Source organism: Apodemus sylvaticus, chromosome 2, assembly GCF_947179515.1.
Source record: "Apodemus sylvaticus chromosome 2, mApoSyl1.1, whole genome shotgun sequence".
Classification (NCBI taxonomy): Eukaryota; Metazoa; Chordata; class Mammalia; order Rodentia; family Muridae; genus Apodemus; species Apodemus sylvaticus.
Window position 1 is genome coordinate 110,107,168 of NC_067473.1, and position 72,089 is coordinate 110,179,256.

The following is a 72,089-nucleotide window of genomic DNA, read 5'->3' on the forward strand; positions in this document are numbered from 1 at the left end:
CTGGGGAAGACCCTTGAGGTCATTGGTACAGGGAGAAAGTTTCTGAACAGAACACCAATAGCGTATGCTCTAAGAGCAAGAATTGACAAATGGGACCTCATAAGGTTACAGAGTTTCTGTAAGGCAAAGGATACCATCAAGAGGACAGATCGGCAACCAACAAATTGGGAAAAGATCTTCACCAATCCTACATCAGATAGAGGGCTAATATCCAATATATATAAAGAACTCAAGAAGTTAGACTCCAGAAAACCAAACAACCCTATTAAAAAATGGGGTACAGAGTTAAACAAAGAATTCTCACCTGAAGAACTTCGGATGGCGGAGAAGCATCTTAAAAAATGCTCAACTTCATTAGTCATTAGGGAAATGCAAATCAAAACAACACTAAGATTTCATCTTACACCAGTCAGAATGGCTAAGATTAAAAATTCAGGAGACAGCAGGTGTTGGAGAGGGTGTGGAGAAAGAGGAACACTCCTCCACTGCTGGTGGGGTTGCAAATTGGTACAACCACTCTGGAAATCAGTCTGGCGGTTCCTCCGAAAACTGGGCACCTCACTTCCAGAAGATCCTGCTATACCACTCCTTGGCATATACCCAGAAGACTCCCCACCATGTAATAAGGATACATGTTCTACTATGTTCATAGCAGCCCTATTTATAATTGCCAGATGTTGGAAAGAACCCAGGTATCCCTCAACAGAAGAGTGGATGCAAAAAATGTGGTATATCTACACAATGGAGTACTATTCAGCCATTAGAAACAATGAATTCATGAAATTCTTAGGCAAATGGATGGAGCTAGAGAATATCATACTCAGTGAGGTAACCCAGACTCAAAAGGTGAATCATGGTATGCACTCACTAATAAGTGGATATTAACCTAGAAAACTGGAATACCCAAAACATAATCCACACATCAAATGAGGTACAAGAAGAAAGGAGGAGTGGCCCCTGGTTCTGGAAAGACTCAGTGAAACAGTATTCAGCAAAACCAGACGGGGAAGTGGGAAGGGGTGGGTGGGAGGACAGGGGAAGAGAAGGGGGCTTACGGGACTTTCGGGGAGTGGGGGGGCTAGAAAAGGGGAAATCATTTGAAATGTAAATAAATTATATCGAATAAAAAAAATTAAAAAAAAATCTAATAGCTTTAACTATATTTTATTCAAATGCCTTGTTTCAAGAAAAAAGAAGAAAATAGTCTTATTTAATATATGTCTTTGGCACCATAACACTCATATGTCAACAACGGTTGGTTATAGCTTTAGGGAACTTGACAATGACAGGTTTTTGCGTTTTCATTGAATGTGATGGAGTGGACGTGTTTGCCTTGATTAATTTAAGACATAGGTGAAGTTATGACAACATGAGGGATTACTAAATAGACCGGGCATCTCACAGAATTATGTGAGATTGGAATCACTTGGGACTTGATGTAAGTAGATTATATTTCCTGAGGTCTAAGTTAGTACCTGAGATGATGCCGTTTTCAAAACCTATTGAGTGTTGTTGTAGCTGCTAAAATACAAGCTGGACTTTGAGTAAAGATGTGATGAATGTTTCTGGATAATTAGACCATCTGTCACAGAGCACTTTCTTAGACTTATGTAAATGAAGATTCATGCATGCGTGTATGCAACAGTATTTATTGACTCTTCATTATGTAGTGCACAATTTTCCAAGTGTAGAAATACATCCATAAAGAAAATAAATAAAAGAAGTGGAAGCCACTGCTCTCGTAGATAACATGTTTAGATGCATATGGAGGGCAGAGAACAGCAGAAGTGGAGAACTGTAGACATTGTACAAATAATAAACTATGTGTTAAGAGCACTTAACAGCAGGAGGACTGGAGAGTTGGGCCTAGTGGTTAAGATAGTCTTCCAGAGAAACTGAGATATGTTTCCAGCAGCTGTGTCTGGTGGTTCACAACCAGCTCTAACTCCAGTGCCAGGATGTCTAACACCCTCTGTGATACCTGCAGGCACCAGCAAATGTGTATAAAGAGCTAATTTTTTGTGGCAAATAAAAATTCTTAGGCCATTCTCTCATAAATATAGCAGTCCTAATTAAATAACAACAACAACAAAAACAAAGCATCGACAACAGTATTTCTTAGACTTTTTTTTTACTGAATTAGACCTAGATATTCTGTCTGATAAACAGATACATAGATGATAGATAGATAGATAGATAGATAGATAGATAGATAGATAGATAGATAGATAGAGAATTAAAGATGTAGGTAGAGGTAAAGATTGCTGTCATAGCACTGATTTCAATAGAGGTATCATAATTTTTTACCTAAATCCTTACTAAAAACAACTGCAATAAAATAATAGCTTGTCCAAAAAATAATCTAAATTGCATATCCTCAAAAGCAAGCATGAATGTACAGGTAAGATTCAATCCAAGCCCATCACCATTTCTCATGCTATCTCACAGGAGTGTCTCATGAGAACTTTTACAAAGAGGATAACCAAGAGGAATAGAGCTCTAACCTTAAAAATACCAAAAACCAAGACATCAATGTGAAGGGAAGAGCTGAGAAGCAACTTAGCATTTCTGCCAAAATAAAACTGATCTAAGCAGAAGAAATGAGTCCATGGCATTGACAAGTGTAACTGCTTGTCATGTGTGATAGAACAGAAACTCTTCAGAAGCACAGAAGTTATGAAAGCTTACAGAATTATTTTCACTGACTATAAGCTGGGTACACTATTCACCAGATTATCTAGCTAAACTAGTTTATAAGACCATTCTAATCCACCAGAGTCTACTAGAAAAGACTTTTGCGATATTAAATCTTTGCTGAACATTCATAAAACAATGTTATAAATACATATATACATATACACAGACAAAAATGTACAGAAGTCATGTGCAGCATTAAGCCAAGTAACCAATTCTAATTCTATTTATCTTCTTTGGGGCAGATATTTTTGGTTGTTTTTGTTGTTGTTTGTTTGTTTGTTTGTTTTGAGACAAGGTCTAGCCATGTAATAGTGACTGGCATGGAATTAATTTTGTACATGAGGGTAGCTTTGAACTTACTGCCCTGCCTCTATCTAACCAAGTGATGAGATTGTATATATGCGCATTCATTCTAAGTTTCCTAAGATTTTTGAAATCCACACACCAAATTATCATCACAAAGTAATAACATATTTTTAATCCATTTGGAACCCATAGGGGGAAAATGGTGTCAGGGAATACAAGAATAGGTCAAATGTTCATGTTACAAATGCATGCAGCATATCTGCCTGAAATCTCTAACTTTGGATTTCCTCACTATCCTGTTTCAACTGCGTGCTGGTTGGTAATAAATCCCCATGGCACAAAACCTCTACCATTTGCTTGCTCTGGTCAAGGGCCAACAAGAGTATTGATCTAGAAATACCTGTCTTCCACCTGAAAAGGACACACTCAAAACTGTTCAATTTTCTAGCTTAGATGAGTGGTCAATTCATTTTTTGCCAAGTGTACTCCATCCCTAGGTCTAATTTACCCACATGCCTCCCTTGCATTTTATCCATCCCTCACCAATCCTCTATTTAACTCTACCCTTCTTCTCTTCTTCTGGTTTAAGAAATGAGATTACATTGGTTATTTGATGTGCCTTTTTTTTTTCATTTCTGTATCAAAAGCAGTATTTGCTCATCATTTTGCACAAGTGTTATTGTCTAAGAAAGCACTGAAGTTTTTGTGTATTGAGATATATAAAAACAATATTCCATGAATTGAGATATATACAAATAATAAGACATAAGATATAATCATTTATCTTATTGCTTTTTTACTTTGTGATGTATAGTGATTTTTATACAAATAACCATTTCAAAGGACTTGTTATGAATCAGATAAACTTCTTGTCAACTTCATGATTATATATCATTATGTATTACAGGGAAATACATATTGACCAAGATGAGAAAGATGTGACAGTCTGATCTGCATTGTTCTTTTTTCTCTGCTTCTTTCTTCCCACCTATGGAACAAACTATGTTTTCTGCATTAATTATATTTTTCTTACATCAATATCAGAAGGTTCCCTTAACAGAGGCTGCTAAGAAAAAAAAATGGTCAGGGCTAAATACTGTTCAAGATAATATAGATTTCTCAAAAGTTAAAAAACACAGGAAAAACAGTTTCTATTATTGATGGAAGAATACAATTTTTTTATTTAGAAAATAAAGGAACTGGCCCTCAGAGTTTTAAGGAAATATTAAACTCTGAAAGCATCAAATGTATGTTTCTCTGAAGTTTAATAATGCAATTATGAATTGTAACCACAATCATAAAAGTATTTATATTTTATAACCTATTATACTTTCTAAATGCCTTTCCATACGCTGTGATGCAATTTTGTCCTCATAAATACCCTTGTAAAAGAGGGTGTGGAGTTATTAATTTTCCTCTTATTCTCAGAGGCAGCCCCAAATCCTCACTGAGTAGTTTAAATATGCATAACTTCATTTTTCATTCCCTGGTTGATTCTAGAGTCAATATCTTAATATTGCTAAAAGAAGTTGCCTTCCTTAAACTAAGGCTGCTGTGATACATAGAGAATATTTATAAGGTAATAAGCAAGCATTTTTATGAAGGTGATCCTAAGTCTTACAAAATCTGCACACATTTCATCTTTATTACATAACTTTAATTATCAGAAGGGAAATGTTTCAACCAGGTACCTGAGAATTTTCTTCCATAAAATACATATACATACTTTTATTAAAATAAATTTTCTTTCCAAATTCTATTTTACGTGCGTGCATGTGTGTATGTGTGTGTACATGTGTGTGTGTGTGTGTGTGTGTGTGTGTGTGTGTGTGTTACTATTTACTGTTTGCCTGTGAGAATGAGATGTATGAGATTCAGGAAAAAATATGCAAAGCAAAAAAGTGAAAGATTGTTGTAGAAGTTCTATCAGAGTTATTACTCAGCAAGGCCTTGAATGGAAGTCAGGTGTTTGGGAGAGGTCATGAGATTCACTCTCAATGTCAAGCTCAGAATGCAGACAGTAGTAAGCTTGTTGCTGTTCAGGTCAAATGATCACAAAGTAGGTCATGAGCAAATTAAAAGAACACCATTCTTTCAAGGAGAATGGTTATGACTCTTCTCTCTAGGACAAACTTGTCAGCGAATGAAAGAATGCAAGGGGAACAAAGATGTCTATGGGCTACACATTTTTTCTGGTGTTTTTAACAATATATTGTCACTCAGTGACAGTAGTCACTTAGGACATGTATGTTACAGACATTTCCATTTTATTTGAATATATAAAAAACAACCCATCCTAGACAGATATTTAGAATAACTTTTCCAGTTACTACAACAAAAGAGTAAAAGAAGCAAATGAAATTACTTTTACTACTATCTTTATTCACCTCATTATACCCAAAACACTGGACATTGCAATACACAATTAAGTAATTCATGATTAAAGCACATACTGTACTAAGTACACTCAATGTAAACATCTAACATTTTTGAAGACAGTAGATGAGAAAATGGTCCATGTGTAGAACTATAATCTATCCTCATAAAAAGTCTTAATGAAAGGACTGTACCTTTTAAGCCTAAAGATGAAGATACCTTGATTTCATTGACCCACACATGTATTAGTAAAAAATGTAAAAATAACCTCCATCATCATATTGCTTCTTATAACTAATAACTGAAATACAAGTCAAAATTATAGGTTTTATTTAAATGCTAATGGATTATTTCTTTGAAAAGTTGAAGAAATTGTACAGTGATTGTCATTCTTCATGAGCAGGTTGAGGGGTTTTGAATCACTATACAAACACACCTCTGGATGTTTCTAGGAGCTTGTTTTCAAAAAGGCCTATCCATGATGGAAGACCCACCTAAAAGTGGGTAGTACCTTTCAATTGATTGTAGTCTTAGCTTGAGTACAAAGAAAAAGTGAGTTAAGATCAGGATTCATCTTTGCTTCCCAACTTCAGATGTAGTGAAACTGACTTCATATACTACTGTGACTTCCCTGCCTTTCTGGGAGTGAACATTTCACTTCCTTGTTCAGTTACTTTTGTCAAGTATTTTGCCCCATCCAGAAGAAAAGTAATAAATTGGAAGAAATGATTTAGCAGTCATCCATCTACCCATCACATGAAATTCTTGCTAATCATCCTTGGACACATATTATTGCCTGAAGGTATAAAATTGTGAAAAAAGAAGTCATGCAAAAAGAGGGATTGTATGTAGAAATTGCATATAGGAATGTAATCTGTCTGTGTTGAAGACACAGAATTGCTACAGTGAACATACAGAAGTCAGAGGACAGTCTTAAGTGTGGGCTTTCACCTTCCACCTTTACTGAATCAGAGACTCTTCACTGTTTGCTTATATGAACTTGAGGCTAGCTAGCCCATGGGCTCCCTGGAATTCTCCTGTCTTGTTTCCCCATCACATATCATCTAAGATCTGGGATTACAGCTGCATGCTACTGCATATTTCTCTATGTGCGCTTGAGGACTGGAGTTCAGGTCCTTGTGTTTTCATGAAAATCACATAAACCACTAAGCAATCTGACAAACTCCAAGAGAAATTTATAATAAAAGAGAAAACAAGGCTTATACTTGGCTTATCAAGATACCCATTTCTTTCATGTATTTGATTTAAGGTTATGTGTAAGAGAAATAAATACATAAAGAAGTAAAAGACCGGGAAACTTTGAAGATTACTCCAACTGACCTTCTGGGAAGTGAAAAAAAATCTCAACATAATGTGTAGAAAAAAACTGACCAGCACCTTGTCCTTGCAGCCTGTGATAAAGAGATACACTTGGGTTCATGTACTCCTGGGTATGAAGACTACTCTTCTCCAAGCATAAGATTCTGCCAAAATACCTTTCCTGATATGATGGCTCATATTGTTTGCCAACTAGACTGAGTCTGGAATCAATTAAAAGAACATATACTTGGGACTCCAGTGAGGGACTTTCTTGATGACATTATTGAAGCAGAAAGACCCATCCTAAATGCATATATACCTTCTGGTACATGCACAGATGAAAGGACATGGAAGAAGAAAATTGTTTTTTGTTTGCATCTCTCTATTCTGGGAAATTCATCTCTCTTGCTATGGCCACTTCTTCCTTGGTTGATATTAATTCCAGTTTCTTTGAAATGCCTAAGGACCCACAGCTCTCCAGGAGCTCTCACCTTTCAGTGCCAGATTGGGACTGCTGAAGTAGACAGTCTTGGGAACTATGCAATTCCTAGATGCTGCCCCTGTCCAGTTCGAGATGGTAAATGTTGAACATCCCAAACCATAAGCAAACCCAATAAATCTGCCTTGAGTTTATTCTTGTCCTCTAGAGAACTCTGGCTGATTTCCCAGTCTCTAGAGAAAAGAAGTCATTGGCTTTATTGAATAAATAAATCAAATTATCAACACTAAAACACATAGAACCTATTCTATATGAACTGTGTAGTTCCCAATACAAAGCTCCACAGAGTTCTACCCTGTTCTAAAACTGTTAACAGAAGCAAGTAGTTAAAAAGCAGTGATATTGGACTTATAAGCCACTTTCCAAAATCAGAAAGCTGCTTGATGCAAGTTATTTTTTTTCTCTTAATGGAAAACATCAAATGAATGTAGCAGCATTGTCACCCATATGAAGAGGATCAAACCGAACTTAAGTCACCCACGTATATGGACCATGCTGGGTTCACATTTACATTACCTTGCTTGGATCTGGAAGATGTGAGGTAAGGAATTATAGTATCATTGAAAGAGGTCAGAAAGATCACTGCCAAAAGACTTTAAACTGTTTCAGACAATCCATTTTAAGTAGCAAAAGATGCCTCCAGAATAAATGATAGGCACTCAGAGCCACAAATATGGTTTGGAAATGTTACCATAGTGACAGGGTGAAATACAAGGAAAAAAAGATAAAATGCTATGTCAAGAAAGACATAGTTCAAATGCACAAGGAAGACAAGCAAGGTTTTCTAGGAATTACAATGTTCAAACAAGTAATTTGTTGTTGTGCATTTAGAGAATGAATGTTTTTCTTAAGGTTACTTTATTTTTATATATTTGCCCAAATATATACTAACTATCAAATAGGAAACTTAAAAGGTTAGATAAAAATATTGCCAGGATAGAATTAATTGAAAGAATTCCACAATTTAATCATATGAGACCCCAAAGCTGGTGATTCAATTCTTAAATTTTAGCTTTTCTATTTCTGTTTTATGTATATGTGTGTTATATATGTGTAGGTATGTATGTGTGTATATTACATAAATACAGTTCCCAAAAGGACCAGAGGAAAATGTCAGATACTTTGAAATTAACATTAGAGACAGTTGTGAACTATCATTTAGGAACTTGAAATGGAACCCATATCCTCTTCAAGAGCAATCAGTACTTGTAGCTTCTGAGTAGTTTCTTCAGCCAACTAACATTCAAGGACACAACAGGACAAAATAGCAGCCTACAGATTGAAGAAAGAACTTCATTAACCTTACATCCAACAGAGGCATAATAATCAAAACATATATTAAAATACTCAAGAAATTAGGCATCAACAAATCAAATAGCCCAATTTAAAAATAGAGTCCAAATATTGCAGTGACAAAATGGAGTAGAGACTCAGGGGATGACCAACTAATAAACAGTCCAAGTTGAGACCCATCCCATGGGTAAGCAAAACTCCTGGACACTATTGATGATACTGTTATATCAGACCTTCTCTGAGAAGGTCCACCAAGCAACTGAGGAAACAGATGCAGAGAACCAAAGCCAAGCATTGGATTGAGCTCAAGAACTCTTATGGAAGTTCTGGCAAAAATATTGAGGGCCCTAAAGGGGATAGGAATTCCACAGGAAGACAGTCAACTAACCTGGACCCTCAGATACTGCAGACTTTCAGATACTGAACCACCAATCAAAGAGCATGCCTTGGCTGGAACTAAGCCTTTAAGCTCATATGTAGCAGATTTGCAGCTTGGTCTTCATGTGGGTCCCCTAGCAACTAGAGCATGGGCTGTTCTCCTAGCGAGGCTGCCTAGTCTGGTTTCAGTGCGAGAGGAGGCACCTAGCCCTGCAGAGACTTGATATGCCAGAGAGGGTGTTCACCCACTCAGACAATAGGGAAAGGGTATCCTGGGGAGAGGGACTGGGTGAAGCAGGATAAGGAGTGCATATTGGCAGAGATGTAATGTGAATAAATAAATTAATCAATAGGAAAGAAAAATAATTTTATTATTTACATATGTGTAGATGTGTATCTACTATAAGTACCAGTTATATAAGTACCAGTGTTACTTAAGTACCAGTGAAGATCAGAAAAGATACTGGATTATAAACATTGTTAGTAGCTACAAGGATGCTGGCAAATCATACCCAGGTCCTACATAAGAGCAAGTACTCAGCCAATGTGTTATCTCTCCTGTCCCATCTGTCTACTCTTAAGAGAACACCAATTTTTAAAAGCTATAAAGATCGCTTAGTGAGTAAGAATACATCCTGGTGTTTTCAGAGGCCCTGAGTTCAGTTCCCAGCACCTACATCAGGAGCTCAAAAATGCCTGGAACATCATATCTAAAGGATTCAATACCCTCTTCTGGTCAATATGAGAACCTGCACACATACATACATACATACATACACACACACATATGTACGCATACATAAGATGAACCTTTTAATTATAAAGGCAAAAACTTCATAAGAATCATTCATATCATATGTATTGTGGGTCTAAATTCTGCTCATAATGAAAGGTAAACACAATTGAAAAATAATTAATGAAATATTAATAAGAAGAAAACAATTTAGCTCCCTTTAAATAGAATTAAGTGATATTTTAAGAACATCAGTCGGGTAAGGCCAACAAAGATCTACTATTTAATACAATACAGGTTTTCTTAAAGTGTGTGATGCTAATTAGTCTAGTTGACTATTGACAGAAGGAAAAGAATTACAAGGACAGTTCTTAAATACATGTTTTGTTTCATCTAATTTTCTTATAAGGCTGATAAGATGGCTTAGTTGGTAAAGACACCACAGAAGCTTAATGATGAGGGTATTAGCCCCAAGGCCATAGGAGTATGAGAGAAAAACAGTTCCCCCAAACTGTCCTCTGATCCCCACTAGTATGACATGGTAAATACTCCCTCAATAATAAATAAAATAAAATGTAAAAGCTAATTTTAAGATATTCACACATATATAACTGTCTTGGCTAGCATTTTAATCTATCAGTTTTAATGTGAACTCTCATTTCACTTTCTTATGCATGAGACAAATATTCTGAAAATAGTATTATATGGCATGTAAATATTTTTCATTAAAATATAATTTCTAATTATGGGAAACTAGACTCTTACTCTGTAATAACAAATTCAACAGAATAGTAAAGGAGAGACTGTTCATGCTTCTGATTCTATAGATGTAAATTTTAGCTTGGATGAAAAGCAAAAAGGATTGGTGTACCAATTTTGTGTAAAATGGTGTTTTGTTATGTCTAATAATGCTTCTCTGACTCCTTTGTCCTTGTGACTTATTCAGGGATGTACAATATTTCTTGTACTCCATATTGTCTATTACTTGCCATAATTGATAAGGATGTAGAGCATTATAAAGTATATATCCTGTGGCAAATTTTCTGTTATGTGGGCTCAGCCACATAACAGACTGTACCAAACTTTTCAACCCTGGGGTTGAACTGAGAGAAGCCAGATAAGCAGGTTCTAGCTGCCAACTATGGAAGACAGGGATCTCATGTCTCCAGTTTATCTGTGGTAGTTTGATGAGTGCTAGACAAAGCAGACACTGAAAATGGAACAGAAATATTCTTTCTTACCCCATATTGGGAGGTAAGAAAGGGACTGTTGACAGGCCAGCAAGACTGTAGTAGACAGTGAGCTAAAAGAAACCCTGTCTCAAACAAGGAGAAAGGTGAGGAATAGCATGGAATTTGGCATTCTGCTCTCTACACGTAGGTAATGGCACCCTACTCATAATTCATATGTGCATGTACACACACACACACACACAAACACACGCACTCACTCACACACACACACACACACACACACACACAGAGAGAGAGAGAGAGAGAGAGAGAGAGAGAGAGAGAGAGAGAGAGAGAGAGAGAGAGAGAGAGTTTAAAAGGTACTCTACATTCATTATAATTCCCAACAGCATGTGCCCTTATTACATGTAGAAGCACTTTCTGGGTCCAGGAGTGGTATAGCTGGGTTCACAGGTAGTACTATGGCTAATTTTCTGAGGAATCGCCAAACTGATTTCCAGAGTGGTTTTACCAGCTTGCAATCCCATCAACAATGGAGAAGTGTTCCTCTTTCCCCACATCCTCTACAGTATCTGCTGTCCCCTGAGTTTTTTATCTTTGCCATTCTGACTTGTGTACGGTGGAATCTCAGTGTTGTTTTGATTTGCATTTCCCTGATAACTAAGGATGCTGAACATTTCTTTAGGTGCTTTAGAGCCATTTGATTTTCCTCAGTTGAGAATTCCCTGTTTAGCTCTGTACCCCATTTTTAATGGGGTTATTTGATTCTCTGTAAACTAGAAGAGAAGCCTTCATGATTAGGTCTTCTTTAATCAATGTTATAAACTAAGTTTATCCTTGCTGCTTCTCAGCAGCCACACTGTGTGTCTTGATGTATTCACACTCAGGTTTGTTTTCATCTTCTGATCATTTGTATCTTTCCTCTGTCTTTTTGACATTCTGTTTGAATTTCCCACTTACATATCTGCCTTAGATTTTGCTTTTTACTTTACTGGGGATATATCAGGCTCCTTCCTACTCCCAACACTCCAACATGGACTCATCCACTGCCATTTTTTTCATCTATTCCTTTAAAGACCTTCCTAGTAACCAGATGGACAGACTGATCCACAATTGAGGATAGAGAATGGACTCAGGAAGGCCTGCCTCACCTGAAGGTCAGCTAAGTGTGTAGATGGTTACTGAAGTTTTGTCCCATTAACACATTCAGAAGAATTATTTAGTTATTAAAAGAGTGTGAGGAGGCAGCTACCTGTCCTAGGATAAGATACAATAAGCAGACACATTCACAAGGCACCCCTAGAAGACTTTTGTTCTTGGGAGCCTCTTTGGATCTATATCCTCTCAATGTGTTTTAGAAAACTTATAATCAATGATACTTGAACTATAAACATTGCAGATTTGTCAAGGCTCCTTATATTTTGACACTGGAATAAGTTCCAAACCTTTGTCTTCCCAAGCTAACCAACATTCTTAAGTCAAAGTCCTAAATTAAAAACACACAGTAGAGAAGACAGAGAAAATGGGCTCTTGTGTCTTATGTGTCAAAATCACCAAACAGACTATAAAACATGGGTCTTCTTAGCAGATAAGGAAATGTTCACATTGTTTAAGAAAATACATTTTTGAATAAGCATTAGATTTCCTAGTGTTATAGTTACAGATTGTTGTGACCCATGTGATATGGGTATTGAAGTCTAAATTTGGGTCATCTGGAAGAGCATTAAGTGCTCTTAAACACAGAACCATCACTTCAGCTGGAGAACTTCATGCTTTAAGCTCTTAGTGCATGCTAATTTTGTTTACATATACATTTCATAAGAGCAGACAAACATTCTGAGTCAACCAATGCGAATTTCTTTGCTTTATTTTGAATCCACCTTTAAGTCAGGCTGCCACATCTTTCAAATGTGATTAATGGGACTCTCATACAATTGCATTGGTGTTGTTTAGCAGTGTTGTGTTTAAAGTCACACGATTAAAATCACTTTTGTATATGAACACTTTGCTATGACACAATCAAGATGGGGTAGCTTTGAAAAATAATAACTTAATTCTTTTTTTCCCCACAGTTTATGGTGGGGAAGGCAGGAAATAGAGTCATTGATCCCGCTCTAATTGGTTGGCACTTTGCTTTTGATCACCACTCCTCAAGGTGACAGAGATGCCCTTTCATTTTTGCTGACCTGTCAATACACTTTTAGAGTGTTGCAAATTGCTCAAAGGCATTTGACATCACAGAAGATGATGAAAAATTATCTTACATCTAACTGCAATGTTCTCACAACTCTGAAGGACCTAGAATTTTAAAAGGAGAAGAAAAAAAACATATTAACTGTCTAAGGGAGAAATTTACTTTGTAGGGCCTCTCAGAGTTGATGAATACTCTCGATAAAAGAGGCCCAACATGAAACCTAGCACATGCCTTTTTTTCCTCACGTTGTTTGCCTTACCTTGCCCTTCCCCCTCCCCTGTCCCTGCTTTCCCTTCCCTTCTCTATCCATTTCTTCTTTCCTTATCTTAACTTTGTCTACCAAAGGCTTAAGTCATGTCCACAATTTAAAGTTATACTCTACTTAGAAGAGCCCTAAGAAAATACCCTTGTTCTGATGAACAGGAAATCTCTTTTGATATGTCATTCCTTGTGTACATAGTGTCTCTTCCTAGGGCAGATCCCTCACTTTGGTTCTTCCTCCATGGATGCCTTCCTTTCTCCATCTGGTGCTCGTTTCATTATGGATTTCGTTTCATGAAATGTTTGTCTCCAGGGTCTCTCCATCCTGTCACTTCCCTTCACCAGTCTGGTCTCATTACCTGCCCTTAAAAGAAAAAAAAATGCTGCAACTGCAGCATTTTTTGTCACACTATTTTTGCCCATATTGAAAAAAATCCATATTAAAATTAATTGTTAAAGCTCTGTATCTAAAGGAATTTATAGAATCTTGTATGATGAGTGTGATGAAGTCTAACATGGCATTCCGAATTTTAACTTGACTGAATGGCATGGAGGAGACTAAGAAAAGAAGTTGCTGAAAAGACTAAGCCCAGTGAGAAGTGTGTGCAGCTGGAGGTAGAGGCTTTGGCTTTCTTTTCTTCTTGAGAAATGCACTGTGTGTTTGCCACACCCAGGGCATTAGCAGAATGCGCTTTTGATTTACAAGTAATGACTGAATTTTCTTCAGGTGTATTTGTTTTGACCCCTACTGCTATATCATCAAGAAGTGAGAGTTCTGTGAGAATTGTCTCTGATAATCCAATTTACACATGAATATATACCACTACCAAGTTCTTCAGATGTTCATTCCTGTGAATATGACTAGATAATCTCTTGATCTACATGCAAATACTTTCTCTCCCACATTGGAAATTATTCAATGAAGCTTAAATAATAAGAGAATGGTATCTATTAAAGACTGTGATTATATTCATTACATTGCTAGGAAATACATATCTTCCTACTTTTAGGATTAAAATGATAACATGTCGGGGGCTGGAAAGACGAATAAAGGAGCTTTTGTTGGGGAGCAAGGTTTGTTTCCAACCATGAGCATAAAATGGTTCACAGTGGCCTACAATGCCAGCTCCATTCTGATGTATTTTTCTGACCACTCGCATACACACACACACACACACACACACACACACACACACACACCATACACACACAGGCAGTCACAGACATGTACACCCAATTAAAATATTAGAAATAATCTGGATACCTTAGTGTGTATATGAGATGTGATCAAGATTTTGCTCTGCATCTTCCTTAATGTATTAAGAAATTTAGGGGCCAGTAGATAGCTTAGAGAGTAGAAGGGTTTTCTGTCAAAGTCTAAAAGTCTGAGTTCCATCTCCACATCCCATCCAGCATGGAAGCAGGGAGGAAACTTTTGAAAAGTTGTCCTCTTATCACCACACATGCATTGTGGCAATGCATATCTGCATTCTCGCGAACATGCACACACATTCACATGATATAATAAATAACATTTTAAAAAATTGATCTTAAAAAGAAGGCCACCCTTCTAGATCTGGCTTGCCTTGCTAAGGATAGTTTTTTTCTAGTTCTTTATATTTGACAGCAAACTTTACATATGGATAAGTAATGTTCAATTCTTTGTTCATTTATCAGTTTGGAAAAATCTAGGTTGTTTCCCCTTTCTGGTTCTGATGAATAAAGCTGCTATGAACATAATTGAGCAAATGCTCTTGTGGTAAGATGAGGCATAGTTTGGATATATGCCCAAGAATGGATATTGAGGTAGATCAGTCTATTTATTTTTTGAGGAGCTGACATATTGATATTCATAGTGTCTGTATGGTTCAGAGACCTGTGGTATACACAAACAGAACTGGCAAAGAAACAAAAATCAAGAAAATGATTCCTAGTGATATTTTTCTCTAATCAGAGAATCAGTACCTAGGCCAGTCCTCATCAGACAGGCTTCTTCTGAAGAGGCCAGCTCAGGAACTTTGGAAAATTCTGCTGCATATTTTTGAATAGAAAGCCCCTACACCCCAGCTACCACTACCATTTTGTTCCTATGCATTGTCACAGTTTCCATTGCAGGGCATGGCTAGCTCTTGTTTAGACTCTGTCAGTAGCCATGCTTCTGTGTCTACGGGTTCCTCATTGTCTGGTTTCAGTTCATATCTTTGTCAAACTGTGACAAAAAATATTTAGCTTTGAAATTGAACATAATCCTAAAAGGCTATTTCATTACATGTCAGCAGCACTCTATAACTTTACCATGTCAGAAGCAATTGCTGGTAATATTACTTTTTCTGTTAAATTGTCCCTTGTTTTCTTATCTAATTGCTCTAGTAATTACTTACAGTATCATGTGGAATAGATATGGAGAAGGAGTACATTCTTTGAGTATACTGCACATTATAAAAATAACTTCCAGGTTCCCCATAATGACAAGAAAAGAAAGTACTTTCACATATAGATCTTGACTACTTAAAAGACAATGATGCATATCATTTGCCACCAACAGGATTGTGCAATTTATTAACCATTAAAATACAGTAACATCTGGTAAGATTGGGACAGACTTGTGATCTCAAAGTGAACAGATATTCATCATCTAGGTTCAAGGAACCCACTACATACTCTTCACAAAAGTTTTCCATAGTAAATAGCATACTAGCCACACACTGCATGTGCCAAAGCAAACACAGGTCCAAAGAGAAAAATAGCTGCATTAGAAATACAAACACATTTTAAAAAAAGAGTAAATCACTTTCAGTTTTGCCTCTTGAGACCCTAAAATATCTCAGTATGGATCTGCCTATATGGTTCTAGATCAGTTTCTAGAATGTTTGTCAGGAAGGAAAAAGTAAATGACACTAGCCAGTACAGTCTTTAGCTATTTAGGAAGGGGACAGGGACAAAGTCAGAACAAATTAGTCAGCTTTGGCCTTACCTTGAGTAGATGGATTTGGAGTCTGTTCTTCTTCATCTGTCCAACATGCTTAGCCTTCTCTTTCAAAAACTCTAGCTTGGCAGCCATTTGACCTCCTCATTCTCTTTGTTAGCCTCCATTTTGTGAATCAGGTTTCTTAAATGGTGGAGCTACTGCTTAGTAGACAGTGCTTCTGTGGATGAATGCACACATAGGAGTTTATGTGGAACACAAATTAGACTCAGTGAGTTACAAATAGACAAGTAAAGTAAAGAGGAGAACATGAAACTGAGAAGGGAGTATAGGGTAAATCTGGGAAGAGTTAGTGGAGGAATCTGCATGAGTATAATAGAAAACTATATTGTTTGTATATATAAAATTATCAGATATTTAGTATATTAAATGAAGTATTCATATGCAATAAATGAAGTACTTCATATGCAATAAATATGACTTCAGTATCATGGAGAAATATAAGCATTTATGTATCATTCACAGCATCTACAGTGAGTAAGTATTCACTGAGTATAACATTTCCCAACTTTTACTTATTGCTTCATTCAACTGAAGTTTTTTGAGTCCTAGTGCTAAGGTTATTAAGAAATTAACAATAAAATTTGTGTTTACAATCTTTATTCTCAGTCATAGTGCACAAAATGCAAAGTATGCTTGAGTTTTAATCGATTCTTTCTAAACGACTGGAAATATGCATCACAGTTAACAACCATCATATTTACAGTGGCATCTGAATATATTTCAATGTTTGATATATAATAAGAATTTAAAATAACTTTCTAAGGCTTTATAAACTTTCATTTCAAGTACTCATATCCCAAGGGGGGGGGAATTAAGTAATGGTGAAACAGTTGTGTTCACTCAAATGCTTTAGTTATAATACTATATAATATTTCATTGGAGTTAGCTGACCCTAACCATGATCCCAATCTCACAACATTGCCAATAAAAAGTTCTATTGTCTTGTCCAAGCAGTATTAATTACCATAAGGTCCAATATTCTATTTGTCATTTTTGTTATTAGAAACACTTTCCCTAGTGGCTTTTTGACTATTAAATTACTACTTACAATTTGAGAATAATATGAACGAGATATTAATTATATACAAAATAAAATACAATGAAAATCAACTGGGTATATAGCTCAACATCATCAATCATCAATGATGATGAGTGTAGTCAAAACAGAAAATGATAGTTAATATTTTAAAAAAGATTTTCAAAGGGTGGTGGGCAGTTGGTAGAGTTCTTGCTTAGAATTAATGTTCTTGCCTGGTTTCTGTTTCTAGCACTACAAAATACAGGCATAGAATAGATTCCTGAAAGCCCAACACTGGGAGGATAAATTCAAGAATGACCAAAACTTCATCCCTTTTACAGTGAGTTTGAAACTAGTTTGGGCTACATGACAGCCTAACTCAAGATACTAAACTAAAATAAGAAAATAAAATGTAAAAGCCTAAATCAGAACAAAATCAGGTTTACCAATTAAAAGGCATCATATGTGAAATCCAGGAATGTCATAAGGTAATATAGCAGCAGTTTTAAGCTTTGACTGCTGAGAGAGAATATGAAAACCTGCATGAAATTTGGCTCCTAGGACTATCCCTGACCTGACCAACCAAATGGTTTAAAGATGTGTTGGCCCAGTGATGACATGCAGACAGGTCCAGGGAAGAGGTATTATGTACACCTCTATTAATGTAGCATTCTTATTTCTACGGTAGTGATCATTTAAAGCTTGTCTGCTTTTCTCTGCAACAATTATTCACAAAAGCAGTTTAAACAGGATCACTGTAGAGTTGATAATAGAAGCATGTACTACACTCTACTTCTGACTCCTTTAGTGGATGTGTGTGTGTATGTGTGTGTGTGTGTGTGTGTGTGTGTGTGTGTGTGTGCTTGAGAGAGAGAGAGAGAGAGAGAGAGAGAGAGAGAGAGAGAGAGAGAGAGAGAGAGAGAGAGAGATCTGTTGTGTGTGTACTACATGCATTCAGTGACCACAGAGGCCAGAAGAGGGAACTGATCCCTTGGAAGTTCAGTAAAAAGAGGTTGTGAGCTTTGGCATGTGAGTTCTAGGAACTGAACTTGGATCCTCTAGAACAGTAGGAAGTATTCTTAACCACTGAGCCACCTTTCCAGTTTCCACTTTTAAGGTTTATTATTTACATTTAAAAGTCTGTTTTGAGTCTATAGAAGCAACTCAAAAATTAAAAACATGCACCATACTACTCCCTCAGAGGACCTGGAATCAGCTCCAAGAATCCATGATAGACTGCTTACATGAACTGCTTATAGTTCCACCTCTAGAGATTAGCCTTTATAAACACTTGCATTCAAATGCACATACCCATACAGAGATACACATAGAGGTATATAAATGAAATTATAGAAAACGAAAAACAGAAATAAAAACAAAACAAAAAAAGAACAACAGGGTTGAAAATATGTCTCAACAGTTAAGAAACTCTTCCATCAAAAACTGATACTTTTGTGTGTACATTTATATAAACAAATAATTAAATACAGAAATAAATAAGTGTATTAAATTTCAAAGCCAAGATTTTCTTTGTTTTAAATCTCATTATTTTATTTTTTTCATATTTTTATTTTCTATATTCTTTGTTTACATTCCAAATGATTTACCCTTTCCCTGATGCCCCCTCCCCATATGTCCCATAAACCTTCTTCTCTCCATCCCTTCTCCAATCACCTCCCTCCTTTTCTCTGTCCTTATATCCCCTTCCAATGCTAGATCAATCCTTTCCAGGATCAGGACCCTCTCCATACTTATTCATGGGAGTCATTTGTTATGCAATTTGTGCCTTGGGTATTCAGAGATTCTGGGCTAATTAATATCCACTTATCAGAGATTGCATTCCATGTGTATTCTTTTGTGATTGGGTTACCTACTTAGGATGATATTTTCCAGATCAAACCATTTGCCTAAAAATTTTGTGAATTCATTGTTTCTAATTGCTAAGTAGTATTCCATTGTGTAAATATACCTCATTTTCTGTATCCATTCCTCCTTTGAGGGGCATCTGGGTTCTTTCCAGCTTCTGGCTATTATAAATAAGGCTGAAATGAACATAATGGAGCATGTGTCTTTATTGCATGCCAGGGAATCCTTTGGGTATATACCCAGGAGAGGTATAGTAGGATCCTCCGGAAGTCTCATGTCCAGTTTTCTGAGGAACCTCCAGACTGATTTCCACAGTGGTTTTACCATCTTACAGCCCCACCAGCAGTTGAGGAGCGTTCCTCTTTCTCTACATCCTCGCCAACACCTGCTGTCTCCTGAGTTTTTGATCTTAGCCATTCTGACTGGTGTAAGATGAAATCTCAGGGTTGTTTTGATCTGTATTTCCCTAATGACTAATGATGTTGAGCACTTCTTAAGGTCTCTCTCGGCCATCCGAATTTCTTCAGGTCAAAATTCTTTGTTTAGATCTGTACCCCATTTTTAATAGGGTTATTTGGTTCCCTGGGGTCTAACTTCTTGAGTTCTTTGTATATATTGGATATTAGCCCTCTATCAGATGTGGGGTTGGTGAATATCCTTTCCCAATTTGATTCTTGCTGTTTTGTCCTTGTAACAGTGTCCTTTGCCTTACAGAAACTTTGTAATTTTATGAGGTCCCATTTGTCAATTCTTGATCTTAAAGCATAAGCTATTGGTGATCTGTTCAGGAACTTTTTCCCCTGTGCCCATGTCCTCAAGGGTCCTCCCCAGTTTCTTTTCTATTAGTTTCAGTGTGTCTGGTTTTACATGGAGGTCCTTGATCCACTTGGAGTGAAGTTTAGAACATGGAGATAAGAATGCATCAATTCTCATTCTTCTGCATGCTGACCTCCAATTGAACCAGCACCATTTGTTGAAAAGGCTATCTTTTTTCCACTGGATGTTTTTGGCTCCTTTGTCGAAGATCAAGTGACCATAGGTGTGTGGATTCATTTCTTGATCTTCAATTCTATTCCAATGGTCCACTTGTCTGTCACTGTGCCAATACCATGCAGTTTTTAACACTATTGTTCTGTAGTATTGCTTGAAGTCAGGGATGCTGATTCCCCCAGAATTTCTTTTGTTGTTGAGAATAATTTTAGCTATCCTGGGTTTCTTGTTATTCCAAATGAATTTGAGAATTGCTTTTTCTAACTCTGTGAAGAACCATGTTGGGATTTTGATGGGGATTGCATTGATTCTGTACATCGCTTTTGCCAAGAGGCCATTTTAAATATATTAATCCTGCCAATCCACGAGCATGGCAGATTTTTCCATTTTCTGAGGTCTTCTTCGATTTCCTTCTTCAGAGACCTGAAGTTCTTGTCATATAGATCTTTCACTTGTTTGGTTAGAGTCACACCAAGATACTTTATATTGTTTGTGGCTATTTTGAAGGGTGTCATGTCTCTAACTTCTTTCTCAGCCTGCTTATCCTTTGAGTATAGGAAGGCAACTGATTGCTTGAGTTGATTTTATAACCAGCCACTTTGCTGAAGTTGTTTATCAGCTGTAGGAGTTCTCTGGTGTAGGTTTTTGGGTCACTTAAGTAGACTATCATATCATCTGCAAATAGTGATAATTTGACTTCTTCCTTTCCAATTTGTATCTCCTTGACCTCCTTATGTTGTCTAATTGCTCTAGCTAGAACTTCAAGTACTATATTGAAAAGATATGGAGAGAGAGGACAGCCTTGTCTAATCCCTGATTTTAGTGGGATTGCTTCAAGTTTCTCTCCATTTAGTTTGATGTTGGCTACAGGTTTGCTGTATATTGCTTTAACGATGTTTAGGTATGGGCCTTGAATTCCTGTACTTTCCAATACTTTTAGCATGAAAGGATGCTGGATTTTGCCAAATGCTTTTTCTGCATCTAGTGAGATGTTCATATGTTTTTTTTTCTTTCAGGTTGTTTATGTAGTGGATTGCATTGATGGATTTCCTTATATTGAACCATCCCTGCATCCCTGGAATGAAGCCTACTTGATCATGGTGGATGATCGTTTTGATGTGTTCTTGGATTCAGTTGACAAGAATTTTATTAAGTAATTTTGCATCAATATTCATAAGAGAAATAGGCCTGAAGTCCTCTTTCTTTGTTGGATCTTTGTGTGGTGTTGGTATCAGCATAATTGTGGCTTCATAGAAGGAGTTGGGTAGAGTTCCTTCTGTTTCTATTTTGTGGAATAGTTTAAAGAGTATTGGTGTTAGGTCTTCTATGAAGGTCTGATAGAACTCTGCACTGAAGCCATCTGGTCCCATGCTTTTTTTTGGTTGGGAGACTTTTTACAACCCTTTTATTTCTTCATGTGTTATGGGAATTTTTAGTTGATCTATTTGATCCTGATTTAATTTTGGTGTTGGATATCTGTCTAGGAAACTGTCCATTTCCTCCAGATTCTCCAGTTGTGTTGAGTATAGGCTTTTGTAGTAGGATCTAATGGTTTTTTGAATTTCCTCAGTTTCTGTTGTTATATCTCCCTTTTCATTTCTAAGTTTGTTAATCTGGATACTGTCTCTGTGTCCTTTGGTTAGTCTGGCTAAGGGTTTATCTATCTTGTTGATTTTCTCAAAGAACCAGCTCCTGGTTTTGTTGATTCTTTGTATGGTTCTCTTTGTTTCTACTTGATTGATTTCGGCCTTGAGTTTGATGAATTCCTGCCTTCTACTCCTCTTGGATGAAATAGTTTCTTTTTGTTCCAGAGCTTTCAGGTGTGTCATTAAACTGTTAGTGTATGCTCTATCCATTTTCTTTTTGGAGGCACTCAGGGCTATCAGTTTTCCTCTTAGCACTGCTTTCATTGTGTCCCATAGATTTGGGTATGTTGTGTCTTCATTTTCTTTATGTTCTAAAAGTCTTTAAATTCTTTCTTTATTTCTTCCATGACCAAGGTATCATTGAGTAGAATATTGTTCAGTTTCCACGTGGGTTTTCTGTTGTTTTTGTTGCTATTGAAGACCATTTTTACTCGATAGTGATCTAAGGAGGCATGGGATTAGTTCGATCATCTTATATTTGTTGAGGTCTGTCTTGTGACCAATTATATGGTTGATTTTGGAGAAGGTACCATGAGGTGCTGAGAAAAAGGTATATTCTTTTGCTTTAGGATAGAATGTTCTATATATATCTGTTAAATCTAATTTGTCCAAAGCTTCGATTAGTTTCATTGTGTCCCTGTTTAGTTTTTGTTTTTCTGATCGGTCCATTGATGAAAGTGCAGTGTTGAAGTCACCCACAATTATTGTTTTAGGTGCAATGTGTGCTTTGAGCTTTAATAAAGTTTCTTTTATGAATGAGGGTGCCCTTGCACTTGGAGCATATATGTTCAGGACTGAGAGTTCTTCTTGTTGTATTTTTCCTTTGACCAGCAAGAAGTGTCCCTCAGAGTCTCTTTTGATGACTTTGGGTTGAAAGTCAATTTTATCTGATATTAAAATGGCTACTCCAGCTTGTTTCCTGAGACCATTTGCTTGTAAAATTGTCTTCCAGCCTTTTACTCTAAGATAGTGTTTGTCTTTGACCTTGAGGTGTGTTTCCTGTATGCAGCAAAATGTAGGGTCCTGTTTACATATCCAGTCGGTTAGTCTATGTCTTTTTATTGGGGCATTGAGTCCATTGATGTTAAGAGATATTAAGGAATAGTGATTGTTACTTCCTGTCATTTTTGACGTTATTTTTTAAATTTGATTGGTTAACTTCTTTTGGGTTTGATGAAAGGTTACTATCTTGCTTTTTCCAGGGTGAGGTTTCCCTCCTTGTATTGGTGTTTTCCTCCTATTATCCTTTGTGGGGCTGGGTTTGTGGATAGATATTGGGTAAACTTGGTTTTGTCATGGAATATCTTAGTTTCTCCATCTATGGTGATTGAGAGTTTTGCTGGATATATTAGTTTTGGCTGGCATTTGTGTTCTCTTAGAGTCTGCATGAGATCTGCCCAGGATCTTCTAGCCTTCATAGTCTCAGGTGAAAAGTCTACTGTGATTCTTCCTTTATATGTTACTTGGCCTTTTTCTCTTACTGCCTTTAATATTCTTTCTTTGTTTAGTACATTTGGTGTTTTGATTATTATGTGACGGGAAGTATTTCTGTTCTGGTCCAGTCTGTTTGAAGTTCTGTAGGCTTCTTGTATATTCATGGGCATCTCTCTCTCTTTAGGTTAGGGAAGTTTTCTTCCATAATTTTATTGAAGATATTTGCTGGCCCTTTAAGTTGTAAATCTTCACTCTCATCTATGCCTATAATCCTTAGGTTTGGTCTTCTCATTGTGTCCTGGATTTCCTGGATGTTTTGGGTTACAAGCTTTTTGCATTTTGCATTTTCGTTAGCTGTTGAGTTTCTATGCTATCATCAGCATCTGAGACTCTTTCTTCTATCTCTTGTATTCTGTTGTTGATATTTGCATCTATGTCCCCTGATTTATTCCCAAGGCTTTCTATCTCCAAAGTTGTCTCCCTTTGAGTTTTCTTAGTTGTTTCTACTTCTGATTTTAGATCCTGGATGGTTTTGCTTAGCTCCTTTACGTGCTTGTTTGTGCTTTCCTGTAATTCTTTAAGAGACTTTGTGTTTCCTCTTTCATGACCTCACCCTGTTTACCAAAGTTCTCCTGTATTTCTTTAAGTGTTTTTTGCGTTTCCTCCTTATTGGCTTTTGTATTCTCCTGAATTTCTTTCAATGATTTTTGTGTTTCCCTTGCAAGGGCTTCTAACTTTTGATCCATTTTCTCCTGAATTTCTTTAAGTATGTCCTTCATGTGTTCCTGTACCAGCACCATGACCAGTGATTTTAAATCCAAATCTTGTTTTACTGGTATGATGGGGTATCTAGGACATGCTGGTAAAGGAGAATTGGGTTCAGATGTTGCCATATTGCCTTGATTTCTGTTAGTGATGTTCCTGCATTTGCCTTTTGCCATCTAGTTCTCACTGGTGTTAGTTGTTCTTGTCAATGCTGGACTCACCAGTGCAAGCTGCCTCTTCCCAGGTGGCCTCTGGTGCACAGCTTACCTCCTGCACTTCCTGGAGACAGGGTGCTGTTGCCCAGGCTGTTCAGATCCCGAAACAGACACCTGAAGGCTTCAGCTGGGGCCTGCTGGATTCACCAGAGCACACTGATTTCTCCCAGCAGGCCTCCTGGAAGCTCCTCTTGCCTCTTGCAGAACCTGGAGATGTGGTGTTGCTGCCCAGGCTTATCTGGATCCAGAAGAAGAGAGCTCTGAGGGCTCCCGCCAGAGGCCTCATGACTGGAACCTAGGCTCTGTGCTACCGGAGCAAGCCGTGTGCTCAGGGTGCACACCAGGTCTCCTGTAGTTCCTGGAGACCAAGTGCTGTGGCCCAGGCTGTACAGATCCCAAGGCAGACACCTGAAGGCTCCTGCTGGGGCCCGCTGGGTTCACCAGAGCACACTGGCTTCTCCCAGTTGGCCTCCTGGAAACCCCTCTTCAAGATTTTCTTTTTTTAATTCAATATATTCTTTATTTACATTTCAAATGATTTCCCCTTTTCTGGATCTCTTCCTCCCTGAAAGTCCCATAAGTTCTCTTTCCTTCCCCTGTTTCCCAATCTACCCCTTCCTGCTTCCCTATCCTGGTATTCCCCTATGCTGCTGCACTGAGCCCTTCCAGGACCTGGGGCCTCTCCTTCCTTCTTCTTGTGCTTCATTTGATATGTGAATTGTGTCTTGGGTATTCCAAGCTTCTAGGCTAATATCCACTTGCCAGTGAGTGCATACCATGAGTGTTCTTTTGTGATTAGGTTACCTCACTTAGGATGATTTCTTAAGGAGTGAAAATACTTAATAATATCCTTAAGAGTTATTAAGGAAGGATTCAAGTTGGGCATCTTTGCATAGATGCTCTTGGATGATGACAAATTTCTGAGATCCTTTTCTGGGCTGGAGGCATGATATGGAGATGAAAATTACTCACCTCCTTTACAGAGAAGTGGAGTTTGTTTCCCAGCACTCAAGTTGGGCAGCTCATAACCTCCAGAAACGCCAGATGCAAGGGTTCTAACACATTCTTTTGACTTCCATGATCATCTGACCTCATGTGTGCACATTCTCACACACAGAACATATATAAACATAACTAAACATAGAATAGTTTTAGTAATCTTTTCCTTAATTTTCATCTAAAGCAGAATGGTGCAAACTGGACTTATTAGGAAGTAGGACTGTATTCTTCCCCAGGTTGTCCCTGTGTATGCTTCCTAGTAAATCCCCTACCATCCATCCATTAACCATTTTTTACAGTCTTACATTGCAAATGACCCCCAGTTCTCCCTTCTTGCTTTGAGTAATAAATCTTTCCCCTCTCTTCAATATCTTGGCTGTTTATGTTGACTTTGCACTCAAGGAGAGGCAATCCCTTGAATTCAATTACAGTATTTATCATAGACATGCTAATGTATGAACAATGAGCAAACCAACTGGAGAGAAAGAATTCCAGGAGCTTAGGTTTTAGGGAATTCTTTTAAATTCCTGTTACCTCTTTCTCAACTAGTTCTAGAATAAAGATTAGGAGTACTGCTATCATTGTGGAGGAAAGAGAAAATGCTTTTGTAGCACGCAATGCTCATTAGCAAAGCCATGACCTCAAGAAAACAATATTGCTAGCACCTAGCCAGCATGGCCTGTAAAGGATACTCAGTACAGTACTCTCTGGATGTCGTCTTAGCTGATGTTGGGAATGCCAAAAATAGGAGATGCTCACAAAGGAATGAAGTCCCAGTAGAAAACTAAAATATACTCAGGAATACAGGGATATGAAATGTTTCTTCTTTCCCAGAACTTCCTCGCCTACTTTAGGGGGATACAATTAAAAAATGCAACAGTCAGACCCTATGTAATGAGGGATTTTCCTGGAAACCCATAGCTAATGGAGGATATAAGAGCAAAGAAGCAGAAGAATAGCCTCCTAATCACAATCAACAAACACAGTGGGGGGGTGATGGGAGAGGGTACTGCATTTGGAGTGCAATGGTACATAATTCCTTGAAGAATGATACCCCAGACTCTCAAATAGTATGCAACTGCAAAGAATGTTTGATTTTACAGAAGGCCAGTATGCTGGGGTCTCCCATTACCAAGATAGAGAGACCATCACCAAGTGAGCATGAAAACCTGATTTAAAAAACATTATGAAATTCGTGGGTAAGTGACCTCTATGTTAATCTGTTGGGTCCATCTCTAAGGACATTCCATTAAAGGCATGTGGGGGCTGGATACTTGCTTGGGAGATCTGGAAACTGTTACTGAGGAAGTAGCTGAGGAAGTGTGGAAAAGGCTGCTGACCCATTGTCCTTACCTCAGGTCAGGAGGTAGGGCAACTTCTGAGGCCTGGACTAGTCTGGAATTGCCCAGTTCTTGCAAAAAGAAATTTAGGCCTAGTCTCCTTAACTGCCAATTTGAAGTCTGTAAAGAAATTAGCCAAGTCTTCTAAGTAGTAAATTAATTAATTAATTTACTTATTAATACATTAATTTTTAAAAATTGAAAAATAAACAATGTCTAAATCCTACTACCAGGAATTTTAGAGAAGAGGCTTGGATGCTGGTAACCACAAGAGCTCCAATGAAAGTGGGAAAGGAGCATGAGAGGTAGAGAAAGGAGATTTATTCAACATGGTCCAAACTGAAGAGAACAAATGATAGGATTCAGGGACCCAAAGATCCCTTCAAAGGGACCGAGGTAAGGTTCATGCTTAAATAGAGAGCTTTAAAAGAATCCTGTCTACATAAACAGTCCTGGCCAAGTTGTGCTCATGCCCGGCACTCATCCCCATTGTCTCAGATCTACGCTACTCCGTGAGATGTTCCAGTAAGTTGTAAGAATTCTTTAAAATCTCATTCAGGCAAGCAAATTCCTCTTCCACCTTTTCCTTTCTCCAGAATATGTTTAGTTGAAAAATTTTAATACTTTGAAGTCTACAGTTTCAATAATCTCATAACTGTCAGATGGAAGGGTACAATAGTCTTTCTAACATATTCTCTCATGAAAGATTGGTGACAATCCTAGTTGGGTAAACTTAAAGCCTATCATCAAAGGCCTATTCTCTCTGGTTCAAATATATCACTTTAAATTTTTATAAGTAAATGCAAGAGATGATAAAATGCTAATAAAGATGGAAATCAAACTTAACAGTCAAAAATAGACTTCCAAATGGCAGAAATGCTGGTGCCATGGTATCTATCATTAGACTATAAATATGTGATTATCATGCTAAATGTGGTAATGAAAAATTGGACAACATGTAAGAACAGAAAAAGAATATAAGAGAGAGATCAGGCTGAAAAGATGGATTAGTAGTTAGGACAACTACCGGTTCTTAGGTGCTTACAGAGGACCAGAATTCAATTCCCAGCATCCAGGGAGGGTGATTCACAATGATCAGTAACTCTGGCTTCAGATATTTGGATGCCCACTTTTGGCCTCTGTTAGTACTGCACCCAATATACACACCTACACACAGATATATATAATTAAACTATAAATAATATGTAGTGATATTTAAAATATTTAAAGATAATAAAAACAAATACATTTTTTAAAAGTGAGTAAGAATATAAACTCAAAAACAGAATCTAAAGATAATTTTCAAAATAAACAATACCCCTACAAGAAGAAAACCTAGAAAGGGTTAAGAATCAATGACTTGAAAAATTTTAATGTATACTTTCCAAACTACAACATAAAAGAAAAAGGAGTACAGTGGAGGTTTTTGTGTGACAGATTTTGTTTTTCTGGGATATACAACCCACAAATTTACTTACCCCATGGAGGTTTTGTATGACAGATTTTTCCTGAGATCTACAAGACACAAATCTGCTTATCTAGATAGAAAGCCAATGACAGTAAGGATACCACTGTTCATCCCACAGATATAAGAAGAAAGACCACTGACTCAAATTATAACTAAATTAAAGTTTATTCTTGTACACAGGAGAGCCTAATTAGTATCTATCTTCCCCTAAGGAAAGATTCATGAGACCAGTCATGAGCCAATTTCTCAAGCCCTTTTAATATGGCAAAACCACACGGTGAGAGATTTTGCATATAGGTGAAGTTACAGAAGTGAGGCCAAACAGTTAAGAAAACAGGTCATGGAACAAGAAGAAAAGAACATTTCTGCGAACAGGTGTGGGTGGGCTAAGGTTTATGGTATGGTTACTGGGTAGGGCACAGCCTCCCTCTGTAAAATGGAAATTGCAATTCTATAGTAAACAGAAAGCTAACCTGGCTACAGACTCAAAATGAAGATGGACTTTTTTTTCAATCAGCAAAGTCTAGCTTCGCCAAACCAATAAGTTTTAAGTTTTATTGGGGTTACTTACAGGATTATGTGTAAGTGATTAATTACAGAAGCAGACTTTATTCAGAGAGAGGTGCACCAACCATCCCAGCAAAAGTATCAGCTCACAAAAGCTGAAATTCAGGAACATACTGGTCTCTTATAGGCAGTTCAATAGGGTGAAAAGTGTCCTTTCCAGATGCCTCAGTTGATTTAAATCTCCTCCCTGCAGCTATGCAAGTCCCTAGTATCTGCTTCTTTGCATAGTTTAGTCAATCTAGTTGGTTTTAGGGACCTCCTGAAGCTATTGTTAGTTCTTTGCTTCCTGTCTTAAGGAGGAAATCAATGGATATTTCACTCTTGGAGAAAAAATACAGCAATGTAGAAGAAATGTGAGAGAACTACAAAAAGCATAATTTATGTTTATTAAAAATACCTGAAGAAAAGAGTTAAAATAAAGAGGAAGATTATTTCACATACTAATGACTGGTAGTTTTCAATAACAGATATCAATTTTCTATTCAGAAGCCTCAGATCAGAGAACATCAACCTTGATAAAGACCTCTAATGTTGCTATATCATATTTAAATCAGAAACCCAGAGGGGGGAAAAAAGGCTAACAAGGTTACAAAAACAAAAAGAGCAAAACAGATATTTATTGTGAGCCATGGAAGCCAAAAAATGCATTAAATATTTAAGGTGGTGAGGGGAAAGCATGCCGACCTAGACTGGGGTCTCCATGAAGCCATCTTTTAACCACCAGGAAAAAATGAATCATTTCCCGATCAAACAAACTGAGAGGTAACAATGTGATGAGTGAAGTTACATCTTCATAAGGGAAAGAAGTAACAGGAGGATTATAAAGTAAAGGGGGGAATGAATGTTGAAATGTACACTGTCAGTCTTCAAATGATCTTTCAACTACAGTGGATTTATCTTCTATTGAGCTCAACAAATCTGGAGATGTAGCATTCCAAATAAGCTTAATATTCCTACCTCTAATGCACTACACACCAGAGCTAGGCAATGCAATATGTTTAAAGGCTGACAGTATGGCTTGTGATCCTATGACTCCCTGTGAGCTGCAGTGTGCCCTAACTAGCAGCGAATGAGAGGAGAGTATGTCTGAGGTGTCCATTAATTTAGAGGATTTGTTTTCTCTTTAAGTTGTAAGTGGGAGAATAGCATTTTATTTTAGTAAGAGACAGTCTATGGTCTATTGTCATCCAGTAATCTTTTGAGGAACACAAGCTGTTACTACTTTGAGGCTATTAGGAGGAAAGGCACTACAAGTGTTTAAATGTTTGTAATGTTTAATTTGTAATGTTTAATGGTAAATGTTTAATTAATTTGTTTTTGAGTAATTCACACAGATATACAATGAAATATGATCAGATCGTATCTACTCATTACCCTCCTCCAATTGTCTCCAACTTCCCACACACCCAACAAAAATTCCCAGTGTCAGTTGTTTTGAAAAACAATTTTACAATATGCTTTCACTGTGAAGCTCTGACCCATTCTTGTGCTTCCAGTTTCTGTTATCAGATGATCCCCTTTTCCATAGCCAAATCAGTATGTTTAAAAGATATTTGAGAAACGGTAGAGATTGAGGCTGGTCTTCAAAGGACACAGGCACACTGCCCTTCTTTCAAAGGACTGCAGCTACAGACAAGGAAGTGCCAGACATAGGAAACCTGGGACTGTATTGTGTTGTTGCTGTTGTTTGTTTGTTTGTTTCATTTTCCATTGTCATTGACATGTATATACTTGCACCCCATCCACAGAGTAGACTAAACAACACACAAATAGTTTTAAAAAATTGGAAAAAGTAAAGTATATTTTAAGAAATGAGTGATAGGACTGCCCTTCTCCTCAGCTTCTTTCAGCCTTCCCTAATTTAACAACAGGGGTCAGCAGCTTCTGTCCATTGGTTGGCTGCAAATATCTGCATCTGACTCTTTCAGCTACTTGATGGGACTTCTGGAATTCGGTCATGCTAGGTCCCTTTTGTGAGTGCTCCATAGCTTCAGTAATAGTGTCAGGCCTGGGAATTCCCTTCAGCTGGAATCCACTTTGGGCCTGTGACTGGACTTTTATTCCTCAGGCTCCTTTCCATTTCCATCCCTGTAATTCTTTCAGACAGAAACAATTACGGATTAGAGTTGTGACTGTGGGATGGCTCCCCTCTCCCTCATTTGATGCCTTGTCTTCCTAAGGGAGGTGGGCCCTAGAAGTTCCCACTCCATATTGTTGAGCCTTTCATCTAAGGTCTCTGCCTTTGAGTCCTGAGAATCTCTCAACTCCCAGGTCTCTGATGCATTCTGGGGAATACCCACAACCTAACCTCCTATCTCTTGAGGTTGCCTGTTTGCATTCTTTCTGCTGGCCCTCAGGGATTCAGCCCTTTTCCATCACGAATACAATATTAGTTCCCAATCCTGTATGAGGACTAGCAGTCTCAGTTTATCTGGACCCTGGAGATCTCTCAAAAACTGAACCACCCAACAGGCAGCATACACCAACTGATATGAGGCCCCCAACACACATACAGTACAAGACTCCCAGGTCTGTGTTCATTCAGAGATGATGTGCCTAACCCTCAAGAGACTGGAAGCTCCAAGGAATTTAAAGGTCAGGTGGGGTGGAGGGTAGGGACATCCACATGGAGATAGGGAGTGGGGAAGAGGTATGGAATGTGGTACAGTCAGAGGGTGAATAGGGGTGGAGTGTAATAAATAAATAAATAAATAAATTGAAATATGGAGCGTAAAAATTAATTAATTAAAATTTAAAATAAGAAGTGTAAGGAACAAAAAGAATAGGTAAGTGATAAAGTGTGAAAATGAATCATAAACTTTTTTTTACATAGGTAATGAACACATAGACCAGATTTGACCAGATTAAAAGTAGATAAGTTTGTGAGGAGGCAGCTCTCCTCACTGATCTCACATGTAGGCTAAAACACTGGGGTTTTGTAGAACTTAGGGAGGAGTGATGATGTGACCTTTAATTCCTGAGATTGTGCCCATACACAGTCAAAACCTGAGCCCCTGGGCAGGCACCCTTGGGTGAGTTGCTGGAGACTTCTTAGTTTGGAGCTTTCTCTGAGGGTTGGGAGTTTTTTCTGTGTGGGAGAGGTGGGGTCAAGATGGGGTAGTGTAGGATGAGCAGGGGTTCTAGCCTAACAATAAGTAATAAAAAGTAAATAAATTATAGATTGAATATAACAATGGATATGTATAATGAAACAGTTGGAGTAACATAACAGGTCTTAGACTGTGTAAGAGTGAAGCAGACCAAAGTGCCTGGCATGAGTTTTGACTTCCCTCTGCCTTTGACTGTAGACATGATGTGAATTCGTATGACTGTCCTGCAGTGATGGATTGTAAACTGGAATCATACCCTATAGAAGACATTTTCTCACCTAAAATTAAAATGAAAAATTATATCAACCCTACATCCATTAAGATGTTATTAGTCATATCATCGACTGAGTTCAAAGTTATGTGACACAATTGATACAGGTCTTCTTGAAAGGCACACTTGCAGAGTTCATACAAGGAAGAGAATAACATCCAAATACTCTTATGCCTGTTTAAAACGATCCATGGTTCCAAAAATCAGCGGGTGGAGATGGTCAACTAATAACAAAATGACAGGAATTTTCAAAGTGATTTGGTGTCCTGAGTGAACAAAGATGTTACAATAAAGAGAAAATGCATCCCAAAGCTGTGGAGACAAATCCCTGCAAAGCACCAGCAATTCAAGTCAAATGCATATAAAGAATGTAAGTGATCACCACAAGTGAGGATTTACATTGAATGTAAAAAGTCAGTGTTGTTCTCCACATCAAAGGGGGGAACATCAGATTATTATGACAACATAAGTAGGAAAAAAAGAAGCTAAAAACCAGCAAGGAGTCATAATTCAGAAAAGAAGTTTATAATTCAGAAAAGAAGTAAGGAAAATCTGCAAGCAACAAAGAAAGAATTCTTCATCAATGTAGTAAAAAGAACAGCAAGAAAAAAAATAAATTAAAAAAAATATATACCCTGCAAACATACAAACGTGTATGTTGAGGACAGTGGAAAAGTGACATTTTCTCCTCAATATCTGACTCAATTATGCATAAAAACCCAAAAACTGAAAACAAATAGAAACAGTAGTAAGTTTATGTGATACAATATTTATATTCTGAACTCATTTGCTCATTGGATGAGGTGCTCAATTCTAAATCTTTGGAGAAAGAGGCAAGAGAGTACAAATTCAAGGCTAGCCAAGCTACAGACAGCCAAAACTCAAAAACCAAACATAAATAAAATAAAGTTATTTGCTTACCTTTAACAGGATTGGAAAATGTCAAAGGCTGAAAATTTAAAGACAACATGCATTACATTAGCATGAAAGAAAAAATAATCAGACAAAAGTCTAAAATAATATATATGTTATGTATTTAATATACATAAGACATGATAAAAAATTCAAACTCAGATGAAAGAAACCAAAGAATATAAATCTCTGAATACCCAAGATACAATTCACAGACCACGTGAAGCTCAAGAAAAAGGAAGACCAAAGTGTGGATGCTTCAGTCCTTCTTAGAAGGGAGATCACAATACTCACTGAGATTAGCCCAGAAGCCCTGAATACCCAAGGCACAAATTGCATAACAAATGACTCCCATGAAGAAGTATGGAGAGGGTCCTGATCCTGGAAAGGATTGATCTAGCATGGGAGGGGAATATAAGGACAGAGAAAAAGGAGGGAGGTGATTGGAGAAGAGATGGAGAGAAGAAGGTTTATGGGACATATAGGGAGGGGATCCGGGAAAGGGGAAATCATTTGGAATGTAAACAAAGAATATAGAAAATAAAAATATTAAAGAAAAGAAGAAGTTGGGATGGACTTGGGAGGAAGAGAGGAGGGGGAGGCAAAAAGGGGGCAGAATTAGGTATGAGATAAGATGGGGATGATATACAGAGGGTAGGGAATTTGAACAGAAGTGTATAGCAATGGGGCATGGAGAACTGGAGGTAGTAACCAGAAAGTCCCAGATGCCAGGAAAGCAAGAGGCTCCCAGAACCCAACAGGGCTGAGATTATCTTAAAGGCTCCAAAAAAGGGGGAGGGAGAACCTGTAGAGACTATATCCAGAGGTTATCCAAGGTCCCTGGTTGGGGGATGAGGCCACCCACTCATCTCCAAATTTTTAACCCAGAATGGCTCCTGTCTAAAGAAAATACAGAGACAATGTGTGGAGCAGAAACTGAAGGAAAGGCCATCCAGACTGCCTAACTTGGCTATCCAACCCATATACAGACACAAAACCCAGACACTATTGCTGATGACAAGAAGTGCTTGCTGACAGGAGCCAATTTTAGCTGTCTTCTGAAAGTCTCTGCCAGAGCCTGACAAAAACCCAGGCAGATGGTCATAGCTAACAGTTGGACTGAGCAAAGGGACCCCAATGGAAGAGTTAGAGAAAGGACTGAGGAGCTGAAGGGGTTTTTAACCCCATAGGAAGAACAACAATATCAACAAAGCATACCCCCCCCAGAGCTCCCAGGGATTAAACCACCAACCAAAGAGTACACATGGAGGGACCCATGGCTCGACCTGCATATGTAGCAGAGGATGGCCTTGTCAAGCATCACTTGGAGGAAAGGCCCTTGGTCCTGTGAAGATCCATTGTAGGGGAAAGCTAGGGTGGTGAGGTGAGAGTGGGTGGGCGGGAGGGGAACACCTTCATAGAACTGGGGGGAGTGGGATGGTATAGCGGACTTCCAGAGGGGAAAACAGGAAAGGGGATTTACATATGAAATGTAAATACATAAAATATCCAATAAAAAATAAATAGTAATTATATGATTTAAAGTGACAGTGAGTAGTTTGAATATTCTTGATGCTCTAAAGGAAAACCACTTTGCCTAATTTTCAAAATAATTTCTTTTATTTCAAGTGTGTGTGTGTGTGTGTGTGTGTGTGTGTGTGTGGCCTGTGAAGATGCTGTCAGATCTTCATGTAGCTGAAAGTAACAGGCAATTATGACCTACCTAATGTAGGTGTTGGGAACTGAGCTCTGGTCCCCAGAAAGAGCAGCAAGTACTCATAACTACTGAGTCATCTTTTCAAATACCTTATAAACTTGTAAATTATGCTTTTTAAACTACTACTGTTTTTGAAAGCAAGCAGGAAATATGATTACATATTGAAAATCATGCCTGAATAAATAGCTTAGCATGTTTCCACAAATCATGATATCCTTTTTTTTTAAATTTTCCTATTTGCTATGAAGGAAGTCCCCACTACTAAGAAGATTAATCTCAAAAGCACATTAATGACTCTCATTTTAGTTTTAAGTTTTTATTTTACTTTTCTCTCTCATTGTGTGTGTGTGTGTGTGTGTGTGTGTGTGTCTGTGTCTGTGTGTCTGTGTGTCTGTGTGTCTGTGTGTGTGAGAGAGAGAGTAAGAGATATATGTACAGTTGACTGTAGAGGTCAGAAGAGGATGGCAGATTCTCCCATGCTGGAGTTAAAAGACATTGTGGACCTCTGAATGTGGGTGCTAGAAACTGACCAGACCTGACCAGACAGATCCTGGAGACCAGGAAGCATTGATAACAACTTTGCCACCTCTCCATTCCACACAAAGAACATTTCAGCAAGTTTGGAGGTGGAGTTCAAAGGAAGAACATTTTGAGTATTTGTTGTGCTGCTTTTGATATTTTGCAATCCTATTTTCTTAACAAAATCTCCCATAGATAATGATACCCCACAAAAATATTTATACTCACTCGATGTTTTGCTGACAAAATAAGGAAAGTAACTTAATATCTAACTTTCCAATGGCCTGCTATGTTTTCAGATAAACAGAATCTTAATGTGTGCTTTCCTTTTATCCCTGTAAATTTTCAGGGCATAATGCTGTATATTCTCTTCTTAGCATCTAATAATCTGTCAGTTAAGGCTATGAACATTTCATTCAGATCCACGCTCTCCATGTAATTTGCATAGATTGTGGACAATTTTATTTCCCTTGAAGAAAAATACTCTTAAGTAAAATTACTCTTCTTGTAAAAAATATGGCATGCAAGCATCCAGGAGTTTAAATTTACCATATAGCAAGTTTTGACTCAAAGGAAAAATCATAAGGATACACTTATTAAAGTAATGAAATAAAAATGTCCACAAATGGATATCTAGGGTCTTAGAGAAAACACTATAAGAAATTCCTCCACCTCTGTTAAATTCATGAAAATGAATGCATATACTCAATATTCTTATGATTCTCAGAATGATGGCTAGCTCTAACAGCCAATCTTCCTGTTCCCAGCCACCACCAAAATTACTTTTCCAATTCATATATGTTTTTTTTTTTCGTTTTCAATTCCTAGTTGATTTAGGAGCCTGGTTCATAGTTATCCCTGATTTGAAAATGTTCTTTGTAAAGTCTACTCATGTTGTTTCTCTGAAATGTAGTGTATCACTATGATAAAATAAAAAAATTGCCTAATCCCACACCAACCATTCAGACTCTCTGCTAAGCTCTTAAACTAAATTATTAGAATAAAAGTGTAATCAGCCATGACAGTAGGAGGCTTTATTGGTAGAATGACGCTGGACACCTACTGCTTCACAGGAATATTTCTAACTTCATTTTCGAGTAACTGTAATTAAGTTTTACAACCTAAAGTTTAGTACCTATCTTAAATTATGTACACCCATCATTAACCCCCCCCAAAGCATTTCTACTTTCTTATGTAGCATATCCCTATTAAAACTCATAATTGTGTACTCATTACCTTGACATAGTATCAGGGTGTGCAGCATGTCATATCCTGTTTGTTGCAGACAGCACCTAATACTCAACTTAAAAATTCTCATTGTGTATTTGCTACAATGGTAAGTTTTAATCTTACATGGGAGTGCTTTAATTACATATTGATTCTGGATTTTTTTTTCTTAAGTGAGTTTTCTGGACAAACTCTTGGTTTTAAAATAAGGAAAATCAAATCTGTATAGATTAATTTTGTCTCCCTGAAAAATTATATGAATGTTAAAACAAAAATGTAAGCCATATCTGCATCACTCTTTAACGAAAAGGGATTCTTGGTATAAATAGATGGAATTCAATTATTCCAAAAGTATATATTTCCAGTAAAAGTTGCATTTTTAAATAATACCTTGAATTACCTAATAAGAAAATTTCCTTGTAAGTTTTCTGGCAACCAGTACTACTCTGTGTTTCAATTAATACCCTGGAAAGTATATGAATTCATAAGCAACCACCATAACAGACTGTGAAAATCTCTACACATTGCTAATTTCATAATCATACATGCAAGTTTGCTATGCAAAGATTACTCTCTACAGCCCAGTCGACAGGATGTGCATTGTAACTCTGATTTTTCCTACTGGGTGGCCTGAAGACGTAGCCTCAGTGTCCCTGAATTCCATAGTGAAAGCAATTATCTACCTTGGGGCTAGCAAAATAGCTCAGCAGATTAACACAAGTACTCACTGTCAAGCTTAACCACCTAAGTGAACTTCCCAGTGTCATGTGGTAGCAGAAAAGAACTGCTTTTGACCTCCACAGCTATGCACATACAACCAATAAAAGACATATAAAAATTAAAAAGAAATTCTATGCCAACTCTCAGAAGCAGGGGACACTCAAACCCACTTCCTACAATGCAATCATCAGGTGGGAGCAGAAGGCTGGGGCTCTTGAAGCATTCTTAATTGCTCACACTTGATCATTCACATGAAGATAGTCTTTTATATACTTAATATTTTCATACAACATATATTAATAATATCCTTGCACTTGATACATTCTGGAAAAGGGTAAATCAGTTTTTCGATAATAGGCTTTTAAAAGTCTATTATTTAAGAAGTCCAGGTTGTAGTGCTCTACATTGTGTATACATTATGGTTCCTGCTGTCTTTTCCGTATTAAAAAACTATTCTGTAAGCATAGATCTAATTACTAGAGAGGGGGTTCAATAAAAACAGTTAGTCTTTTAATCCAAAGTAGAATAGAAATTTTGGAAGAATTCCTCTCTCCCAGAATTCCCTCTGAGAAGTTTGGTTAGACGTTTCTTTTTTAATTGTATTTATTGAGGGTTTGTTTTGTTTTGTTTTGGGATTTAGTTTTGTGAGACAGGGGTTCTCTGTGTAGCTCTGGCTGTCCTGTAACTCACTCTGTAGACCAGGCGACCTCGAACTCAGAAATCCGTCTGCCTCTGCCTCCCAGAGTGTTGGGATTACAGGCGTGCGTCACCACTGTCCAGCTGAGTTTGTGCAATCATAATGCACCTTCTGTGAGCATGGTGCCTGTATTAGCCAGAAGAGAGTATGAGGTCCTCTACAACTGGAGTTGCAAATGGTTTCTAACTGGTAGGAATTTATTCTGGGTCCTCTCCAAGAACCACTAGTGCTCTTAAATTCTAAGCCCCTGTGCCACAGTTGGACCTAGTAAACCCACTTTCTGAGTTAGTGTGGCCCCTTGCCTACTCTGTACATCCATGTGCTTACTGAGTCCCCAGACAGTGATTTTTCTGCCTACCCACCTTTGGCACAACTTTTCCTAGTTCTGTTTTCTGTGGGACCCAACTCAGGTGAATTAACTTACCTTTAAAACACCAGAAGGCATGTCTGAAACATTGAGCAGAAGCACGCAGTAAATTTTAGTTCCTATTTCCATGTTATAGTCTATAGAGAAACAAATTGTTTATCATTTAATAGGCTGACCTGACCTGCAGATCATAATAAAGATGAAAAGTGTAAGCTAGGAACTACGGTGCAGACATGGATTAATGTAGTCAAGTCATTGATAATAATTTTATTAAATAGTTAAATATTATTTGCATACAAAGTTGCTAAAAATAACAAAATATTCATGGAAATTTATTCTAGAAGTTCATTGCCTGAATAGTATCAAGATATCTAGGAAACAATTCTATTGTAATGTGCTGGCAGATAGCTATTTTTATGGCTAAGAAGGAAAACCGTAGCTCTGCCTCACCTGTGAACAATGCTGGGAGCTGGCACTGTAGTTAGTGTCCTTGGTGTGCAAATATGAAAACCCGAGTTCAAGCCTCCAAAGTCCAGGTCAAAACGTCAGCTGGGCAACGTAAGCCTCTCGTAATTTCAGCTGTCAAGAGGTAGCGAAAACTTGACTGGAAGAAGCTGGCTGATGAGAATACCCGATTGTGTCATTGAGTGTTAAATACCATCTGGATACAGAACATAGTTGTCACAGTCGTGATGATGTCCACATCAACCTTTGGCCTCTACATGCAGAAACACATTCACCAAACACATGCACCAACACTCATGTTGAAAAACATATCACATGTATACAACATGATTCCCATAGACATATAAACATGCCAAAAGTTGTACAGCACAAACCCAACATATCTCTTTTTACAATACATAATTAAAGAAACATGACATCAAAAGCACAAATTGTTAAATTTATTGATTTTTCTGTATCATTTTATTATTTGATAACTCAGTATATGAATATATACTAATTATATATTAAATAATTAAATAATATATATATTATATATTTTATATATATTAAATATATAAAAATTATATATTAGGGTTAGTGTTAGGGTTAGGGTTAGGGGTTAGGGGTTAGGGTTAGGGTTAGGGTTAGGGCAGCACTAATTAAACTCAAGGCGTTTGTAAAAATGAAGAAGATATGAATTTGGAAGAGTAATGTGGGAATATCAGGGAGGAGTTGGAAGAGGGCAGGCAAGCAGGCCTTTTTGACACCATGATGGACTAAAAAGGAAGGCGTGGAACATGACAAATTAGTAATAAGGCTTTAAGAAAACATATCAGTAGAAGGAGCAGACATTATTAATAGAATGCTATCCATCAAAATAGCATTAACATTTTCCCAGTGTGCAGTTAGTTTCCCACGCCAAGACTGACTCAATGTGCAACACAGTTTGGGAAAGGCAAGTTGAAAGTCTAAAATTAGTCTGTTTTAGCTCTGCCAAACTTCATAATTAAATAGATGCTTTTATTTTGCTTCAGCTGAATAGCAAACTCATAAACTCATACTCAGTGTGAAAATAATTAACTATTATTAAATCAATAGTCATATAACTAATTCAAGTTTGTGAGGATATGGAATTTTGAATCCATTAAATATATTTATTTCTTTCATAAAATGTGTGAGAAAATGATAGTTTCTCCACTGTTAATTTATAATTGTTGATTATTTTCTAAAATCATTCATGATGCAAAAAACCTAATAATCTCCAAATACTATATTATTTAGAAATAAATGATAAATATTATTTTATTTGAACTTGGTATTTTAATAATTTTAATATGCATTTAAAAGAATACTATGTGCTTGTATGATTTTCTAAAAATTTTAATTATGTTTATGTGTGTATTGATGTGTGTGTGTGTGTGTGTGTGTGTGTGTGTGTGTGTGTACACATGCGCGCACATCCAAATAAGTGCAGGTCCTCTTGGAGGCCACCAGAGGGAGTCAGATCCTCCTGCAGCTAGAGTTATTAAGCTGTATACAGCAGTTGTAGCTTCCTCATTTTGGTGCTAGGAACTGTTTTCAAGTTCCTCTGGAAAAGCTGCAAGTGATATTAACAGCTGAACCATCATTCTATTGCTCTTTTTGATAAACATATTTGTTTATGTAAGTGGGATAAATGGCCCTTTGGACCATTACATATCATTCTCTGATGTTGAGCAAGTAATTAACTGAAATTTCATGTAGCATCTCAAGATCATTTACTAACTTTACAGAATGTATGGGGAATTTTAATACCCCTAATTATGAACATTTGGCACAGCATATTATAAAATCAGTACACTGTCATTTGCACAGAATTATTTCCTCAGCACAGATTACTGTTACACTTCTCAACCATTTGTACTCATCTAGTTTTATTTTCATTTATTTCATATTATTTGTGTTCCTGAATCATTCTCATAAGCATTATACTTTTTTAGAAATTTTAATAATTTTTCTCTGTATTCCATATGTGTTTATATGTGTGTATGTGTATACATGAATTGGTATGAATAGCATGTATACATATATAATATGTACCCCTTATACATATATTCATGTATAATAGTTATAACACATAGAGAAATATGTATATATGCATATATTAGATATATGTTTGCATATACACATAACTGTGTACATAAATAATCACACTTTGCCTATCTCTTTTAAGGCTTGTTTGTTTCTTGTCCTTTAATTTTTATGGTATTATCAGCCACTGTAATCATACATTGACCCCCAACACACTATCTCTTACTGGTTTATTTTCTATGACCTGTAAAGGCATTGCTTAAAATATTCATTAGCAGTGGCCTCAAATGGGGGTTGTACAAAGCTGCTTGAAATGCAAAACCAAGCAAGGGTGGGCAAGGAGAAAATGGCCAGCTATTCAGAGGTTTCCTTTTGCTACACCTTGTTCTAGAGAAGATTCAACTGCTTTTTCTTGGGAAGGGAAATCAGGAGTGGTGTTGCATGTTCAAGAAAAACCATCTTTATTAGCGAAAGTTTTATCACTATAAACCTGGTTTATAGTTTCTTAGAGAGCCAGGGTTATTATTATTTACTGGTGAGCATCCTTAGAGGACTTATTAACTTTAGTTAAGGGAACTTTTGTGGATCCCTCTGAAACTCTTAATAACCATGGTCCATTCCAAGTTCTCTATCTGTGGTATTATTGAAGAACATTGAATGCCAGTTTTAAAAATAAAATTACCCAATTTAGTTTTCTGTATCACAGTGTGACTATTTCACTACAGCTATCCCCTTGCCCATGATTTCCTGTGCATCTTTTTCTAATGTGCTATCCTTTAAACTCTTCTGAGTTGGTGGTTTTTAGTTTTGCATGACCACAGATGAAGTATCTGTGTTTTCATTCTGACAGTTTGATGGCTTGTCTTTGTTTTGACTTATTCCAAAGAATCTGAAACCCCCGCTTTCAGGCTACTGTGAACAACTGCACTTAGGTGAATGTACCACCACACAAACACAGCTACAAGCAATTAAAAAACAAAAGCAAGTCTAAAATTAATAAATATAACATACTTTTGTTTCAGAAAACTTTAATCTCTACACAAATAGAAAGACAGAACATAGAAATCCCACGAATGGTTTTATTATTTCACATTAATATGTTATCTTGGGTTACAATTGATAAATGATAACAGCGTGTTATATTTATATTTTAACTATACTTCTTGGTTTTGCCCAGGGCTCTATCTTTGTCTCTAAATTCATCACAAGACACTATAGTTATCATTAATCTTCAAAAATAATATGGGTTTGTGTTTCGTTGAAGAATCTTGGGTTTTGAATGGATATTTTTTCAGAGTCTTGGATAATTTGATCTAACATAAAATGTATGTCAGTGTAAACGCATATGCACTTAACTTATATTTTGAACCACAATTCAATATTATATTATTTATTCTTTTCATTGGTTTCAGCTTCAGGCATTAAGATCTCTTTCTGTTGGCTCCTGTCCCTTCTGTGTGCTGTCATTTTCTTCTCACCTTTATAACCCCTGCCAACTATCCCCTCTACCTGTACCTTTCCTAGATTCATACCTGTTTATTTAGTAAGTGCCATCTGTGTGACCAGTGGATTGGGATAATCTACTTGATCCTGAGGGGGTCATCATCGGGAATACAACTGAAAGCATAACCTCACATTTCCCTGAGTCATTATTTGGAATTCCTAATTTTGCTGTCATTATTTTAGAATTATTTTTTTAAAAAAATCATTCTAATACACATGTACAGTGGTTTTCAAAATATTAATATATAGTCTAAAGGAGTTACAAATTCACTTAAGGTCAACATCTTTCCCTACATCGTAATGAAGAATTTTTTATGCTTTTTTAATGCACTGAGTTATGATTATGTTTTTAACTACTGTGTGTGTGTGTGTGTGTGTATGTGTGTGTGTGTGTGTGTGTGTGTGTGTGTGTGAGTGTGTGTGGTGTGTCTTAGCATGAGTTCTGTTTTTAATACTTATGTCAGGTGACTTAGAACATCCAAGACCTGCAGCTCCAGGACCCTTCGCACCCATTTCTGTGATCTCGGGGCACTGCACACACAAGTGCATACCTGTATAAAGGCACACAAAAAGGCACATAACTGTATTTAAAAGGAATATTTTCTTTTTTAAATGTTCAATTTTATGACTTTTTATCCTGGTTTCAACATGGAAACATGTGTCCCTATTCTTGGACCTTTTCGGACTGTTGTTTGTTTGTTGGTTGGTTGGCTGGCTTGAAGAAGCATGTGTTTCTAAAACCTTTGGACTTACATAACTTTATATACTAAAAATTTAAACTTGCAGGTTTCTTTCTCTTAGTCCATTTTAACAAAAAGTAACTATTTTTAACATGTGAAATATTCTAAAATGCTTATGAATTACTTATTGAGGTCTCGACAGTTGATGATAACTAACCAGTTTTTTCTTATTTTTGACAGTTTTCTGCATATATTCAAAGTATTATATTCTCCCACTATTATCTTCTGGTCTCCTCCATTACTCTCCTTTAAACCCTGCTTACCCAGTGTTGGTATTATTAGAGAAAGTAACATGCCCTCTTCTGGCAACTGTTATGAGTAATTTACTCTTCAAGAAGGGATACCATGTTATGGGCATTTCCGCTCCATGTGGTGAAAAATTGGTAGAACTAATCTTGTGCACTATCCACAGCTGCTCTATGTTCATGTTTGCTACTCTAGTGTCACAGTATCTGGATGGGATTTCTTGTGACACTCTTCACTAACATCCAATTCTTAAATTTTTACTAATTTCTCTTCTCTCATGGTCCCTGGACCTTGTGTGCGTGGGTTGGGAGTGATACAAATGTCTTGTTTAACATGAAGTCATTGATAATTCTCTGTACCTTGACAAACCTCTCTATGTTAATTAAAATCCTTTTCTAACCCATGCTGAGCACGTTGGTATTCTATCGATACAAATATGAATATTAAGAAGATAATGTGACAGCATGTTAATTTAGGGAAACAATAATAAATTATATGTTCTTTCAAGTTTATATCAGTATTCAGCCAAAAGCTTTGACCAAGGTTTTGATATTAGATATGTATTTGTTTCTGTAGAGAGTTTCAACTCCAATGAAAAAAAATGGTTGGTTTTGCCCAATATAGTCATTCTTATTAGTAGTTGATGAGACATCATCATCATTAGAAATATTACCTCTAAAAGTAAATTTTAATTCATATGGTTGTAATGTTTTCTTTGACAATATTCCTACCCTTCAACCACAAAAACAAAGGACTTTGTATTTGGGTTAGACACTGGAATCTCAGCTGATATCATCTCAGCTGATAAATATTAGAGTAAGTAAGATAATTACAGGATGTCATTTATTTTCTTATTATGCTGCATCTTAAAATGTGTAACACTGAGGCTAGCCTACTATATTTACTTTTATTTGCTTAGGGCTAAAATAATAGAGAAAATTATGGAATGAAGGGGGATTCCAGAGATGCAAGTGGGAAATTGAAAGATTCCCTTTGAGAGAACGGCTGCAACACTGTTATCATGTTTAATAATGTGTCATGATCATTCCAGCCGTTTCCACTTGAGGCCAAGAGACATTTGCACCGCTAATATTTTACAAATATGTTTCTTTAAGGGATAATATTCCCCAGTCTGAAAACACATGCCAGTGTTAGACTTCTCCCAGAACTCCTAATTGGACTCTTGAGCATAAAAATTCCATCTATTTTTAAAGGACGCCTGTGTGTTAGCTGCAAATATTTCTGCAATAAAAATATATTAATTATGAGGAAGGTATCTATGCCAAAACCCCAAATAACCACCCATAATTGGCCCCCAATCCCCTCTACAATAGCATGCCTAACGAGCCTACCTGATAAAAAAAGCTGATGGTTAAAAACGGTAATCTTGAAATGCACGTGTGGAGGCACTGTAAAAAAAAAAAAAGCATTGAAATTCTTTAGCATAATTTTGCATATTAACTATGAACAGTCATAAATATTCAATCAAAATATGCCAAATATGGTATATTCCATGAATATCAAAACTGTATTTCAGCCAAGATGAGACCTAGATCCATAATTTTATTGAATACTGCAGAAAGCTATAACTAGATTTTATCTGTGTGTGTCTCATACCTGTACACAGAGGTACATACATGCACAATTTAAATATTAGTTGCTGAGTACCATTCCTACTTTCAATGTGAATAACTTCTCATAATTTCTTGGGTTTTTTAATTTTTAAAATATAATTAATAATTTTTTTAAATTGATGTTTGTGTTTAGAGAGTGGTATATGCACTTTGTAGTATACATGATTATGTCACAGACTAACTTTCAGGAGTCAGTTCTCTCCTTCTGTCTTCTAGGTTCTAAAGATTGAACTCAGATCCTCAGCCATGGCCACAATCATCATTATCCCATGACTCATTTTCCAGTCCTCAGCAAACTTTTGCACTAATATCTATCTCAATAGACTTTCAATAAAATTATTTATCATAAAAGTATATATGTTTAACTATACACATATTCAAATAACATGGTAACAATTTCATTTAAGGAATGTAAAAGAAAATTAAATTTTAATTGGATTCCCATTTTTTTAAAAATATTTTTTGAGAATTTAATGCACACATATATTTTGATCAAATTCTTTCCCACTTTCCCTCAACCCTTTCTAGATACCCCATAGCATTTTCCTCCAAGATTCACATATTCTTTTTAACAGGGAATGAGTCTAATTACTGCTGCCACCATAGGCATAGGCATAGGGCCATCCTCTGGAACATGGGCAGCCTATTAGGAGACAAGTCTGAATTAAACTACTTTCCCAATTCCACCTGCAATCAATTGCTAATACCTTCTCAGTTATTGGGTTTGTATTAGTCAGAATTCTCCAGAATAACAGAAAAGATAGAACAAATACATATTCATATGCAAACACATGTATAATATATTGAATGAACTGTATTATGCACACACGCGCGCGTGTGCGTGTGTGTGTGTGTGTGTGTGTGTGTGTGTATGGTTTATTATAGGTGTACAGGCTGTGGTCCAGCTATGAGAAAACTCCAGAAATCCAGTCCATGGGGCTCGACATCTCAGCTGATATTTAGGATATACCAGAATCAATGAAATAGGCTGTCACCAGGAGATGTGGCCCAAATTTATGGTGGATCTTCCTACCTCTGAAGATCTGGATTTAGGGTGGGTCTTCACAATTCAAATAATCCAACCGTATAAGTCCCTGACAATTGTATCCAGTCACTTGGGTTTTAGTTATTTCCAGGTATAGTCAAGTTGACAACCAGAATGCAGATTCTAACTTTATTTTAATGACTTCAATTTTAATGGTCCTAAATTTTGTTTGATTTTTCCTGTGCCCATTATCTTTGACTTTATAACGACTTTGCATACTTCATAGGTTCTGTGTACATTAAAAAGGCTCTGAGAACTTTAATAAGTGCTTCATTCAGTTTCCTCAGCAGCAATGCTCTAATCATCAGGATCTTCTGATTTGTTTTCAAAGTCTGTGTTCATTTCCACTTCTTTGTGCAAATGCATAAAGGGAAATGAGGATTTCAAAGAAATGCCTGTCCTGAGTTCCTTGGTAGACTAGACATCTCCACCTTGTAATCCCACATTTCACAACAATGATCAAAGCACTATAAAGTGGAAAGGGGATAATTGGTTCAGTACAAAATAAGTGGGAGAAAGTCCTTAGGGATTATCAGAGAAAGATACTTAGGAAGCATGGAAACAGGAGAGCCAAGGTCTTTGACATCATTCCTTCAATTGGCCATCAATTTAAAATCCTTTTAGAATTGGTACTATATTCTCCATCAACCAATGACATGACTCTCTAAGAAGGGCAACAAGATAATGTGGCTGATTGTGACACCCATGATGGGAGATTTGGAACTATATTCCTAACTTTCAGGTTGTTATTGCTAAATAAAAGCAATCAGTATCAGGTAAGGAAAGTTTATTTGTGAGAAAGTGGGAGGAAGTACTATCTAACATGGCTAGGAAAACATCTATAATCAGAAATCAAAGAGATACACATTAGCTTTCTCCAGCATCCTAACCTTGGAATGGCGGTATCCATATGTAGATGGGGGCATCCCATGTTAGCTAGCCTAACCTAGAAAATTCTTTATGGGTATGCCAAGAGGTTTATGTCTTGAGCCATTTTAGATCCATCAAGTTGACAATATCAATGATCACACTATTAAGTAAAATGAATGGCCCCACCGTGTTTGGTGGGAGTCAAGGAACAGAGAGAAACAAGTCACAGAAATCCTCAAAAGCCCACAGCGTACCAACCACATATTCCTAGCTACCAGATATGGGAATGAATGAAATTTCAGAGCCACCCCATCCTTTGAGTCTCTAGCTGAAGTTCTGCATACTGGGAAGTTGGGAACAGAGGAAATCTGCTCTGAACTTAGCCTAATGCTTATTTCCAGAATCAATAATAGCAAGAAATGAAGTGGTTTGAAATGCTATTTTTTTTTATTTCAAGGTAATAGCATACATAGAAAATTCTATACCTCTAGGGAATAGTCTTTGAATGTTCTATAAAACATATGGTGTGACATGATGTTTGAGAGAGTAGCAAGTAAACGCAGGGTTGGGGGTGGTCACTGGAATGCTGTTCTGGAATGAGCAGAGTGAATTACTGAAGAACTGCCCTAACTCTTCACCAGGGGGTTCACTCAGGAGTTGTATATGAAGAGCTGTGAACTGTGAGTGCAAAGTGCTCTTCCTAGAGGTTAAGAGGGGAAATTAATCTTACCAACTATTCTTGAGTGTCATTCAGGGTGGGCACACAGAAAACACTGCACTCTATTTTGGAAGGATCCTCACTCTTGGTCATAAGTCAGCTTCATATAAGCCTCTGATAAACTGAAGGTGTATGCTCATCAGAGGGGCAAGCAATGGAACTAAGTCTGTATATTGAAGCACCCACAAGTTTGTATATTGAAGGACTAGAACTGTATAAGCAGACTGCTAAGCTTAGATACATTGAGCATCCATAAGGTTCTACATGTGATGTCCTTGCCCTGAAAAGCCTCTTGCCTGAAAACAGCACTGTACACAAGCACTGCTATTTTATTTGTGTTTGAAAATATCACGGCACTGTGCAGTGAAGGGTAGACTTGAAAAACAAGCACAGGACTTCAAGGGTTTCTTTCCATAGCTCATATGAGTGATGACAGGGTATTACATAAGGAAGGTCACAGGGACAGAGTGACACTTTATCTTGAAGACAAACTCTAAAATGGGTGATAGATTATGTCTGTTCTGGGACTACTGGTTTACACTTTTCTGCTTTATTTCATTATTAATGTGAACATTTTTGTGTTTGCTGTTTCAGGAGTGTTTTAATGGTTTACTAATTATGGCCTATTTTCTTACCACTAGGTCTGTTATCTCAAAGAACAATGTTGTAACCTTAATATAAATTTCATGTATCTTTTTGATGTCTTAAAACTTCTATTAAAATGCATTTTGCAAAGATTCTTTCTTGTCCATCCTCTTTTAATTTTTTCGATCTTGTTATTGGGTTTTCTTCAAAATGTTTTCCATTTTTATTTCAGAGATTTGGGCTTTAAAAAAGTGCCCACTCTGAATATATATGATCTCCTCAATCTAAAACTTCAGAAGCACATATCAATATAGATTTACTAAAATATTTTATGATTCCTTTAAGTTAGTACTTTAGTAAGTGAAGAAAAATATATTTTTAAAAATAATTGGTGAATTTCCTACGCTTTCCTAAAAAATTATTTTTCAAAGAAATGTTTGCTCTTGCCAAAGATGCAAATGCTCAAAATCCTATTCTCAAAATATTATTGTTTTGCCTTGTTTCTCACAAAAAATAATATTTCTAATTATCATATACTAAGCTATATCAGATTTCATTTTTCACTTGCTTCATTCTATGACTGTTAAAGGGATAAAAGAGTATTCAATAGCTCCAAAAGATTCCTTTGCCATTTCAATTGAGTTTGGTAGACACAGAAAGGTAAAAGGTAGGTAAGAAAAGCCTGTATCTACCCACATCCTGTAGGAAAAAATGCTTGTGCTGTTGTAGAGAGAAAAAAAATCAATTTTCAACATTTGCTTGTCCATACATAGGAGGTTACAGTTCTTCCTACATTGAGTAGGAATTTACTGTTACATCTGTAAGATTTATGTAAAATCTCACATCTGTAAGATTTACTGACTTAGGACAATATAAGTGTAATCTTATTAAGTATAACAAAACATAAATTGAATATTTTGAAATAGAAGTTGAAACAATCAAATGAATCATATCAGATCACCATGAACTAAGGCTGGTCTTCAATAACAAAAGAAATGACAGAAAGCCTACATACACATGGAAGTTGGACAGTCCACTACTTCGTGATAGCTTGGTCACGGAAAAAAATTTAAAAAGAAATTAAAGACCTTGTATAATTTAATGAAAATGAAAGTACACCATACTAAAACTTATGGGATACAATTAAAGCAGTGCTAAGACAAAAACACATAGCTCTAAGTGCCTCCAAAAAGAAACTGGAGAGACATATCCTAGTAGATTGACAGCACATCTAAAAGCTCTAGAAAAAAAGAAGCAAATACACCTAAGAGGAGTAAACAACAGGAAATAATCAAACTCAGGGTTGAAATCAACCAAGTAGAAACAAAAATCAACCAAACCAGAAGCTGGTTCTTTGAGAAAATCAACAAGATAGACAAACCCAGACTAACCAAATTAATAAAATGAGAAATGAAAATAACAACAGAAACTAAGGAAATTCAAAAATCATCAGATCCTTCTACCAAAGCCTATACTAAACAAAATTGGAAAGTCTGGGTGAAATGGACAATTTTCTAGACAGATACCAAATATCAAAGTTAAATCAGGATCAGATAGGAGAGACTCTCCGCCATCTTGGATCTCAGGTGCCAGAGAAATCAGACAGACTGAGGTACGCAAATATAACCCCAGGCCAACATCGCAGGGGTCTAAGCACGATGGGCGTTGGCCTGCATCCAGGCCCTGAGCTGTTCTGGGGGGGAGGGGGCATCCATATGCCCCAGCCAGTAGGTTGTTTGCCCAGCCCAGAACTCACCACCAGAGAGTTCTAGCAGGCAAAGTCAGATAAGAGTCATAGCCTGAGGATAGCCTAGCAGGGGTCTAAACCAGACAGGCCTTGGACTGCCCCCAGGCCCCGGGCTGCTCAGTGGGCCATCTGTGTGCCAACCCAGCCAGGAGGTTGTTAGCCTAGCAGACTCTCACAGCACTTTCAGGGAGCAAACACACACAACCCGCCATCCTGGCCACCTGACAGAACCAATTAATAGTCATAGCCAGAGAAGAACTTTGCTTGGGCATCAGCCTGCCAGGATTTTGCCTAGACTCAGGGCCTCAGCAGCTAGGCTAGCCTTGTGTGCACCAACCCAGTTGGGAGATCAGCTGCCCAGCAGAGTGGCCAGCACTTGGAAAAGGTCCCGCAACTTACAACATCAGCACTCCCTGAAGGAGCAAACTGGCACTGTCTGTTTCACACAGACAATCTGGGGCAAGGCACACTAGGGCTCCAAGGGCACCCAAGAGGAGGACAGCACATCAGCAATTTGTAACAGGGGAAACCCAGCCACCCAGTGTTGCAGAAATAGCCCTACATCCTCACAGGAGGCACAAATACCAGCCAGAGACGAGACCAACTAACACCAGAGATAACAAGATGGAAAAGCGCAAATGCAGGAACTCTACTAACAGAGATCTAGGCAATATGGCAATGTCTGAACCAAACTCTTCAACATCAGCAAGTCCTGGTTGCACAAACACACAAGAAAAAGAAGATTTGGATTTAAAATCACTGTTCATGATGCTGCTAAAAGAACACAAAAGGACATATATGAATCTCTTAAAGAAATACAGCAGAACATGAATAAGCTAGAAACCCATATAATGGAAACACAAAAAAATCACTTAAAAAATTCAAGAGAATAAGGCTCAAGAGATAGAAGCCTGAACTCAAGCTCTACTACAGATCAATTATGACAAAACCTACATGATATTGATGCAATGACAGGCAGGTAAATCAATGGAATAGAATCGAAGACCCAGAAATGAACCTACATACCTATGGTCACTTGATTTTTGCCCAAGGAGCTAAAACCATCCAGTGGAAAAAAGATAGCATTTTCAACAAGTGGTGCTGGTTCAACTACCAGTCAACTTGTGGAAGAAGGCAAATCAATCCATTCTTAACTTCTTGTACAAAGTTCAAGTCCAAGGTCAAGGACCGCCACTTAAAAACAGATACACTGAAACTAATAGAAGAGAAAGTGGGGAAGAGCCTTGAACACATGGGCATAACAGAAAATTTCCTGAACAGAGCACCAATGTCTTATTCTATAAGATCAAGAATTCACAAATGGGACCTCATAAAATTGGAAAGCTTCTGTGTGGCAAAGGACACTGTCAATAGGGCAAAATGGCAAACAACAGATTGGGAAAAGATTTTTTACAAATTTTACATCTGATAGAAGGCTAATATCCAATATATACAAAGAATTCAAGAAGTTAGAAACACCCAAAGAGCAACATCCTTAGTCATCAGGAAAATGCTAATTAAAACAATCCTGAGATTCCTACTTACACCAATCAGAATGGCTAAGATCAAAAACTCAGGTGACCTCAGATGCTGGTGAGAATGTGAAGAAAGAGGAACACATCTCCATTGTTGATGGGCGTGCAAGCTGGTCAACCACTCTGAAAATCAGTCTGGCGGTCCTCAGAAAACTGGACATAGTACTACCTGAGGACTTCTGGACATATATCCAGAAAATGCCCCAATATGTAATGAGAGCACATGCTCCACTCTGCTCATAGCATCTGTATTTATAATGGCTGTCAAGAAGCTGGAAACAACCCATATGCCTCTCAACAGAGGAATGGATAGAGAAAACATGGTACATTTACACAGTAGAGTACTACTCAACTATTAAAAACAATGAGTTCTGAAATTCTTAGGCAAATGGATGGAACCAGAAAATATCATCCTGAGAGGTAACCCAATCACAAAAGAACATACGTGATATGTACTCACTGATAAATGGATATTAACTCATAAGCTTGGAATACCCAAGATACAATTCACAGACCAAATTAAGCTCAAGAAGGAAGACCAAAATGTGAATGCTTTAGTCCTTCTTAGAAAGGGGAGCAAAATATTCGTGGGAGGTAGAGGAGAGTAAGGAGGTGGAGAGGGAGCAGGATCAGGTAAGAGAGGAGATGGAGATGACATACAGTCAGGAAATTGAACAGAAGTATATAGCAATGGGGAGTGGGGAGCTGTGGGTAGCCAGCAGCAAGTTCCAGATGGCAGGGAATCAAGTGGCTCCCAGGACACCACAGGACTGAGATTAACTGAATGGCCCAGCAAAATGGAGAGAGAGCCTATGGAGACCATATCCAGAGTCTACAAAAGGCACCTCATTGAGGAATGGGTCCAGCCACTCATCTACAAATTCCTAATCCAGAAGGGCTTCTGTCTACAGGAAATATGGGGACAAAGTATGGAGCAGAGAATGAAGGAAAGGACATCTAGAGACTGCCCCACCTGGGGATCCATCCCATACACAGACACCAAACCCAAACAGTGTGGTGGATGCCAAGAAGTCCTTGCTGAGCAGAACCTGATATATCTGTTTTCTGAGAGGCTCTGCCAGAGCTTTGCTGATACATATGAGATTGCTTGCAGCGAATCATTGGACTTAGCACGGGGTCCCCAATGGAGGAGTTAGAGAAAGGACTGAGGTGCTAATAGGGTTTGCAACCCCATAGGAAGAATAACAATATCAACCAAATAGGCCCCTAAGAACTCCCAGGGACTAAACCACCAATCAAAGAGATTATATGGAGGGACCCATGGCTCCAGCTTCATTAGTAGCAAAGGATCCCATTGCCTGTCATCAATAAGAGAAGAAGCCCTTGGTCCTGTGATGGCTTGATTCGCCAGTGTAGCAGAATGCCATGGCAGTGAGGTGGGAGTGGGTGGGTGGGAGGGGGATATCCTCATAGAATCAGGAGATGGCACATGGGAGAGGGGGATTCCAGAAGGAAAATAAGGAAAGGGGATAACATTTGAAATGTAAATACATAAAATATTCCAAAAATAAATAAATAGTAGTTATATGAATCCTCAGTGATTTAAAATGACAGGGAGTAGTTTTTATTCAATCCCTCATGTTTCTTAAAACCATGTGATTTGTGTGATTTGGGCGGTATGCCTAGGAAGATATGATTTTGCTTATGAACTTAGAACAGAAAAAAGTCACACAAAATGTCACCATGGTCATGTTTAGGTATGGAACAGATATTCATACATATAGATATGCAAATACATTCACGGACAAACAGAAACACATATAAACATAATAGGGAAAGGGAAATGGTGATAAATATAAAAAGACTCTTTATTGAGGATTGTTTTATGTGTGTATGGGTAAGTGACTGACTTAATCTCTTTTCTATTGCAGTTATAAGACACCATGATGAAGGCAATTGTTGTGGTGTGGAAAATGATGCACTCCATAGGCCCATATATTTGAATACTTGATTCCAAGTTGGTAGAAGAGTTTTGGGAAAGATTAGGAGAAATGGCCCTTTTGGAAGAGGTGTGTTACTGGAGGCAGGCTTTGGGGTTTCAAAATTTCAGGAAATTCCTAGTTCTCTCTCTCTCTCTCTCTCTCTCTCTCTCTCTCTCTCTCTCTCTCTCTCTCTCTCTCTCTCTCTCTCTCTCTCTGCCTCAGGCTTGTAGGTCAGATGTAAGCTCTCAGCTATTGCCCAGCACCATGAAGACCCACACGCTGTCATGCTCCACATCATGCAGGTAATGGAACTCTTAGAACCATGATCCCAAAACTAAATGTTTTCTAAGTTGCATGGTTATGATATTTTGTCATAGCAATAGAAAAATAACTATGACAGGGACTCAACAGTGGTTTTAAATATTCAGTAGACCATGTTATAAATAGATGTGCTGTCATGCTGACTTTATTGTACTGTTTAAAGTGCATTTACTTAAAATGGCACGTTTTATATATTTGTTAAAGAACCTAAAATATAGGAATTAATGTTGACTTCTACTCAAAGTTGGGGTATATAATAACCTAACATGATAGTCAGCTTTGTCATTTAAAGGTCTGAAGCTCCACAATGTCTTTCTTTTCTAGATACTGACATATTTGTATGCATGTAAGAGCATTTTGTGCACATTCATAATCTATTTCAACTTCTGGACACACTCTTCAATTATTTCAGGTGGATTTTGGAGAAAACTTACATAATCGGCCTTAGCAGTTGCTGTTTCAACTTTATCTTTTGCATCATGAATATAACTTCATTTTAAAATACTATTAATAACCAACCTCCTGCAGTTCCAAATTTATCCGTTTCAGAATCCTCACATTGAATTGAAAGAGTTCCCTTTGGCTCTAATTTTGTTTTGTTTGAAGTGAGTATTGTGGTTGTTTGTATCTATCCAAACTTCTAATGGCTCATTTTCATTATCAGTTAAAGAGATCTAGAATCACCCAAAAGATGCTCCTGTGGAACTTTCCAGGGAAGTTTAATTGAGGAGGGACAACTGTGCAAAGTGAGGAAACGATGTAGGACACATTGTGAGAACCAGCATTCATTTCTCTGCCACTTGATTGCAAATTCAATGAGACTGATGACCTCATGCTCCTGCTGCCCTTCTGGACAGTAGCTGCAGGTAGTAAGACAAAGGGATTATTATTCCATTACATTTGTTTTGCCACATATTTTGTCAAGGAAGATGAAAAGTGATTACTATGGAGACCACTCAAATACCCTGCCCTTATATCCAATAGACTGCTCTTTTATCTTATCACCCCAGTGTTCATGAAAAGACCTCTTCATTGTACTTCATGAATCCTTCCTTTGTAATTACAACTTCACTAAGCATTTGGCTCAAAATATTTATTTTCTATTTCTCTCAATATTCTGGATCATTCTTTTTGTTATCTTCATCTGTTCTATCTCTTAATTACATGCAAAAGATGTGAGATTGTTTTTCAATTTTACTTGATGGTCATTATAGGGTTATTAACCTACTAATTTTTTTTTTCTTGTAGCATTTCTTTTATTTGGCAACTAAGAAATAAACTTTTCTCTGGAAGATCTCAGTAGAAACTCCAGTAAAAATAGCAAGAAGCATCCTGTTCCATAACTGAATCTTAATGTGTCATAAGGACATTTGTCACTCCTGCACACATCTCACTGCTGCTAGCCACAGATGTTCAGGAAGTCCAGTCAATCTTTTGGAGAATTAAGCAGTGATAAGATTCTACAGTTGTCCTCGTCTAGACTTCAATATTGATCATGGAGCACACAAATTGGAGGAATGAGGTAGAGTGGCCTTCTCATGTCTTACATGTAAGTGCAAACACTCACAGAAAGTGACCTTTAATGAATGCAAATCTACTTTATTTTTTTTTTGTCTTTTTTTTTATTTGATATAATTTATTTACATTTGAAATGATTTCCCCTTTTCTAGCCCCCCCCCACTCCCCGAAAGTCCCGTAAGCCCCCTTCTCTTCCCCTGTCCTCCCTCCCACCCCTTCCCAGTTCCCCGTTCTGGTTTTGCCAAATACTGTTTCACTGAGTCTTTCCAGAACCAGGGACCACTCCTGCTTTCTTCTTGTATCTCATTTGATGTGTGGATTATGTTTTGGGTATTCCAGTTTTCTAGGTTAATAACCACTTATTAGTGAGTGCATACCATGATTCACCTTTTGAGTCTGGGTTACCTCACTTAGTATGATGTTCTCTAGCTCCATCCATTTGCCTAAGAATTTCATGAATTCATTGTTTCTAATGGCTGAATAGTACTCCATTGTGTAGATATACCACATTTTTTGTATCCACTCTTCTGTTGAGGGATACCTGTTAACCTACTAATTTTAATTCTGCTCTATCTTCATCAATATGGGAGCAGAAACTATACAATTAATATGTATTTTTGCATTACCTACAGTGTCCTATATAAATATAAGTTATGATATACCAGGAAGTCATTAAAGCAACATAAAAATCACGTAACTGATATAACAGTAATTAAAATGCTCCAATGAACATTGACACACATATGGAGACTGAGTGTATGCTTTTGCAAACATGGGTTAATAAACTTGTTCAATTCAGAATTGACACAGAACTTAATATATGGAGAATAAAGTATCTGCAAAATGCAATAAGATGACTCACAGTAAAACCAAGCATGTCAATAATTAGGCACTGTGGAAATATGATTTGAAATATGAACATCCTGAGAATTTGAGGAACACATGAGTAATAATAAATATACATTTTTTGAAATATCTTAGACATACTAAATCAGCATCTGAGCATAAGTACTCACATGTGCTGTAAGTTTTTGGAAAAAAAAACTGACTTCTAGAAGTTTACCTCTAATCTCTGAATATCCACTCTCTCAGGTGCATGTATGTGTGTGCGCATACATGCACACACATGCAGGCACACACACACACACACACACACACAGGTGCATATGCATTAGGGGAGGTAAAAGGGAAGACAAAATACTTATAAAATAAATAAAGCAAAAATAAAGAAAGTCAACGTGTATAAATGGGGATTTGGGGATTATAGATCATGAATTTTGATGGCTACTTAGACTGTTGGGATATTTTGGTCAATGTGCTGATTATTGAATATTATTTGAATATAGAATATAGCATAATCATAGGCAAACCATATAAACCCAATTTTATAGACATGTTTCATCCCATCTCAGTCTCATTTCTTTGATGTGAAATCTTGAAAATAGCTCGTTATTCGAATTCTTGTTCAAAGAACATCTGAGAAAATGTTGGCTATCTAAACAGAACTTGTAAAATAATTAAACGTAATATGGAGATCTGAGTATCTGAGAGAAAGAAGACTGCTGCAGGGACCAAGCTTGCATGAAACCCTCTGCTGTCACACAGTTTAGATTTGTGCAAGTGTGTGTGTGTGTGTGTTTGTGTGTGTGTGTGTGTGTGTGTGTGTGTGTGTGTGCCAGACCATGTGTGGAAATCAGAGGACAACTAACAGCTATCAGGGGGCAGTGTCAATTTTCTCCTTCCACTCTATTGAATTTATCTCACTTTTTTTTTTGGCCCTATTCCATACTTTACTTGAGGCTGATTAGTCAGTGAACTTCTGAGTCTATTCTCCTGTTTCTGTGTCCTATCTCTACAGATGTGCACACTATGCAGCTAGATTTGTATGTGGATTCTAGGAATTTAATTCAAGTATCCAGATTTTCAAGGAAATCACTCTTAATAGTGATGCTAACCCTATCTCACTAACCCTATGGGCATTTCGGGGGAGTGATAGAATAAATGCTCACATTATTTTACTAAAGCTTGCATTGACTGTGCATGACTTACTCCTCAGGGATTCACTTCTTGATATCACACACTTAGAGGAGGGGTTGGTTGCAACATAGGAATTCTGGGAAAAACATATTCTAATAACAACAGTTAGGTCCAAGGTCATTCTTCACCTATAGAACAGTTTGCCAAACACTATTTCTATCACTGTATAAAATACTATTTTCAATCCTTTCCCCTCCCCATCCCATCATATTCAGTTCCCTCCCTAAATCCACCCCTGATGTCTATTTAATTTTCCACTTCTCAGTGTGATTAAGCATCCTCTTTAGGTCCTCCTTCTTATTTAGCTTCTTTTGGTCTGTGGGTTGTAGGATGGTTATCCTGTACTTTATGGCTAATGTCTGTTTATAAATGAGTACATAACATGTATGTGTTTTAGGGTCTGGGTCATCTCACTCAGTATTATAAAGTTGCATGTATTTGCTTGCAAATTTCATGATGTCCTTATTTTTTTGCAATTTACAATTTTATTTTATTTTATTTGTACTTAGAGGGGATCCTATATCTTTCAAGAGTGAAAAATAAATAACTCAGATTTCTTTCTAAATATCATGTCAAGATATGTAATGTGTAGTCCACCCATTTATTTCCTCATATTTTTGCAGTCAATACTGCTACAACCAGTTACTCAGTCCCTTTTTTTAATATCTTTATTTTCTATATTCTTTGTTTACATTCCAAATTATTTCCCCTTTCCCAGATCCCCCCTACCAATATGTCCCATAAACCTTCTTCTCTCCATTCATTCTCCAATCACCTCCCTCCTTTTTCTCTGTCCTTATATTCCCCTCCAATGCTAGGTGAATTCTTTCCAGGATCAGGAGCCTCTCCATACTTCTTCATGGGAGTCATTTGTTATGCGATTTGTGCCTTGGGTATTCAGGCCTTCTGGGCTAATTAATATCCACTCATCAGAGATTGCATACCATGTGTATTCTTTTGTGATTGGGTTTCCAGCTCAAACTATTTACCTAAAAATTTTGTGAATTTATTGTTTCTAATTGCTGAGTAGTATTCCATTGTGTAAATATACCACATTTTCTGTATCCATTCCTCCTTTGAGGGGCATCTGGGTTCTTTCCAGCTTCTGGCTATTATAAATAAGGCTGCTATGAACATAATGGTGCATGTGTCTTTATTGAATGCCGGGGAATCCTTTGGGTATATGCCCAGGAGAGGTATAGCAGGGTCCTCCGGAAGTGTCATGTCCAGTTTTCTGAGAAACAGCCAGACTGATTTCCAAAGTGGTTTTACCATCTTACAGCCCCACCAGCAGTGGAGGAGTGTTCCTCTTTCTCCACATTCTCACCAACACATGCTGTCTCCTGAGTTTTTGACCTTAGCCATTCTGATTGGTGTGAGGTGAAATCTCAGGGTTGTTTTGATTTGGATTTACCTGGTGACTAATGATGTTGAGCACTTCTTAAGGTGTCTCTCAGCCATCTGAATTTCTTCAGGTGAAAATTCTTTGTTTGGATGTGTACCCCATTTTTAATAGGGTTATTTGGTGCCCTGGGGTCTAACTTCTTGAGTTCTTTGTATATATTGGATATTAGCCCTCTATCAGATGTAGGGTTGGTGAAGATCATTTCCCAAATTGATATTTGCCGTTTTGTCCTTTTAACAGTGTCCTTTACCTTACAGAAACTTTGTAATTTTATGAGTTCCCATTTGTCAATTCTTGATCTTAGAGCATAAGCTATTGGTGAACTGTTCAGGAACTTTTCCCCTGTGCCCATGTCCTCAATGGTCTTCCCCAGTTTCTTTTCTATTAGTTTCAGTGGGTCTGGTTTTACATGGAAGTCCTTGATCCACTTGGAGTGAAGTTTAGTACATGGAGATAAGAATGGATCAATTCGCATTCTTCTGCATGCTGACCTCCAATTGAATCAGCACCATCTGTTGAAAAGGCTATCTTTTTCCCACTGGATGTTTTTGGCTCCTTTGTCGAAGATCAAGTGACCATAGGTGTGTGGATTCATTTCTGGATCTTCAATTCTATTCCATTTGTCCACTTGTCTATCACTGTCCCAATACCATGCAGTTTTTAACACTATTGCTCTGTTGTATTGCTTGAAGGCAGGGATAGTGATTCCCCCAGAATTTCTTTTGTTGTTGAGAATAGTTTTAGCTATCCTGGGTTTTTTGTTATTCCAGATGAATTTGAGAATTGATTTTTCTAACTCTGTGAAGAACTGAATTGGGATTTTGATGGGGATTGCAATAGATTGCTTTTGGCAAGATGGCCATTTTAACTATATTAATCCTGCCGATCCACGAGCATGGCAGATTTTTCCATTTTCTGAGGTCTTCTTTGATTTCCTTCTTCAGAGACCTAAAGTTATTGTCCTATAGATCGTTCACTTGTTTGGTTAGAGTCACACCAAGATACTTTATATTGTTTGTGGCTATTGTGAAGGGTGTCATTTCCCTAACTTCTTTCTCAGCCTGCTTATCCTTTGAGTATAGGAAGGCAACTGATTTGCTTGAGTTGATTTTATAACCAGCCACTTTGCTGAAGTTGTTTATCAGCTGTAGGAGTTCTCTGGTGGAGGTTTTCGGGTCACTTAAGTAGACTATCATGTCATCTGCAAATAGTGATAATTTGACTACTTCCTCTCCAATTTGTATCCCCTTGACCTCCTTATGTTGTCTAATTGCTCTAGCTAGAACTTCAAGTACTATATTGAAAAGATATGGAGAGAGAGGACAGTCTTGTCTAGTCCCTGATTTTAGTGGGATTGCTTCAAGTTTCTCTCTGTTTAGTTTGATATTGGCTACCGGTTTGCTGTATATTGCTTTAAAGATGTTTAGGTATGGGCCTTGAATTCCTGTTCTTTCCAAGACTTTTAGCATGAAAGGATGCTGAATTTTGTCAAATGCTTTTTCTGAATCTAATGAGATGATCATATGTTTTTTTTCTTTGAGTTTGTTTATGTAGTGGATAGCATTGATGGATTTCCTTATATTGAACCATCCCTGCATCCCTGGGATGAAGCCTACTTGATCATGGTGGATGATCGCTTTGATGTGTTCTTGGATTAGGTTGGCAAGAATTTTATTAAGTATTTTTGCATCAATATTCATAAGAGAAATTGGCCTGAAGTTCTCTTTCTTTGTTGGATCTTTGTGTGGTTTTGGTATCATTAATTGTGGCTTCAAAGAACGAGTTGGGTAGTGTTCCTTCTGTTTCTATTTTGTGGAATAGTTTGAAGAATATTCGTGATAGGTCTTCTTTGAAAGTCTGATAGAATTCTGCACTGCAGCCATCTGGTCCCATGCTATTTTTGGTTGGGAGACTTTCTATGACCCTTTTTATTTCTTCGGCTGTTATGGGACTGTTTAGATGATCTATTTGATCCTGATTTAGTTTTGGTGTTGGATATCTGTCTAGTAAACTGTCCATTTCCTCCAGATTCTCCAGTTGTGTTGAGTATAGGCTTTTGTTGTAGGATCTAATGATTTTTTGAATTTCCTCAGTATCTGTTGTTATATCTCCCTTTTCATTTCTATGTTTGTTAATCTGAATACTGTCTTTTTGCCCTTTGGTTAGTCTGGCAAAGGGTTTTTCTATCTTGTTGATTTTCTGAAAGAACCAGCTCCTGGTTTTGTTGATTCTTTGTATGGTTCTCTTTGTTTCTACTTGATTGATTTTGGCCTGAGTTCGATGTTTTCCTGCCTTCTACTCCTCCTGGGTGAAATAGCTTCTTTTTGTTCCAGGGCTTTCAGGTGTATTATTAAGCTGTTAGTTTATGCTCTCTCCATTTTCTTTTTGGAGGCACTCAGTGCTATGAGTTTTCTTCTTGGCACTGCTTTCATTGTGTCCCATAGATTTGGGTATGTTGTGTCTTCATTTTCATTAAGTTCTAAAAAGTCTTTAATTTATTTCTTTATTTCTTCCTTGACCAAGATATCATTGAGTAGAATATTGTTCAGTTTCCACATGTATATGGGTTTTCTGTTGTTTTTGTTGCTATTAAAGACAACTTTTACTCCATAGTGATCTGATAGTAGGCATGGGATTAGTTCGATCTTCTTATATTTGTTGAGGTCTGTCTTGTGACCAATTATATGGTCGATTTTGGAGAAGGTACCATGAGGTGCTGAGAAAAAGGTATATTCTTTTGCTTTAGGATAGAATGTTTTATATATATCTGTTAAATATAAGTTGTCCAAAGCTTCAATTAGTTTCATTGTGTCCCTGTTCGGTTTCTGTTTTCCTGATCGGTCCATTGAGGAAAGTGAAGTGTTGAAGTCACCCACAATTATTGTGTTAGGTGCAATGTGTGCTTTGAGCTTTAGTAAAGTTTCTTTTATGAATGCGGGTGCCCTTGCATATGGAGCATATATGTTCAGGATTGAGAGTTCTTCTTGTTGTATTTTTCCTTTGACCAGCAAGAAGTGTCCCTCAGAGTCTCTTTTGATGACTTTGGGTTGAAAGTCAATTTTATCTGATATTAGAATGGCTACTCCAACTTGTTTCCTGAGACCATTTGCTTGTAAAATTGTCTTCCAGCCTTTTACACTAAGGTAGTGTTTGTCTTTGACCCTGAGGTGTTTTTCCTGTATGCAGCAAAATGTAGGGTCCTGTTTACATATCCAGTCAGTTAGTCTACGTCTTTTTTTTAATTTTTTTTATTTACATTGCAAATGATTTCCCCTTTTCTGGGTCTCCAGTCCCCTTGGGGCATTGAATCCATTGACGTTAAGAGATATTAAGGAATAGTGATTGTTACTTCATGTCACTTTTAATGTTATTTTTTAAATTTGATTGGTTAACTTCTTTCGGGTTTGATGAGAGAAGGTTACTATCTTGCTTTTCCCAGAGTGAAGTTTCCCTCCTTGTATTGCTGTTTTCCTTCTATTATCCTTTGTAGGGCTGGGTTTGTGGATAGATACTGGGTAAACTTGGTTTTGTCATGGAATATCTTAGTTTCTCCATCTATGGTGATTGAGAGTTTTGCTGGATATAATAGTTTTGGCTGGCATTTGTTTTCTTTTAGAGTCTGCATGAGATCTGCCCAGGATCTTCTAGCATTCATAGTCTCAGGTGAGAAGTCTGCTGTGATTATCATAGGTCTTCTTATATATGTTACTTGGCCTTTTTCTATAACTGCCTTTAATATTCTTTCTTTGTTTAGTACATTTGGTTTTGATTATTATGTAATGGGAGGTATTTCTGTTCTGGTCCAGTCTGTTTGGAGTTCTGTAGGCTTCTTGTATATTCATGGGCATCTCTCTCTTTAGATTAGGGAAGTTTTCTTCCACAATTTTATTGAAGATATTTGCTAGCCCTTTAAGTTGTAAATCTTCACTCTCATCTATGCCTATAATCCTTAAGTTTGGTCTTCTCATTGTGTCCTGGATTTCCTGGATGTTTTGGGTTACAAGCTTTTTGCATTTTGTATTTTCTTTAACTGTTGAGTCCATGGTTTCTATGGTATCTTCAGCATCTGAGATTCTTTCTTCTATCTCTTGTATTCTGTTGTTGATATTTGCATCTCTGTCTCCTGATTTCTTCCCAAGGCTTTCTATCTCCAAAGTTGTCTCCCTTTGAGTTTTCTTAGTTGTTTCTACTTCTGATTTTAGATCCTGGATGGTTTTGCTTAGCTCCTTCACTTGCTTGTTTGTGCTTTCCTGTAATTCTTTAAGAGATTTTTGTGTTTCGTCTTTCATGACCTCAGCCTGTTGACCAAAGTTCTCCTGTATTTCTTTAAGTGATTTTTGCGTTTCCTCCTTATTGGCTTTTGTATTCTCCTGAATTTCTTTCAATGATTTTTGTGTTTCCCTTGTAAGGCCTTCTAACTTTTGATACATTTTCTCATGAATTTCTTTAAGTATGTCCTTCATGTGTTCCTCTACCAACATCATGACCAGTGATTTTAAATCCAAATCTTGTTTTTCTCGTGTGATGGGGTACCCAGGACATGCTGTTAAAGGAGAATTGGGTTCAGATGCTGCCATATTGCCTTGATTTCTGTTAGTGACTTTCCTGCATTTGCTTTTTGCCATCTAGTTCTCACTGGTGTTACTTGGTCTTGTCAATACTGGACTCACCAGTGCAAGCTGCCTCTTCCCAGGTGGCCTCTGGTGCACAGCTGACCTCCTGCACTGCCTGGAGACAGGGTGCTATGGCCCAGGCTGTTCAGATCCTGAAGCAGATACCTGAAGACTCCCGCTGCGGTCTGCTGGATTCACCAGAGCACACCGACTCCTCCCAGCCGGCCTCCTGGGTGCCCCTCTGGCCTCCTGCAGGACCTGGAGATGTGTTGTTTCAGCCCAGGCTGTTCTGGATCCCGAAGCAGAGATCTGAAGGCTCCCACCAGAGGCCCCAAGACTGGAACCTAAGCTAAGTGCTGCCTAAGAATGCTGTGTGCTCCCAGTCTGCCTCCCGGTGCACACCAGGCCTCTTGCACTTCCTGGAGACTGAGTGCTGTCTCCCAGGCTGTTCAGATCCTGAAGCAGACACCTAAAGGCTCCTACTGGGACCTGCTGGACTCACCAGAGCACACTGACACCTCGTCCTTATTTTTAATAGTGTAAATGTGCCACATTTCTGCACCCATTCTTGGTTGAGGGACATCTAGGTTAATCCCAGTTTCTGGCTTTTATTAGGAAAGGTGCTATGAACATAGTTGAACAAGATTTCTTGTAGGATGGTGGAGCATTTTTTGGGTAGATGCCCAGGAGTGGTATACCTGAGTCTGGAGATGAGAGAAAAGGAGAGGAGAGGAGAGGAGAGGAGAGGAGAGGAGAGGAGAGGAGAGGAGAGGAGAGGAGAGGAGAGGGGAGGGGAGGGGAGTGGAGGGGAGGGGAGGGGAGGGGAGGGGAGGAGAGGAGAGGAGAGGAGAGGAGAGGAGAGGAGAGGAGAGGAGAGGAGAGGAGAGAGAATTGGGATTTGGAGAGTCATCTTTGGGACTAACTAGAAACCTAGGACTAGGGAAATTCCTAGGAACTCATGAAGATGACCTTTGCTAGGACTCCTAGAAATAGGGGATATATGCAACCTTATATAGTCATCTCCTATATCCAGGATAGACTTGAATGGATAGATGAGGGCAGCAATCCACAAACAAAAACTTCAACTCATAATTCATCTTCTGTACAAGACGTACAGGGATAAAGGTGGAACAGAAATTGAAGGAATAATTTACTGATGACTGGTCCAACTTGAAACCTACCCCATGGGAGAAAGCCAATCCCTGACACTGTTAAATATATTCTGCTATATTTGCATATAGAAGTCTTGCATAACTGTCTTCTGAGAGGCTTCACACAGCAGCTGATGGAAACAGATGCAAAGACTCACATCCAAACATTGGGTGGAACTTGAAGAATCTAATAGAAGAGAAAGAAGGATTGGAGAAGCCAAAGGGGTCAAAAACACTACAAGAAAAACTACAGAATAGACTAGCCTGGGCCCATAGGAGCTCACAGAGACTGAACCACCAACCTAAGTGTAAGCAAGGGATACACCTTGGCACCCTACACATATGTAACAGATGTGTAGCATGGTCTTCACATGGAACACTTAACAACTGGAGTAGGGGCTATCTCTGACACTGTTGGCTGCCTTTGAACCTCTTTCCACTAACTGGGATGCCATGTCTATGCCAGTAGGAGAAAATGTGCCTTGATATGCTAAGGTGGACTGAAATCTATGGGGGCTTCCCTATCTCTGAGGAGAAAGAGAAAGAGGATTAGGGAGGCAAGATGGAAGAGGAAGAAAGTGGGAGAAGATGAGGGACATGTAGGAAGCACTGGCTGAGATATAAAGTTAATTAATTAATTTAAAAAAGTAAAAATGAAATAAAACAAAACAAAACCTCATTTTCTCTGAGAATAGTGTTAGTGTTTTAACAAAACTCAGCATACCCTATATGTGATGGTATGTTTCTGAGATTCTTTTATTTCACTGGATTTTTAAGTTAATTTTATAACTTCAATAGATTGTGATATAATAATCTCTCAACAATTTGGGTAAGACTTTAATAACCAAGAATCTATATGAATTTTTTCTTTCCAATTATCTCCATGAAATAAATATATAGAAATATAATGGATAAGTTGAATAAATTGTACGCTTAAAATTTTTGTATTCTCAACTTATTTATTTATCAACTTTAAATATATGTTGATCATAATCCTCCCCTTACTCAATTCCTTCTAGATCCTTTTCTTTTCCCTGCCCATCCAGTTTAAAGTTGTATGTAAAAGCAAATAAACAAACCCAATACAACAGAACCCCCCAAACTAAGAAGCATAAATAAAACACCACCTAAATAAAAAATAAAACCAAGAAACAGCACACACACACGCACACGCACACGCACATGCACACGTGCACACACACAATGAGCACGCTAGACGTTGGTCAATGACTCATGAACGTAACGCCTGACCTAGAGTGGTTATACTCAATGTTGGTCCACTGGAGAAAACTGATTTTCCCTCTCCTAACAACAACAACAACAACAACAACAGATAGTTATGTTGTTAAGGTTCACTAGCGTCTGTTTTTATTCATTTATTCTTTCATTCCTTTTCTATTTTTTTCCCATTTTTGATACAGGGTTTCTTCTACATAGTCCCAGTCTTCCTTTAATTTTCTCTATAGCCCAGGCTGGGCTCAAACTCAGGATATTTACCTACCTGTGCCTCCTATCTGATTACAGGCATGCACCACCTTCACCAAGACTCATTCTTTTTTAAGTACAGTAAAATAAAATATAGTTCGATAAAATATAGACTAACAATTTGAATTAGACAAAACAAATAAACAGAAGGAACTGATCCCAAGAGACAAATTAGAAACTCATTCATTCATATATACTCACAAAACCCACAAAAATATCAAACTAGATGCCCCCAAATAAACAAACATAACAAAATAAAATATAATAAGATGAAGAAAAAGAAATCTCTAGGGGCTATAAGTCTATGTAACTTTCTTCTCTGATCTTGGTTTAAATTTGGTACATAGTATTTATCAAGAAAAATGATCCATTTCTTTTATATTTTCTTATTTATTTGAATACAGGCTTTTATAATATATCCTAATGAAGTATTTGGCTTTACTTAGTGTCACTGTTATTTACATTTTTTCATTAATAATTTTGTTAATTTGGTATTATTTCTACCCCTTTTAGATAATTTAAATAAGCATTTGTCAATCTTATTGATTTTCTTAATGAACCAACACTTTCATTTGTTGGTTCTTTGCATTGTTTTCTTATTTTATTTATATATTTGTCTGGTTTGTTTACCAAATTTTTAATTTATTTATTAATTTTGTATGTGCATGTGCACACATGTGCCATGGCACATATATGTAGAACTGAAACAACTTAAAAGAGTTTATTCTCTACTCCCACCATATGGTTTCTAAAAATTAAATTCACATCATCAACATGGCAGCAAGTGTCTTTCCCATTTCACAGGTATTAAAATGCATATCTGATCATGTTCTCCTATACTTCCAACAATTACACTATTGGAATAGAAATTTTCTCTTATTGTTAAGTACTAACTGTCACTGAAAAGTAGCCATTTGAACTCTTCCTATGCTGTTTGGAAGTGCATGCATGTTTAATTTAATAATTAATAAATAATTTTATGCTTTCTAACAATAAAGTATTGTTATATGACAGACTATTCTTAGAGATAAAATAAATATCTACTTTCTTATCAAGAGAAGATGAAAACAAGGATTGTGCCAAAGTTCAAATTGATGAACCAATGTATTTTTGCAGAGTTATAAACAGCAATATGTGTGAAAGATTACTTATAGGGAGTAAGTATAATTCAAAAGCAACCAGTTTTATTTAGAATTTTCATTGTGCTTATGATCTACAATAGTCAGTGTTTGCAGTTAAATGAACAATGGAAACCACAAAACATTAATTGGGTTGGGGAAATTCCTCAGTGGATAAATTCTTCATGTTAAAGCATGGTATCCTGATTGGATGTGCATGCATGCATGTGAACAGGCACACACACACAGACACCACACACACACACACACACACACAGAGAGAGAGAGAGAGAGAGAGAGAGAGAGAGAGAGAGAGAGAGAGAGAGAGAGAGGGAGAGGGAGAGGGAGAGGGAGAGGGAGAGGAAGAGGGAGAGCACACACATCAATATTAACTAAAGCTTTCAGCTTTGTTAGACGAAAATATCCTCTAAGGACTATATGAGTGACCTCTGCTTAAGGTAGTTATTACACTATTTTAAGAGGTTTTCATGTAATTATAATAACTTGAATTTGTTAAAGAATCTTTCCTCTGTAAACTTATAAGAAAGTAAATGAATTACTAAATCGATGAGAGTGCATCAGCTGGGAAAGACATAAAAAAGGCTACCCAACTTCAACATTTTTTTCTTTTTTTTATTGATATATTTTTTATTTACATTTCAAATGATTTTCCCTTTTCTGGGTGCCCACTCCCGGCAAGTCCCATAAGCCCTCTTTCCTCCCCCTGTTCCTCCATCTACCCCTTCCCACTTCCCTGTTCTGGAATTCCCCTATACTCTTGCACTGAGTCTTTCCAGAACCAGGGACCACTCCTCCATTCTTTTTGGACATCATTTAATATGTGGATTATGTCTTGGGTATTCAAAATTTCTAGGCTAATATCCACTTATCAGTGAGTGCATACCATGATTGATCTTTTGAGACTGGGTTACCTCCCTTAGTATGATGTTCTCCAGCTCCAACCATTTGTCTAAGAATTTCATGAATTCATTGTTTCTAATGGCTGAATAGTACTCCATTGTGTAAATATACCACATTTTTTGTATCCATTCCTCCACTGAAGTACACCTGGGTTCTTTCCAGCTTCTGGCTACTACAAATAGGGCTGCTATGAACATAGTGGAGCATGTGTCCTTATTGCATGCTGAAGAATCCTCTGGATATATGCCCAGGAGTGGTATAACCGGGTCCTCAGGAAGTGTCATGCCCAGTTTTCTGAGGAACGGCCAAACTGATTTCCAAAGTGGTTGCACCATCTTGAAATCCCACCAGCAGTGGAGGAGTGTTCCTCTTTCTCCACATCCTTGCCAACACCTGCTGTCGCCTGAGTTTTTGACCTTAGCCATTCTGACTGGTGTGAGGTGAAATCTCAGGGTTGCTTTGATTTGCATTTCCCTAATGATTAATGATGTTGAACATTTCTTAAGGTGTTTCTCAGTTCTCCGAAGTTCTTCATGTGAAAATTCTTTGTTTAGCTCCGTACCCTACTTTTTAATAGGGTTATTTGGTTCTCTGGGTTCAACCTTCTTGAGTTCTTTGTATATATTAGATATTAGCCCTCTGTCAGATTTAGGGTTGGTGAAGATCCTTTCCCAATCTGTTGGTTGACATTTTGTCCTTTTGACAGTGTCCTTTGCCTTACAGAAACTTTGGAGTTTTATGAGGTCCCATTTGTCAATTCTTGATCTTAGAGCATAAGCTATTGGTCTTCTATTCAGGAACTTTTCCCCTGTGCCCATGTCCTCAAGGTTATTCCCCAGTTTCTTTTCTATTAGCTTCAGTGTGTCAGGTTTTATGTGGAGGTCCTTGATCCATTTGGAGTTGAGCTTAGTACAAGGAGATAAGAATGGGTCGATTCGCATTCTTCTGCATGCTGTCCTCCAATTGAACCAGCACCATTTGTTGAAAAGTCTATCTTTTTTCCACTGGATGCTTTCAGCTCCTTTGTCGAAGATCAAGTGACCATAGGTGTGTGGGTTCATTTCTGGGTCTTCAATCCTATTCCATTGATCTGCTTGCCTGACATTGTACCAATACCATACAGTTTTTATCACTATTGCTCTGTAGTAAAGTTTGAGGTCTGGGATACTGAATCCCCCCGAAGTTCTTTTACTGTTAAGAATAGTTTTAGCTATCCTGGGATTATGGTTATTCCAGATGAATTTGAGAATTGCTCTTTCTAGCTCTATGAAGAACTGGGTTGGGATTTTGATGGGTATAGCATTGAATATGTAGATTGCCTTTGGCAAGATGGCCATTTTAACTATATTAATCCTGCCAATCCATGAGCATGGAAGATTTTTCCATTTTCTGAGATCTTCTTCGATTTTCTACTTCAGAGATCTGAAGTTCTTGTCATATAGGTCTTTCACTTGTTTGGTTAGAGTCACCACAAGATACTTTATGCAGGAGTGGGATTCCTGACAACATTAAAGACCAGATCAACAATTCTATCTATCAACTCTATCCAGGAGCTCTACTCAGAAATCTTCCTGGAAATCCTACCATGAAACTGTATACAGTAATGCTACCTACAATCTATACCCATCAACTCTATTCATCAATACTACCCAATAACTCGTCCCAGAAACTCTCCTCAGGAGTCCAATTCAGCAATTTTCCTAGTAACTCTACCTAAGGAAAAGAAAAAGAATCTACCCAAAAACTACCTAAAAATGATACCTACCAACTCTATCCACTAACTCTACTCTTCAACTCTATCCAACCATACTTCTCAGCCACCCTGCCCAACAATTATACCATTAACTCTATGCATTAACTCTACTTATCATCTCAAAAACCGCTACTCAGAAACTGTACTCATTAACCATAGCCAACCACTCTTTCCATTAGCCCTACCCTAAATCTTACTTAATAACTCCACCTAGCATCTCTGCCTAACAAATGATACCTAACAATACTATCCAGTAAACCTACTATCAACCCTACAAAGCATCCTATCCAGTGAACACCTCCCATGCTGAAAACAAATTCAGATTTGTATTACCAACTAAAATTTGTGCCAACCTTCTCTAATTACATATCCACATGAACATCAGTTAATCTGGGTGACACTCAATCAAAATCAGACACCCAAGAATCCAAAATAAAATTTCTAATACTTTCTCTACCAACTCTCAAACTTTTATAATATGTTTCTTAAATTTTACTTTATGTTTAGGTCTCTTAAAACTTGAAGTATTGGGATAGCTGTTTTTTCCTAAATTATAAAAATAATTTAGAAATGATCCTGTTTTCAATGAAACCACAAATCAGGATCAGGCTATTATGTTCTCTTATCCATCATATATTTCTTGTGTTTTCATGCTTCTGTGGATTTCTCATTTTACTTGAAGGAAGCTTCCTAGTTTTAAAAGATCATATTTTCTTGAAGATCATAGCTTCAAAAGGCTTATTACATTATTCAGCATAATTTCTCTTTCCCAAGTCTCTATAAACTTCCAGTATTTCCTCAGTTAAAGGTGGGTCCTAGAGATCATTTACTCTTTCTATGAAACAGTTTTGCCTGGCTTGAACTTGTGTTGGCCAGCTTGTCCTCTATCATATTCTAAGGATACGTTTTTCTATCATCATAAGATGTAAAAATTTGATCATTGAATTGGACAAGGGAACCTATGAACTAAATCATAGGTGGGAGCAGGGAGGGAGTGTACAGGGAGGGAATGAGTGTGTGTGTGTGTGTGTGTGTGTGTGTGTGTGTAATGCATATTGTTTCACTAAGTCACAACTGCAGAACTAAAATATTTTAAGTCTAGAAACAAAATAATCTTGGTCTATCTGTAAATTCAATAATATCACCTCATTGCTCAGCTGTGACCTCACATCTCTATGGCTAGGGAATAAATCCTTTCCAATGTGTTCTTAGCAAACCCATCTCTTCTAGCAACGCTAAAGACAAGAATGCCATCAGCTACCACCTAAATCTGACAGCAGAATGTTCTGCACATTGCTTTAAATCTACCTTCTGTTCTTAGCATAATAACTGGAAAGTGCCTTTGTTTAAGGTGTTCTTTTGTTCTGTATCTGTGAAAAGTCATAGGATCTTTTCTATGTTAAAATATGCCACATGTTAAATCCTGAATCTATGCTCTAGGATTATTCTAAACCAAATATCACCATACACATTTAGCAAAGAATAAACTATTCCATCTCTTTTGCAATAAGAGCTATGTTTAACTGTCACAAGAGCATGTGTCAGGATGTCATAGATACTTTTTTAAAAAGCCCCATGATGTTGTAATACTCTTTCACATATGAGCATTTTTGCTTGCTTAAATGAGAGCTGTCTCTGAGAGAGGACAGCATGAAGCTTGGAAGAGAGTCTGCTGTACCTTGCAGACATTTTTAGTAAATCTTGACTTCTTTTAGAAAAGACCCCCTCTTGGCTTCAGGTACTGTCTGGTTTCATTTTCTATGCAAAGCATAAACACACATGATATTCAAATAAGTGAACATCACATAACTCAGGTTCCTTCCTATTTGTAGCAGCGGCAAGAAGTGACCACCTAGCTAGCTAAATTGTTCAGAAACTGACACAAGTCACTCATCCTAGAATAAGCACATTGGAAATTTGAATTATTCCTTTGCCTTGTTACCTGTGTCGTGTGTGTGTGTTTGTGTGTGTGTGTGTGTGTACATATTTGCACAAGAGCCTAAGGGAGGATGCTGTGTGCCTTGTCCTATCAGTCTCAATTTAAGAAAGGGTATCTCACTGAGCTTGAGATAGGCTTAGAGCAAGTCCCAGAGAGAGTTCTGCTTCCATCCACACATTCCCGGGGTTTCAGTGTAGGCATGGCTTAGCACACTTCTTTACTTTTCTTTTATTAAAAATAGATTTTTTCTCTTACAATATATTCTAGTTATGGTCTTCACTACCTCAACTCCTCCTAGTTCCTCACATATCCTCTGCCATCTGGATCCACTCCCTTTCCATCCCTCATTAGAAAGCAAACAGGGTTTTAAGGGATAGTATAGTATAGTATAGTATAGTATAGTATAGTATAGTATAGTATAGTATAGTGTAATAATATATAACACATTGGAATTAGATAACACAAGCAGAAAGAAAGGAGTTCAAGATAAGGCAAAAGAATGCAGAGACCCTATCCATTACACACTCAGAAATCCCACATAAAACACTAAACTGGAAGTCACCCCATAAAGAAAGGACATGGTGCAGGCCTGGTACACACTGCCTCGACTGTGAGTTTGCATGTGTTTTAGTCATGATGATTTAGAGGACCTTATTTT